Raw genomic sequence first — 72089 nt, 5'->3', positions numbered from 1 at the left:
TTTAAAAACAAAGATGTAATACGCTCTGTGAAACTTATACAATTGTTTAGCACTGAATGGAATTAGATGCCCATATAAATCTATTTCACAATACAGATCGTGGTCGGCGTGTATTTTAAAGTAATTCTATACACACATGCCACAAACGTTACCATTAATATCCCTACTTCTTTGATTTCATAATTATATGCATTGTTTTGAATACTTTTCAATAACTTCAACTAATTCCTGGTTATATTATGTACGATTATATAATTACTTAAAAACAGCAACAGAAGTCACAGATACTAACGAGTATATGAAAACGTTCTTCAAATCATTTGAAATCCTATCGTCATAATAATTTTACCGCGACTTAAATTACTAAGTAACTAGCGCCATCTAGGGGCAAATGGCAGAACTATACAGGATAAAATTTTCTGAAATTCCTGAACCTAAACTCTATATACAATTTATGTTATTTATAATTGTTTTGACAAAGTTCATAGTACACATTTCTAATAATATTGATTCATTTTAATTTAATGGTGGTTAAAACTATAACTCTTTATTTTCTACTGGACTTCATTAATATTCGCCTCAAATACATTTATTGTTAGTGGTTAGAGGTTGTGTTTGTTTGAGATCCATTAGATTTATAAGATTCTGTTATTTTGCAACATCGTGTGTACGTAATACTAAATAATTAATTAAGCAGACATTTAACTTAAATTTTATAATGCCCAATACCTTCTAACCAATAGTTCCATTGCGGTTTTAAACTAACTTCAAGAAGAGGAATATATATTATCATCATCATTCATCATCAGTTTTCTGTATGACGATGATAATATATAAAATAATACATAATTCCTAAATAAACGATTGTAGGCATTTATGTCAAGCTATTTGAGTATATAGAATAATTTGTTAATGTGAACATACATGTTAACTAGTTTCGTAATTTATAATGGGATTGTTCTTCTCTCTAATTTTATTAATAAACTTACAACTTCTAGAAGAATCCTTTTACAGATAATTATTAAAGATAAACGTTAAAATTCATTCAATGTTTTACAAGATACGAACTATAATTACGTGAATATCCTTTTCCTTACCCTTCCCATTCCTTTCCTTTATTCCTCTCGTCTACCCTTCCCAAAAAATCGGCAATCCATTTGTAGAGGCGTAAGGTCTGCAATGGACCTCATGCCTCTATAAATGTTCATGGGCGGTGGTAGCGCTTACCATCAGGCGATCCACCAGCTTCATTGCCGACTGTGACATAAAAGAAATACAATTACATAAATTCAAAAAGTAGGTTATGGAATACTCTTTACCTTGAGTTGTTTTATAACTACACAACTTTTTTCCTCCAGTTACATAATAAATTTATTAGTGTATTTTATTAATATAAAATATACGCATGTCTAGACATCGTTGTTGTTAGCAGCCGATAATAGTTTTATGTCTTTATCATGTTTGTAAAGCACGATACTTAATTGATTTTGCAGCGATAAAATTCAAATTGTGACATTCATATTCTTAATCATAAAAACTTTATTATGTTTATATACATTTTGAGATATATATTCAGTTTTATACTACTATATAAACCTTGTTACAAACTTATAAATTACCCGTAGAAACGGATATAACGAACTATTTTCTAATTCAGTTTATATTTTCCACAAAATTGGTATTTGTAATCAAATGCGTATTGGCAGTTATTACTATAAAAAAAAATTTATTAGATATTATTTTTCCTATAAAACGGTTAGAAATGCCCAAAATGACCATTTAAACTTCACATCAGATAATCATGATAATAATATTCACAATAAAAACCTCCCCAAAATAACCCTTCCTTAACGGTCACAAACAGCACGAGGTAAACCAACCAAAATCTATCTGACCATTACCAACGGCTCATTTTTTGTTGCTCTAAAACATCGAGAAGGGTTGAACGGTAGCTTCCAAATTATCACCACCCTTATAATTTATAACATAATTTACCCTAAAAGTCTTTAATGACGAAAGGTGCACGAAATTATAAGAAAAAATCTAAATGACTTGCCTACCCATGTGTGACTTCACTGGGTATACTGCGACGGCGCGGGCGACAATTTAAAAATTGTGTATGCTTATTTATTTTTATTAATGTAGAAGATACGCCATTTTAATATTTACTAAATTATAAATGTAGACTTTTATTTCAAAGTATTCCATTTATGCTACGAAGAGAAAAAAGAATCAACATACAAAGACTCAAAAATTACAACTCTCGTTCTAGGGTAGTATAGTAAAAACAATACAAAATACTAAAATGTTATTTCGTTATCGTATGTAACATAGCACATGTTAAATTATTCAATTGTATTATCTATATTATTATATCATCTATGTCATTCACAGATAAAACAACATCTCTCCAGGTCACGTAGGCTTGGTTAGAATAAGATTTTTTTTTTAATTATGTGAGTAGATGAGTTTTTAATTAACCATTATAAACATAACAATACAATCCACTGATACACATAAATAATAAATGATTTAATACGGTTTCTGGATACAAATGTGACATAATAGAGGCAGTCGTGTAAAAGACAACTGCTTACCATACTGCGTGACGAACGTTGCGTCTATATAATAATGACATGGGCACGTGCGCGCGCGCACTGGCCGGCGCAGGGCGGGCTTGTTGCAGATATAAATAACATTTTGAATATTATTATATGTGGATTTATAGATGTTTGCCGAACAAAAATGGAATATTAAGGCACACACATTAAATTTTTATATCAAATACCAGTATCGGTACGTTGAATAAGCAATGAAACATTACATCATAGAATGATACGCCTGTAATCTCATTACAGCATACCATATTTTACAATTTATAACAATAATAATACAATAATTTTATAACAGTAAAAAAAACTACTATCATTAACTTATAATAAAAAAAAAAATTGCTTTTACGCAAGAAATTCATTCAGATAAAACCCTTCAAAACAATCTTGACTAACCTAACACACGTTGAAAAATAAAAAAATTAAATGAAAATTCCGCCCTGAATCCGGCCCTGGCCATAATCTACGAACCAGCGGGCGTCGTGGTTGCGTTTTTTCCACAATTCGGTAACAATCAACAACAATAGACGGCTAGGTGTCAAACACTCCAACCCTTTACCATCTGCCGCCGTTTCCGTGCAACTATACTAAGTTAGCTGATAGGATCACACCTTGACTTTACGATGAGATCGTTTAGGAAAATATGCTACGAATATATTAGTATTAAATCAATCATAATTGACGTACGTTTAAAAAAGCCGACTTGTGTGGCAAGGTATATCTGTTTTCTAAAACTACTTTATGAAGTCCCTTTGTTTACCAGCATTTTTTTTATTAATGAGAACACTCACATTAATAGAAAACTATTCTGATTAGCTTTAAGTTTCGTTCTTCATGTAATCGTTACGAAAGAATAAAATTAATTAATGAAAAGGCAAACAAAACAGAAATTAAAGGTCATCTATATCTCAAAAAAGCAACAATTTTGATTGTATAACTGGAGCAGTTGATAGTGACAAACAATTGAATACACCTTTAAAACTAACCCAAAAACCCATTTAAATATCTTCAATCACCGAACAACGGTGTCACATAGGAAAGGTGTATTTCCGTGATGTCAATTGCATTTGGAGTTTACGGTGCGCAATCTGGTCCTTTGTGTGATTGCACATTTTATTTGCCACTAAATGTACAAATGTACGGTCATAAATGGTTTTCTATTGATGTATAATTATTGTGCCAAATAAAAAAGCGTACCGCTGCTGTATTATCATCACAGCAATATCGTCATTTCTAAGAATGTAATAATGTAAAGTTGTAATGAATGGTGTATGTCTCATCATCATCAGCCCATATGTGTTCCTACTGCTGGGTCACAGACCTATGAGAGTTCAGGCCAAAATCCACCACACTGGTCAAGTGCGGGTTGGCAGATGTCACATACGATTTTTTTATTTTCAGACATGCCGGTTTCATCACGATGTTTTCCTTCACCGTTTCGAGCAGTGGTGATGTTATCCACATGTGCAGATAAATTGAAAAATTCAATTTTTTCCTGTACTCTCCCAACCCCAACTTATCGATTTTGAAGTCCGAGGGTCTCACCACTGAGCCACCACTGCTTATGTGTATGTCTAAGTGTGGATAAATCTTACAAAAAATTATGATTTGAAATTAAGAGAGAATATATTAGGGCTCTCTGAGCCTTAAAATAACTATTTTCTAACAAAAACTTATTAAGCGAGATACACGAAATTTTAATCTAACTAATCGGGAGGTAATAACGATCAAATAAAAAAAGAATCATCACAATCGGTTCTGAGCTAAAAAACAAATGAAATAGTCCAAATGAAAAGCTCCTCCTTTTTTATCAGTCAGTTGAAAATAAAACAGAAGTGACGAGAAAGATTAACGATAAAAAATGTCTTTTATGCAGCTGAAACTACATAAAAAATATACTACAGTTAGGATCCTATAAAAAAAAGAGTTTTTTTTTTTACCTAAGCAATTCTTTTAATAACGTCTTACAAATTATAAAAACTAATTTAAAACAATAAGATCAGCACAAGTGCCCACCCGTTTCATGATATACACAAATAAATTACAATAAAAATCGACTTTATCTCACACGCAAGGGCTAACGGCTAACTAATCAATTGTTACAAGTGCGATCTAGCATGACCTTATGACATGACCTTTACAATTATTTCTAGAAGTTTCTATTTGAAACAACATATTGCGTTCATTTGCATAGAAAAACCTATTGAATACAAAGATCGCAGATGTTTCAATGTGATATTAAATTAAAATCCAACGAACTTATAATTATATTGAAAATATGAACGAAAATAATAAGGTATAAGAAAGAAAATATCTATGAAGTTACGTGTATTTATATATATTACCAAATTTCAAGATTAATAGCTTGAAATAGTTATCAATTCAAGACAAAATTATTTAATCGAATGGCGATTGATTTTTAAACTGAAATTTTACTGAATTAATTATTTAATCGATTGTTACTATAATTGTAATAGTCACAATTAAATATCAAACAATAAAAAGGAAAGTTGAGTAAAGTTAACACTATTCGATTTGATCTTAAACCATAAACGAGCATCACCATCGTCACCGTTAGATATAAAAAAGTAATTACTCTATGGTACAGATAAAGCCTATTACACACGTCAGCCGCGCGCATTAGGCCAGTACACAAGTAATGGGTTACCTCGTTATCGCGGATAATTATAAGGACAAGGACTCAGTGTCAGAGGTGGGCGCGACGATTACTTAAATCGGTATTAGCATATAAATTTGAGTGTGAGAACAAGATTCCTTCAAATGACAGTTTGTTTGTGAGTGGGTTTATATGTTTTTTTAGATAAATCGTTTAAGTTTTGTATCAGAGGCTGTTAAGTCGGGTGAAATATGTTGTTTGTTTGGCCGCGGTGGACAATTGTTAATTAAAAGTGTATATGGTCGTAGAAATGTGTGTTTATGTAGGTGATGGTCGTAAAATTTCCGTAGAATAGATAATATTTACATTCATAAATCTGTTTACAAACATAACAAATTTTTTTAGTTTTATAAACGTATTAATATTGTTTTTCTGATATATGTTTCACGACACATCATTAAGTAGGTTTGTAAAAGCTTAGTTTTATAGGACTTTTAAATAATGTACCAAATTCGTAAAACTTATAGAGTATTTGCAATAGTTATCAGTTATTGTTTTTGTCATAATTTCAAACGAAATGGCCACTGTGCTTTAGATACGAAAGCTGGAAATATATCCCTAAATAAAACCCTAATATTTAAAATTTCTGTAAAGTCATGCTTAAAATAAATATTCACCCAAAAATATAAATCTTAAATATCGATATTTCAATGATTTTCCTTCCACTAAATATACTAATAATATTTTTGAGTATGGCTGAAGTCCATATTAGTATTTTTTGCACTACTAGCTGCGCCCCGCGGTTTCACCCTAGTAAGTCTGTATCCCGTAGGAATATCGGGATATAAAGTTGCTTATATGTTATTCGAGTTGTCCAGCTGTCTACGTACCAAATTTGATTGCAATCGGTTCAGTAGCTTTTGCGTGAAAGAGTACTTACAAACTTTCGCATATATAATATTAGTAGGATAGGATAGGATCAGTTTAGGAGAGAAAAATGTAAAATAATTGTTTTATAAAGTGTGATGCGCCAAATTATCCTTGTGGTACACACCGAAGCTTTATGCATAAAGATGTATCACCTATCAGCTATTTTATACGTTAAATAACACACAGCATCGATTATTCGTATTCTTTATACTACATGGAGTATTAAATGACTGATAAAAAGAAGGTAGATTAAAAAGTAAACAATTTTTTAATATAACACTCGTATTTCATATGTCTTCATAGGAGTAACAATACAAAAAAACACAAAAAAATAAGACACTCTCATCGAAATGAACAGCTTATTGAAACAATTATTTTACAATCCAACTCAATATATCGAAATAAGCATATACAAGCAAAGCGGCAAGGAAACGCGAATGGCATGTTTACATGTAACCAATAAATACGAATCAATTACAAGTTCAAAGAGGATTTCTTTAGAAAACAAAAGCTGATTATCATTCGGGACCGATTAGGCCCGGGCGGCGGAACACGACACATAATGTCGTATCCACACAAAACGCCTGGCAAGTTTATGTGAATGGGCCTTTATTATTTCTGGTTTTTTTTTCTTCTGGTGATAATATACATTGGGTAATACTTTGCCCAGTATTCATTAGTACAATTTTAGTTTCTGTGGTGTGTATAAATCAAAACTTATATTCCGAAAGATATTAATTGGTAAGTTATTTCGCTATAGTTAAAAAGGGTTTTACTTATTTACTTAAGGGGTATCTTGCTTGGTTTTCTCAAAATTCTCTTTTAACAGTTCAAAAGGCGGTCTTCGGTAATGTCACAATATCTTGCTTATTTCCTATCATCATCATATCATCATCATCAGCCCATATATGTTCCCACTGCTGGGACACAAGCCTCCTATGAGGGTTCAGGCCATAATCCACCACGCTGGCCAAGTGCGGGTTGGCAGATGTCGCATGTCGTCGAACTTTTGATTCTTGGACATGCCGGTTTCCTCACGATGTTTTCCTTCACCCTGTTTCCTATTATTTGACTGAATCTATATATCAACCGATAAAACAACAAAGTTTACTAATATTTATAGGCAAGTTTCCTGTAAAGATGTAAGGAGAGGTTTTCGAAAGTCAATGTACACACATCCCTATAGGATCTCTCGCATATTCACGTGTATCGTTGCTTAGTTACTATTTAGTAATCTGTGGCCCTGTGAAGACGGAGCATAAGGCACGCGACACACGCACGTGCGACACGACCGTGGGCTCGTGCCCTTACATCGTGAACTGTGGTATACACGATGCGATTATAATATAAATGTATTCGTATTAATATCGTTTATTTTGTCGGTAAAACATTGATGTTTCGGCTCAGCATAATTTGTTTTTGAGGGCGTGCCTTGATAGTCACGTTGTTTAGATACTAGATATTCTTTCTTATATTTTGATATCGAATAATAAATTATTCGATACTATAACTTAAAAGTTAATAACTACTGTTCGATACTATAACTTACGATATTTTAACTTAAAAGTTAATATATCGTAAGTTTATCTATAACAATTATGTCAATGTCTTAGTTATCTTAGCATATTAAAGAAAGAAACTTAAACCTAAACCGATAAATAATAATATAACAAATTTAATTCTTATCAAATAACAAGATTTGCTTAATTAGATTAAAATGAATGGAAAATGTGTTTAGACTTTCTAGTTTAGAAAAGTACAATTTAAATTTACAATCAGGCGCCGTGCACTATACTAACATAGTACGAGTCCTAACAATCCATAATTTATAACACAAAAACCCATCGCGCCATTTAAGTTCGTCATTACGCCAATTAGTGGCAAAACATCCATTCCTTAGTGTACACGTCGACACTTTTGTCACTAAAAGATGTTTACGATCAATAAATGTTCTCACATAGTATTTATTGTGTCAGGAAGCAATTAGCCAAATGAACTGCGTACGGGACGGCAAAATTGCTTTCACATTCGACTGACGCCTTTATTTTATTAATTTATAGGAGCACAGCTTGTCAATGAGAACCTCAGTTAAAAATACCTTAATTTGAGACGTTTCATTAAAGGTCTGTTAGTACTATTAACACTGCTAATTAGAATTCATTCTTTATACTACATGGAGACGAGATAGAAGATGTTAGATGATGAGATGTTATGAAAGACGATATTGATTTAAAAGTATATAAACAAAGTAGGTCATATACGATTATTTTCTCATAAAAGTCGTGATTATTTACAAATACATACATACAAAAACAACGCTTAAACATTATTGAACAGAACGAAAATAGAAGAACAGAACATTTTACAAAGATAATGATGGCAATCTTTAACAGTCGCAATTTGTTTTCTTAGATTACAAAACGAAAATCACGTGTGGCAACACAGCTGCAAGGGAATTAGTACGTAATGCGAACAAATTCGTATTACTTATAACAACCGCAGACCGTCGTAAACGCGATTTTTCACACTCCAAAACTAAATATGCCGAGCGTAGAAACTCACTTTTTTAACCAAAACCTCATGTAAATGTCAACACTACAAGACTATTAATTCATATTAGAGTTCTATTTTTAAATCTCTTAAAACGTGTTCTTAAAAGTGAAATGAGATAGGCGGGCGGTGGACTTTGAAATTCGAACGCAAATCCACAGACGCTTAAAATATTTCAGTTTTTATTTATTTATAGATAATTTAAATCCGTGTGTCAAATTCATTACATGAAATGCCTTTACATTATTTTATATAATACTACATCCTTTCTAAAATTGTGTAAATCGTTAGCGTTAGTCTGTAGCAAATAAAATGGCTTAAATAAATAGAAATAATTCTTAACAATTACATAATATCCTATAGTGAAATTCTAAATATAATGAAATATCAAGTATTGCAGATTGTAAGGAAGCCAAAAAGCGTGACTGTAGCCTGGGAGCGCTGGTATCCGATACTATTGTGGACTCTGAATAATGTTAAGTGTTTCGCTAAAGCAAGAGCGCATCCTACAAACTATTTTACGAAATAAATCTTAGTTATCGAGTATAGTCGTTTGTGTTGTAGTGGATTGTTTAAGTTTTCAATAAAATATTGATTCTATAGGTCATCGACTTTTGGTGGTAAAATATGAGAATGATGTATAGAATGTTGTTACTTTAAAATCAACGTATATAGGGATGTTGTTTTAATACATATGAATTTCTTTTAGTTATGTTTGTGTTATTTTTCATGTTGGAAAATTTCTATTGAAACTATTTTCTGATCAAGAGGTAATATTTCTATCATTTTCGATTAATTACTTTAAGCAATTAAATTGAATACTAACATTTATATAAATTAAATTGTTGATATAAATATGAATAAAATGTCAGATGCAATATATTTTCACAATTCCCTCAATATGGGTATCAAAAGAGTCTTGACTAGTAAAATATTACACACTACGTCAAATTTCAAATTCAAGATGGCCGACAACACAAAATGGCCGGGTGCAATTTAATTTAATTTATTTGCTCATTGGTCATACTTCATTATGCAAAGTATAACAGATTCGCGAGCGGCTGATGCATCGACAGCGTCGCAAATAGGACAAGGGTCTACATTATACGTGCCCTCGTGTTTACTTCAGTAATTGCTATACCATCTTCCTTCATATACCTAATCCCATTAAAACCTCAGCGGTATGCCAATGAGAACCTAATAATACTGCCTGCGCTTGTAGTTGAAAGTAGTTTAATTCAGAGCTAATTGCCAATTATAATAAGTAGTTTAGGTAATGTCAGTATTTTATGTGTTTGAGTATGTTTGTTTGTATTGTATACTATCAAATAATTTCCACGATACGTTGAAGAAAACTTGGTTCTCTTCTTTATGGTTCTATTTGTAAATGTATCAAACAAAGTTCAAGTGTTCTAAAGTAACGGAGGTCTTAAACGTAAAATATTCCATTAAATAAAACAGTGAAAATGTTTATAATATATGCAAATAATATTTTATTTTCAAAAAAGCCATAAACTTTTGCTTTGGCTGTTTTAGAAAATTCCTTGGTCTATTCATTTCAAAATTCAAAATGGCGACAACCGACAGCGCATTTAAAACTTATTCCCGCGTATTCGCGGGAATAATTAAAAACCATGATTTATAGATACAACAATGTTTTATTTTGCTTATCGTTAATCTTATATTGTGTATGTAATTATTAACTGATGCAAGTGCAATATTTATGCGCAGGTCACAGCGAGAGCAAATGTGACTAAAATATAAATATTGTATTAACATCAATAAGTAATTCTGTGTGGACATACATAGACATGAAATATGCGATGGCCGACAGATAAGATTCCTACGTATTATATTTTTCACCAGTAATTCGATATATAACAGTCGTAGCGGTCGATTTCGGTCTTTACAAATAATCCTTTTAACATATTTAAAGGTATAAATAAATAATGTAAATAAATAAAAACCTTGTAAGGAAGTCATGTTTTATGGACGGGAATATATTTATAACAGCAAAACAAACCGTTAACTATAAATAACATAAATTTGTAGTAGACAATAACTTCTAAATTATAAAATTTACAACTGCATCCAATAGAATTCAAATAAAATCGTTGACATTTTAAGACATACTGAAATAAATGTTAGGTTTACACTCTGAAATGAAGAGTGATAGGTTTTTCTTTTATCTACGTAAAACTTATTAAATACCAAAGTTAAACTATTCATCTCTGATATATCTTTAAAACAAAATTTAATAAGATAAGAACTAACGGCTACACGGGAGCGACGGACAAGTAACATAAATACCCTTAGAATTTTTCTCTCACGACCAAATACACATATAAGCTACAAATAATTACTTATATTTAAAAACGATTTAGAGAAATAAGGGAAAGCGAAGAAAAATTCGTCATCATTAGTTTGATTAATGCCATATAGTATTTACTTACATTGACTAGATTGTAGACGTTTGATTATTTCATTTCTGGGTAAATTGATACAGTGACGTAGTTTATGGGGATACGAATCTTGTTCTGTGATGAAAGTTTATTATGTTCATTACGACGATATCAAATAACACATGTTATTGATTATTTGTATTCGACTACACGTTACCTTTTCTTTCGTGTTCAATTATATTTATTTTATTTAACGAATATAATACAAATAAGAGTAATTATGTACGTAATTAAATAACTTCTAGTGGATTTCTAAGAGGTTTTATATTCAAACTAATTCGTTAATTCGACGAATATTCTTAAAACCTTTTTTTTTTGTTCAAAAAACACAATTTAATTATATCATAAAACTTTTTGAATGTCTTGTCTATGTATTTACGCAGTACCTAATCTTATAAATGGATATACACAATAATAATAAATCATCTTCAAAATCAAGTATCCTTTTATATCGAAGTGCTTTTATGAATGCGACACATAAACCCTTAGGTATATCTAAATGGACGTAAAGTTTTATTATGTGCGATAAATATCGTTGGGGACGAATACGTGACGATGTCGAAACGACTGGGATTAGTCGTTTACGCATATGCAATAAAGTAATTATTGTGTATTTGATTAATTGTCAAGTGGTGGGAACGTGCGCTACCAATGTGATTATATTTTTACATATAATACAAGCATATTTATAGAAATAACTGGAAATTACCGGATATACTAAAGCCTAATAAGTATCATTAAATTGCACTTCAAATGCTTGACAATTGTATTGAAAATTTTGGTCCATCGTCGAATTAAATTATATATATTCAGTTACCTTAACCTTAACCAATCTTCATAACAAAACTATACTATTACTCACGTACTATAGCCATAAAAGATCGAGATACAAAAGCGTCATTCGACACAAATTAGATGCAACGAAATGATAACTCAAAAATGTGTTAATTCCCGCGCGTGACAAACAATGGCGGACATAGACTTAGACTCTCACCGCCCTTGCGTAATTTTCACAATGCGTCTTTTGTTGCAACTCATAGTAACAGATGTGTGGAACGTGCTATGCAATGAATGCATTAAACATTAAGTAACATCGATATTTGCACATAAAACAATACAGTAATTGCTTGTTTATTTATTCAGCTATAAATTTGGCAATAGACATATTATGTTTGCCAAAGTTCAAAGGCATCGCGATGTGGAAACTCGTAACTTTTAACATACGTGTAATTACTGGCGTTGTTATCAATTAGTATGAAACATTGGTATAGATCTGACAATTTGAACGGGTTTAATTTTGTTTAAAATAATGACTATGCAATTATACTAAATCCACTTTTAAAAATATTCGCTAATGAAAAGCTATAAACAATTATTTAGTACGTAAAATGGGTAAAGACGTATATGGAGAGGTACAACTCTAAATTTTAAAATGAGACTAAATGACAACATTACCTTTTCAACATTTCTTATAATCACGTCAAACGAACGTAACGTCATCGAGTAAAAAAGCCCAAAAAATCATACAATCGAATTGAGAACCTCCTTCGTTTTTGGGAACATCAATTAAAAATTATAATAATAAACTGAGCTTTTAAAACTTCAATCATAAAAGCTATAAGTGCAAAATGCCATCGTTTAGTTAATCTAATATATAAAATTCTCGTGTCACAGTTTTCGTTGCCATACTCCTCCGAAACGGCTTGACCGATTTTGATGAAATTTTTTGTGCTTATTCGGTATCTATGAGAATCGGCCAACATCTATTTTTCATCCCCCTAAAAGATCAGAGCAAGGCAGAACAGCGTTTGCCGGGTGCAGCTAGTATTACTATACAGTAAAGTAGTATTAAACCCTTACCTACCACTTTTCAGAAATATCATCAAATAACAAGAACTTTGACCATGTAGTTCTAGATCTAGAGGCTTTTTAGATATCATAATATAATTATTTACTTCATAAACAGTCATAAAATTTTCAGACTGCATCCTCATACTGCAAGAAAGAGTATGAATAAAATATCAGTCATAAATCATCGGCATGTCTCGCTGTTATGAAGAAACAATTTTTATCTCACACACGAACAAACTACACATGACGCAGAAATTGCGTGACAAAAATAAATAAAACCACTTAGAGAGAAAAACCTTTTTAACACACCATTATACTTTATAAAACGTCTAGCGCCCTTTATCTTCACTATGAAAACTTATTATTTCACAGTTCTGCTGAATAATATAATAAATAACCTTCAATTTATTTAAGGATTTACATAATTCATGTGCGTTATCGCGATTCTGGATTTGAGAGTTATACTTTCAGCAATTAACGTCAGAAATTGATTACGGGTTGTATTAATATTATTTTAGTATTGTTAAGGAACAATTTATGGCATTTCTAACCATTCATAGCTTGACATAATTAATTAATATTTTTCGTCTTCTTTCGTATGAATAGTAAAATGTGTCAAGATCGATTACAAGAATAATTTTTGTGTGTATATCTCTTAGTAGCTCATGTAGCAATAATTTCTCATTATCTATATAGTTATCCATCTTGCACTTGAAAATACGACGAATGTTATTAATGCAAAAGTTAATTATATATAATAAATGGACATTATGTATAATAGGTATTTAAAAAAACTAATACAACTAGGTAAAATTCAACTATTTTTATACAGATACAATGCGATCAAAGCCACACGTTGTACAGAACTGAGCTTGAAGTTTAATTGAAAGCTGAGGAGAAAAACACAAGTGTCTAAATCAAGTGCGTCTACTATTTCCACATATTTTTTACACAAATACTCACTCTTTATACAGTCCCTTAAAATAATAGTCGTCAAATATTAATTGTATATTAATAATACGTTTTTAGTTCTAACGCAATGTTTCGTACACAACACGCGACCCATGGCAATACGGTAGCCATATGATCGCGGTCGATGACCCCGCCTGAAATACCCAACCTTGACCGCGAAGCGCTGTTTACCCGCCTCCTTGCGAGATCCTGTCTCCTAAACACCACACGCCATACTCGATTTCGGTACTATAAACATTTACTTTACGTTTAAATTGATTTGCGGTGACTCAATCGACGTTCATTAATTTAAATAAAAATCGAATGTGTATATTTACGGCATTGTTTTTATTTCAAATAGTGTCTTATGCAAATATGAGTGTGGTTTTTTTAAGGAGTGATAAGATTTGTTTAAGAAACCAATATGGTATAGAAACTCTTAAAATAAGAGCATATTCTAAAATATGTAAAATTTGTTGTCAAATGCGTTGTCTATAATGCATAACAAACAGTTATTTACTATTACAACCACCACCTTTAAAGAGATAATAATTTGAAAAATATTGACTTTAGTGTTTGAGTACTTCTTTAGTAATTCATATACTTATAAAATTTACTAATGTTCTTCCGATACCAGCGTTCTTGTGTGGAGACCACCAGAAACTCTCTCATGAAATCCCGCTTTTACCAAACAGTTATGTCACAAGTTCGCAATATGAAATTAATTTCATATCACATATCGTTCTATTTTCGTATCTGGTCCAATAAATGTTGATTCGATTGATTTTACATATGATTGAATTAAATTACTAATATTATATACATGGCCGAATTGTAATGCCCATACACTTTAAACATACTCAATAAGTTTCCAGTTGTAAAGTGGCATAGCTGGTCCAAAATAATTTGTCTCGTTCAATTATATAATTGGAATTATCATAATGATTTCGGGTAGTCGATAAAATTATCGTGTACTTCACAAAACACTTAAGCCCATAACCATAACTGCAACTAATTAAGACTTACCCAGTAGAAAAGAATCTCATATCTCCTCCGATGTAGGCCGGTTCGCGAACATGTCGGCACACGCTGGCTGGAGGCACCATGTGCCCGGTTTCCCACGGCCCGGGGGGGCTCACCTCCACTAAACATTTTTTACTAAGGTCAATGGTTGGTGGCATACGATCAATTGCCAATTCATTTGATAAACACATGTTAATAGCTTTATGGTAAGGAATGACTGTACAAAAATGCTTTGCGTCAAAATAGTGAAACCAAGGCTAGCTTTGCGGTAAGACTAGAAGTCCTAGGAAATATATAGGACATATGAGATATTGAACAAAATACAGTGTACATAAATTAATTCCAGTATAGACAGCAATTATTAATGTGTTTCATGTAATGTAGTGTAAACGTATAAAGTTATATATGATAAAATCAAATAAAAAACAATAAGACTCGAATGCCATAAAAAAAATCTACATTTTAGACGTATGTAGTTTCCGTTTCATAAATACTGCTAAAAATACCCCGTCAGCGGTTTAACCTTTCTTATAAACATGTACCATATTATAATTTTACTTGGTAGTACAAATTTATAATCATGAGTATTTGCATAAATTATTGCCTACTTACTCATCCTGAACCATTCATATAAATATCCCTTCAAGACCTAGCTTCCGCGTCAGCTCCAAACATGACCTATTTTCATATCAATAATATCAATGAACGATTATAATAAACACAGAGAGGATATACCTATTTTATGATAATATCTATTTTATTACCCTTTTTTTGTTTTTAATTTTATTTCACGTATTATAGCAGTTTAATTTTTAAATTTTGATCATCAAGTTATTGATAATACTAGCTACATCTCGCGGTTTCACTCGCGTAAGTCCGTATCCTGTAGGAATATCGGGATAAAAAGTAGCCTTTATGTTATTCTAGTTGTCCAGCTATCTGCGTATCAAATTACATTGCATTCGGTTCAGTAGTTTTTGCATGAAAGAGCAACAAACACACACACATCCTTACAAACTTTCGCATTTATAATAATATAGTAGGATGTTGATAGACGTTCTCCTGACATGACACAAACTAATCACACTCATAACTTTGGAATATTTTAGAAAACCGATAGATGTCTTCTTTTTGGTAAAATAATTTAGAAAAGCTCCAGTTTTAGACTTGATCTATTTTTAACAAACAAAGATGTTACATAAATTCTCGTTACAATAATAGTACAGGCATGCAGTAGTTACCTTTTAATAGTGCAGATACAAAAACTTTCATGACACGCGGTAGCATAATTCAGCTCACAGTAACATTACAATATTAAATTTCTAACTCAACTATGAGTTTTGCAATCAAGAACTTAAAGGCCCTAATACTGTAATAAATTACGTTTCTCGTACATTTGAAAAGCAATCGCTATGAACAGACGCCCGTAATATGTTATAAAATAAATATGAAAATGAACATGTATTTTGCATAGTTGTTTGCATTTAACTGACTATAGTCTATAACTGTATTTATGATAATGTATTTTATTTTACCTGTGTCATCGTCCACTCCTTGACTGCTAAATTTATTATATCTTGATATTAATGTATGAACAGAATTACTTGCCTCGTTTTAAGTATGTCAGTTAGACGTTTTAATTAATATTTAAAGAGGAATACTTATTTTTGGGCAATGAAAGTTTTTTACAAAAAATACGTAGACTTATCGATAGACTTTTTACACATAATATGAAATTCAACAGCCATTTGACACCTAGCGCCATCTAGTGGCAAATAGTAAAAGTTTAAGTTAGCTTCACTAAGTGCTTATGAAATACATATAAGTCGTGATGTAACTTCTCTAAATTGTATACTTCCTATAGAATATATTCAAATACACCTATTGTACAAATAGTAATAAATATATATTGATATTTGTTTCCTTTTAAGTATCATACTTTATGAAAATGAACTGGTACTTGCTACGAATCTAATCTAGGTAGTTCATTTTCATAAGAAAATCAGCTAGTAATTTATTCATATGAAATCTACACAGAACAGTAACATTAAGAAATTAAAACGGGGAGACTGACAGTCTCCCCATGACCACGCTCGCTGCAAAGTGTTCGAAACGTCGGGTTAATAATATAATGAATAAATCGCGTTTAAATTCCGTTAAAAAGTTTTTAATTTCTAAATGTATAATCCTCGCGTAAAATCAAACACAAGAAAATACAGTAACATTAACTTAAATAATCCAATAAAAAATAAACAAAACTGAATCTCAAAATGCTTCGTTCCGCAATCTAGCTTACGAAATAATCAAATATTACTACTACTCTTGTTGCTTAAAAAGCTTCCACGTCAAATTGGTCGCATAAAACATACAACCCAACAAAATAACGACAATGTCTTTAATTTCCATAATGCTAAGGAACGTAGTGAAATTCCTAGCTATTGTACCGACTGTTTCGCAACGATTTCATATTTCGCCGTCTACTTTTCACAATAATTTTTATGATGCATCATGCCACGTAAATTCATTCTCATATCATTCGTAGGTATACCCTAACTTTCTGAACTTTGAGCATGTTTCCATTGCCTGTTTATCATTTTTGCATAATAATTTTATGAAATCCGTCCTATATTTTGTTATCTTATATCTTTACAATTCTTGTATATATATATATATAATTGGAATCTGGGAATCGGCTCCAACGATTTTCATGAAATTTTGTATATAGGGCGTTTCGGGGGCGATAAATCGATCTAGTTAGGAATCTTTTTTAGAAAATGTCATATTCGTGTTTTATCGATTTAAACTTACTTTTTTAACAAATAGGAGGCGTTTGAGTAGTCCCAATTTAAATGTGACTGACATCTATTATTAATACTATTTTTTGGCGAATAATTAAAGTTAAAACAAAAAAAAAAATACCGAGCAAAGCTCGGTCATCCAGGTACTATATTATTAAATTAAAGATTTCAATTAGATTAATAAATCTCATATACATCGTAATCGAGTGGGGTCGTTTGAAAAAGAAAAATAATATATTGGTATAGAAAGCCAACTCAAATCATAACAACAAAGATTTGAAATGTATTTATTACATGGAAATTCAAGGGTGAAACACTTATAATCACGCGTCGTGTCGATAATGTGTAATTGATTAGATAACGTTCAGTTAATGTTTATGAAAAAACATTCAAAATTGAAGAAATTTTAAAACCTCGACTCAAACGTCATCAGGAATAATTAAGTTTGACGTCGATGCTGTATGACTGTTACATCGTAGCTCTCAAACGGATGGTAAAGCTATTTTCTTTGCCGTTCTAAGCTGCCTCCAATAAAATAAAAACCAATACCAATAGAAAAAATCTCCAATAAAATCGCTCAAAGATGGTTACTGCCACAAAATGTCTAAATAAACATTTTTTTCACAACTCCCTGGATATGGGTATCAAATGAAATGGCTTGAATAGAAACTACTGTAAACTATGCCAAATTATAGCCGGGGGCATTTTAGATTTTAATATAATTTAAAGTAGCCCCAATACAGCATTATACAATTTTTTTATCTTTGTCAGCAAATGTAGGTAGGTCGCCTGATGGTAAACATCACCGTCCATGAACATTTATTGAGACATGAAGTCATATGCAAAGGCCTTACGTCTCTTCAAATAGATGGCCGAATCTAAAAGGATAAAGAAAGCGTATGGTACCTTCCCCCGATGCGAGCTGCTCTTGGGCTAGTTTTGTGCCGAAGTACTTGATGACCACAATTAAAATTAAGCAGCGGCCTATCCAAAATTTACAGAAAACCATAATAATCAAAAACTTTTCTAACATTAATTCGTTAACTCATAACAGCTTGATAGAATAAATGGAAACAGGTCCAATGTGCATTAGTATTCTATCGTCGGAGGAGGAGCACGACCGCGATTTACTGTTATACTCTGTTCGCATCTCAGTCTCCATCCGACAAACGAACACACGTAAACTTTTGTTTACGTATATTTATGTTATAGTTAACTAGACACTTCGAAATATCAAGTGATTGTACATGGGAATAGCTAAAATATAAAGATTTGGAAGAGGAAATGGTGACGCCCGTATCCTTTTCCACACCCTTCTCAGTACATTCGACTATTCCCGTCATCAAGCCTATCCTTATCAATTATCAGGCGAACCTCCAGTTCAATTGTCCATTCTGGTATAAAAAACCTCTAAAAATACTTAGACTTATTGATGCTTAATAATAACAAAAAAAAATTACACTATTTATTACATAATAATACTAGATACTAAATATTAACAAATATGTTACAACTTTTCTTATTTAATCTGTGCTAATGCAATATGCTGTCATCAGATAATTCCTGAATATATTATAATTTTCAAAATCGGTCCATTAGGCCATGAAATAAGCGCCTAGAAAAAAACAATCAACCGACAACTGTTTACTTTATATAATTGGTACAGATTTCGTTGCATTATCGCATATTAATTTTAATATAATTAATAAATTTTCTTCAAGCAAACTTGCGTATTTACAACTTAAGGCACTCACAGGCGTTAAGAAAATAGAGACTATTATTAAAAATACTTTATTAGATTGCTTGTGGGTTGTCCAGTGCAATGATTAAAAAAGGCAATTTCAATATTTACTTTTCTCGAACCCTATTAATAACAAGTTGATATTAGAATTGATTTAGACATGTTTAAAGCATTTTTTTTTTTCATAAATAAAATAGCTAGCCTATATTTTTAAAGTTTGTTTGTGGAAATTAAATCTTTATAAGGCATACATATAATTATTTTTTTGTAATTACAATTTTATTGTCAAGAACACGCAGCTTTAGGACCTCTACGGTAATTAACCCCTGTCTATTGTAACACTCAACCATGTATTTCCGTCAACAATTTAATATATTATATATTCAGATCTTCTTGCAAGCAGCTACAGGCAGCTGACACATTTTATTAAACAAAATCTACTTTAGTAATTTGTGTTTAACGTATAAAGTATGTTCATGGTAAAAATCAATAACCCAATAAATAAATGACTTTCAAATATCATTGCTAAAATGTGGAATTAAATATAAAAAAAAAAAAATATGCTTAAGAACTGAACTCGATAGATATTTAATAATTAATTATTTTCTACAAAGAAGATCACTGATGTTTTTTGTTAATAAACGGAGCCCTATGCTAATAATTTCCAAACCCAAAAATACACACGCCAATCGATTGAAAATCTATGGAGATTCTTTTTACGTCGCCGTCGGCAATGAAGCTGGTGGGTCGCCTGATAGTAAGTGCTGCCACCGCCCATGAACATTTGGAGAGGCGTAAGATCGTTTGCTGACCTTACGCCTCTACAAATGGATTGCCGACTTCGAATTGGAAAGGGACTGAGAAAGGATTGATGAGAAGAATAAGGGGAAGGAATGGGAAGGGTGAGGAAAAGGATATGGCCCTCCGGCTCCCCCATTCACCGAACGAAACACTGCAGTATGCTATTTCACGCCGGTTTTCTGTGGGGGTGTAGTACTTCCCCGGTGCGAGCTGGCCCAATTCGTGTCGAAGCATGCTCGACTACCACAATAAAAATCGATAATCAAAACAAAAAAATATGTACTATTAGATAAAACCAGATAATTTCATATAAAATTGTCCTAAATTACACACCATGTAGCGCAACCTAACAGCCACGTACAATATGTTCCCAAAAGCCTGTAACATCCATTGTTACAATTGCAACCTGCATGTAATTAATTAGCATGCACTGTACTGGTTTCCCATTCTCTGAAGCCGCTGTCTGGTTTCACAAAGGTTTATTGAAACGTTCACGTCCAATTTAACACGATTGTTCCGTCCAATTTCGGACAATTATTGTGAATTTCACGCGGATTTTCGAATAATAAATTATCGAAATCGGGGTGCGCTTACAATGCGGGTTTAGGACAATGATTCAATTAAATTCGCTATTATCTTTGCAGGCCATCAGTTGACTTTTACTTTGCTTGTTAATTACCAATGTTTTTTGTCGTTTTAAACGAAATTTTCGGAATTCCCTTTAGTTTTAATTATTACTTCGCTGGTTATATTCACATATTTTTATATTTTTTTATATATTACACAGATAGAGATTTAATAAAGTAGCTGCTGACTTACTCAAATTTTGAAAATATTCCAATTAAATATGCTCGTTGTATAAACATTCTTGAAGACTCCTGCCTATTTATTGGGATTTAGTTATGTTTCTAATACAATTATGCTGTGTAAAACATATTTGTTTGGAGATATTTTATACCATTTTGAACTAAAACTCAACAAACTAATAAAACATTAATTAGTAATAAAAAGTAACTGTAACGGATCCATAGTTATCTTCTAATAAACTCTCATAAACTATATTTAACAAATAATTAAAATGCCTTTAAAACAAAACAAATCAAATTGAAGTCAAATATACATAAATATACGTATGTGTTTTTACTTTAGTACAACCTAAATGTTTAATCATTTTGGGCATCGTTTACGTAAGGCAGCTATCTGTTAGTGAATTAAGTTTCATGATCGGATCGAAACAACAACAAACATACATTCATACATACAAACATAGTAAGAAACTTTACGTCTTCGTTACCTCAATTATATCTCTTTCCAATATTATATTAATGAAAATGTTCTTATAAAGTACACAAATGTTTTAACCCTAAAATTATTTTTCTATATCATAGAAATCTTATATGCTATAGACTGTATAGAATACTTAAGATATAGGTACACGTAAGATCAATCACAAAGAAAAATTGTAATCCAATCAGGTTATCCATATTCACAAAATTTCAGCCGATTTTAGTATTTAATGTAATTAAAGTTATGATATATATTAGCGTCCAGAGATAAAAAAATAAAAGCCAGCCTTATTCTGGTACTAACAGTACAAAATCAGTATGAGATAGTTAAAACGTGTAGATATGTATGTATGTACTCACGAAATGATGGATGACTATTATGAACGTACAGTCAATACCAGTCTGTCAATAACACGAATCGTTTCATCAAACAGGCCATTAGTCACCGACAATGTCCTTTAATGTATTGTTAAGTATAAAACCACTAATTTGCCAACACAGGCACAATCGGTATATTTACATTTGTACCATTTTCGCTTAGTGCACACCGTGTGAAAATTCTTTATTTGCTTTCTGGGAAATTTTAAACTAACTCTGTCATTTGTTTGATTGAGAATTTTCTTTGGTCTTTGTTGCTTTTTAGGTGAGTTGTTGAATAATTACTTGGTCACAATTTTATGTTTTATATGTGTACTTGAGTTGAGTCATAAATAACATCCCGCAATGAGAAAATCCTACTAATATTATAAATGCGAAAGTTTGTAAGGATGTGTGTGTTTTATTATCTTTCTCGCAAAAACTACTGAACCGATTACAATGAAATTTGGTACGTAGATAGCTGGACAACTGAAATAACATAAAGGCAACTTATTATCCCGATATTCCTACGGGAAACGGACTTGCGCGAGTAAAACCGCGGGACGAAGCTAGTATATAATAATATAATGATAACGCAATTTTGTAGTATTTATTTACACGAGGTTTTTGTTAGTCATTTATAAATAACTTTGTATGATACTTGTTAAAGTAAACTGCTTCTTAATCCTCTGAAATAGACAGTCAAAAAGTACATATAAGAGATTTAAAGTAGCCGAGCGTCTCTAATTGACAATCGCTAAAATGTCATCCAACAGCAAAAATTATGAGTATAGATGGTTGTTTTACTATTTTTTATTGAAATTTACATTTTTTCTAAATAAGAGCAACTTTCTAAGTTATAATACAAACTCTATGAAAATCCTACTCTATCCATTCCTTCATCCCTGTGTAATCATACTATAATAAGATAAAATAAATATACAGTACTAAAAACATTGCAGTGATAGTCATTAGACAGAACATACTACCATTCATTCCTAAGTATTTGCGCAGCATCTAATGACTATGTCCTCATATATTTGAAAAACAATGAGAAAATTGTAGGAAAAACTGAACACACAAGTTCTTCTAAGCTGGTGTCAAGGATGGAGCATGTATTGTCTTGCTAACAGAAAAATAACCTTATGTTCTAATACTAAAGTTCAGAGTAACTCTTATAAGAACTTCAATATGTTACCCAACTGTTGGTTTATCGTTTTCTCTCTAGTACTATGCAATCGTTGTTTTTGTATTTATTTATGATGTCTACGCGTTCTATCTCTATATAACATAACAATGTAAGAGTATATCAAAATATTTATGATAGTAGATACATATAGATGATAGTAGTTCCTCAAATTAAATATAAAAATATATCCTTATCATTTTAAATATGTGAATTTGGAGACGAAACATTAAAAAATATATAAAGAAGAATTATTGTGGGAGTCGAGCACACTTCGGCACGCTTGGGTCAGCTCGCACCGGGTACTTATACCACAACCCCAAAGAAAACCGGCGTGAAATAGTGGCATGCCACTGTGCTTCGTACGGTGAGTGGGGGAGCCGGAGGCCCATTTCCTTTTCCTCACCCGTCCCAATCCATTCCTTCCTTCCAGTCGTTAATCGTTTCCTTTTCCTTTACCCCTTAAAAGCGGGCAGCACATTTGCAGAGGTGTGCAGAGTAATGCCTCTGCGAATGTTCATGGGCGGTGGTGATCGCTTACCATCAGGCGAACCACCAGATCAGTTGTGCGCTATGACATACAAAAAAAATAAAGTTATGACTCATCGTTATATTCCAACATTTATTCCCGTATAAGAAATAAATATTTCAAGCTGAAAAAACCATAGGCTGTTTAACTGTTCAATCTTATCTCGGTACTTCATAAAACTGACGTGCGACGATGTTCAAATCAACAATCTAGTCGCAATTATTTTTTATGTTAACCCTGTTATAATTGACTCACCCCTAATTATTATGATCTTTCCATTTGATTCTAATTATACACTGCGTATATAAAAGTACATTTATAAATATAAAATCTGAATATAGCTTTGATAGTTTGCCTTTTTCTTATACCTGTGAATATGAATTCATTCCAAAACTAAATATATATTACGTACACGTAATACTACCACAAAGTGGAAAAGCTGTACAAAATGCACTAATTTACGAAATAACCAAATAATTAATACTCCCATGATAAATTGTTATAATGGTATGTGTACCAGTTCAATTTTAAATAGCCATAATTTTTTTAAATTAACGCTTTTGTTCGAGTACACAAATGAATCAAGAATATGTACATATCTGACTATTCAACGAATGACAATAAAAAACGCTTTTTGATTATATCTTGTCTTAGTTGAAATAATGTTCTAAGAGTGATATTGCATTTACGCCTATAACAAACAAAAATTTGCATAACAATTTAAAAATTATTGTTGCATCTTAGAGAATCTGAAGAGTCCTTGAGCAGTTCATTAATTACAAGTAAATGTTGCTTAACTATAGACTTTGAGGCGAAGGAAATAAGGCCATTCGCACATGACACGTCGGCTTAGACGCTACCATCGCCAGTTATTTTGTGTACGCGATTAATTTATTTTTATTAGAAAATTAATTTAAGGAAAGAACATGGAAATTTGGTTTGTTTTTATGTGCTTGTGTGCGTGCTTTCAGGGTTCATTGCAGCTTGTCCCATTGCGTAAGTATTAGAAAGGTCGATAAGTATCACAAATTTTAATGAAGTTAGATATATAGCTATAAATTAAATTAGAGTAATTGATAATTAGACCAGCATATATCGTTCTTAATCAATAGAAATTTGGTACGATATCCTAGTAATGATATTACATACAGATTTATTCTCAAACGATTTTTTATTATTATTGTAGTTATAGTAACTTAAAGAGATATTATTTTTATAATATATTCATCATTCATTACATAGTAAGCTATTTCCACCCTAATATTAACTTCAGACCCAAAACAAAATACCATAACTAATTAAAATAAATTTTACCTCAGCGGACTTTATCCACCCCTGTGCGGAGCTTACAGACGAATGTTTCACCAAAGCTACGTTAGATGCCATCCCCGGAGTAGTTAAAGGCATCCCGGAAGCGGGTATTCCAACCCTGGATCCGCTATACCTGGACAAAAACATCACTATGGACTTACCGGGGAACGTCAAAATGACTTTCCATAATGGAAAACTCATAGGTCTTAGCACGTGTATCCCAGATAAAGTGTCGTAAGTACGAAAATTTTGTTATTTACTATCTGTTTATAACTACTTAGTTTTCAGGCCGTGGCTTCGCAAGCGAATGTACAGGAAGTCTATGTCACTCTCTAGCTATCTCTTAACTATATCCAATCACAAAAATCAAATCTTCATTCTCAAAAACTTTATTTATAATATTGTAGTAATGACATTTATAAAATTAGCAATTACACAGTTAAATAAATAACTTTTATCTAGTTAGTCTGATCTAATAAGACGAATTAGCTTGTTAATTAAGGCTTAATGAAATTGAGAAAAATCAATAAAATAAATTTTGATTACATACAAAAATATCATAACATTTGAATTGATCTATTTAATCAAAATAATAGTAATTATTGACACTTCCAGCTGTTGTTTCTTGAGAAATTATTGAGTAAAATAAAAAACTCATCAGATTGATCTGATGAGTTTTTTATTTTACTCAATAATTAAATAGTCAATGCCTTATTGAACTTAAAAATTGATACTATATGACTTAGTGAATTTAAAAATCGATATTATATGCCGCTGCACATGCAATATTTATGTACATATTTTATAGTATAACGTACAATAAATACTGCATAATTATATTAACAAAAAAACTAAACCGCTTTCATATTGTCAGAACTAGAGCCAATTTAAAGGGGTCGACATGGGAGAAACCAGATTTTAAAGAAACGTAAAATTCAGTTCACCAAGTAAAAAGTTATGAGCACAAAAAATAGAAAATACATGAACACAACAGAAACTGAGAGACTAGAACAGGGTGATTGGTTATCAGCTATTTATTATGGTCTTTAGTTGGCTCTAGAACTTTCTTGGGTACTTATATAATTGTTGTCATATGTTTTTTTATATAAAACTTATAATAATAGGTGAGTAAAAGTATATAGCCATCTATGCTTACAGTGTAAAGAGATACTTTAGTGAAGTAGGTTTATGAGTTTAGAGTTTGTTTGTAGAAAGTAATCTCTGGAGGTACTGTACCGATTTTAAACATTTTTCACCAATAGAAAGCTATCGCATTCCATAATGATATGAGCTATTGAGAGCATAGAACGTTTCCATATTCATATTTAGGTTAATACGTTCCTAGTGCAACGCGATTTGCAATGGCTTACGTCCCGAAACAAAATAATCTTTCAAATAAAGAGTTTCATCCAACTACATTCTCAATTAGTATTCCTAATTTAAATGTCACTAAAAATAATCTAATAAGTAATAATGGTGTCAAAATATAGACATACACAACGCACCACTTACATAACAGTGTTGCCACAAACCAGTTCGAATATTGAGGCCTGTACTGAGCGATTAGTAAACATTTAAAACATTTTATTATAATTTGTTAATTCCAACGCATCGGTTTTATAGTTTGTTAACAGGTGACACTTATTTATTAAGAACGTAATAAGCAAATACTATGAAATGTACGAATGTGTTTTGTGTAATTTAAAATGTTTTCGCGATTTCGACGATTCTTAATGTGGGAGTATGTTTCGCCACGAATTGGGCCAGCTCGCACCTGGGAAGGTTCCACACCTCCACGGAAGATTGGCGTGAAATAATCTCATACGAATGCTGCTATGTGTCGCTTTTCCCAGTCTATTCCTTTAATACCAGTGTCGATCCTTATCCTAAAAAGCGGGCGACTTATTTGCATCTAACTCAAAAACCTGGGGCAAAACTCTACCTGTGCACATGGTCATGGGCATGTGGTAATCGCTTACAATCAGTCGAACCAATTCGGTCACTCGCTCGAACATAAAAAAATAAATTTGTAATGTAACGATGTTTCTAAATGAGTTCACAAAATGATGCGTAACCTCATTGGACATTAAAATTATTCATAAAGCAGATAAGCTACTTTACAAGTGAAATGTGTGGAATCTCACTTTTAATTTATTTTCTCTTTTAATGTCTTCTTATCTTTACTTAATATTATAAAGCTGAAGATTTTGTTTTGTTTGTTTGAACGCACTAATCTCAGGAACTACTGATCCGATTTGAAAAACTCTTCTGTGTTGGATAGTCAATTTATTGATGAAGGCTAGGTATGTACCACGAGCGAAATCAGGGAGGGCCGTTAGTTGAATAACTGGATTAATTCAAAAATTACTATTAGTGTTACGCAGGTAGGTAGTATGATAATTGTTATAATGTAAACATTATTGCCATTAAATCGGTTAAATATCTAGCCAATTAGAAAACCTATCCGCATTATTATCAAAATTGGGTTAAGGGTAGCCTTAATAGAGTATTACATAAGACTTCAAATTATCTACGTAGCTTGTTAAATACTTTACTGAATTTTACCGATAACTGAAACGACGCGAAAATAATGTAATTTATCTTTTGCTAGTCATTTTTATCATTGTCTTATTAAAAGTATAATAAACAATATATATATATATATATATATATTATAGACTGATATTAAGTTAAATAAAATATGAATTTTCTATTATGAAACTGATTTGCGATTTCATCAAAATCTGTATAGTTATCTTGGAATTTTTTATTGATCTATTTTTAATTTTTATATTCTGCTTTCTTTGTGTTATTGATCAACACATTAGTCGTAGAACCAAGGGAGTCTGAGTTCGATTTCGTGTAGAAATTTTCGGTGGGTAGAAGAAAAAAACTTCCTCGGTCGGGCACAGAGCACTAATCATTTTTGTATCCATAAAAATCAATTAAGTATGATTATATAGTAGGAAAGAGTTACAAACGCGAAACTCATAACACGCAAAATATATGTAATTTAGTTTTAGATATAGTGTATTTAGTGTTATATATATTTTCCCAGATCCCGTCGCGAAAAGCGAACTTTCGTATTTGACATGCACTGCAATTTCACAATCCGGGGACAATACAGTATCATTGGGAGAATCTTGCTATTCAACCTCAACACTGACGGGAACGCTAAAATCAAAATCTGTGAGTTATAAGTAAATGATACATGTTACAAAACATAAATTACCTTTAAATTTACATATGAGAAAGTTAAATATCAGGTAGGAGTAATAATTATTTAAAAGATTTCGAGCACAAGGACATACTTTTACATTGAACATTTGATTTTAATTATATGTTCCATGTATCGGAATGTAATGTAATTTCGATAAAGTACAATCATTCGCAAATGTTAATATTAGATATAGCCATGGATATTTTTTATGCCAATATAAGTTTCACTTTTTGATGTTCTTTGAGACTATCGCTTATACAAATATTTAAACGAAGATTTTTTTATATCTTTATATCAATAAGCTTAGAAACAAATGGTCTGTTTTGAAAAGTTATTTCACCTTTAACAACGTAGTTAATTAAAGGGTAAATGGAAATACTTCTATGGTAGTTGTGGGGGTTTTATATACTATAAGAATAATATATTATAACCACAATACACTAATGAGTATTATATATCTCAAACATGTTTGCTTCGGGTCATTATTAGCAAAAACCAAACAGTATTCAAATAAATCAATATTACCATATTTGACGATAGTAAAAACATTGAAGCTTATGTGACTTGTCCTTGACTTAGCGTAAATGAATACTGAATATATAATTTTGTTTCTGTAGTATTTAGGCTTCATAATAACAAACTATTCAACGTCCTAAAAAAAATTAAAGCAAAATTTATGCATTGAATAGAATCAAGCATAGTATTGACTGATTAAAAAATTTATGGTAAATTAAACAATTCCTTCCTAAGGGAATTATATCTATGTGAATATGGCAAAATGTTGTATCGTTCTGTTAGTTTTATTTATTATCAAATTATGAAAAATCACTAAAATTAATAACTTGAACCTAAAATAAAATTTCAGGGAACCAACGCATACGTCTGGAAGTATTCGAGAAGGTAGTGAAAGACGATAAAGGAGAGGGTCATTATAAGATAAACTCATACAAGTACAAAGCCGACTATGGAAGCGATTTGAAATTGAATCTTACCAATCTCTTTAGAGGCAGCCCTGAAATCAGTAAGTTTAATTTATTATATTATTTCCAAGCATTTATATATTCTATATCGTTTATAAGAATCGATTTTTTAAATAAATCTTGTTTCTAAATTTAAATTGAAATTAATTTGTTTGAAATTTATTTTTCATTTAAATATAAAAAATACATTATGTGCTGCCAGCAATAAATGTTTTTCAAATTGTTCTTTTTTTTCTTTATCTAGGTGCCAACATTCTCGAGGTTCTAAATTCGAATTCCCAACTAGTAGCCCAAGAGTTTGGCGGACCGATTCTAGACTACGCCATAGACTACGCCATGAATGTCACACAACGATTCTTCAGCACATACACATACGACCAACTTACACATGTCCCGCTCACAGATGAATTCTTCGAAAAAAGTTAATTTTAATTTAGAATACGATAGATTTAAGAGCATTATCGTAGTAGCCATGGATAAGAGTAGGATTTTTTGTTATTCTTAATTTAAATTTAGGTGAAGCGTTTCCGTACTTTATGGTGGAATTTTATAATATGTCATACAGTTATAACATGCATACTATATACTGTGACATAAAAAAGGCGTTCTTTATTTTTTTATAATAAGTAAATGAATATTTATTAGTCTTCTACAACAAACATTGATTTATCAATAGCAACGATTCACAATATTACAAACATTCTCAACGCATCTTTATATAACCTAAAAAGTCAACACACTTATGCCACACATTGCTTTGAAAGTGGAAGTTACAAAATAGGCTACAATCGTTTTGTAATATTGTTGTGATATATTCGGTCAATAAATATTGTTATTATTTATTCTATTACATAGGTACAAGAAACCTTAAAATTATAACGATTGCGTATGTATATATTTGCAAGATCATAGTGCCACTTGTTACTTGGTACATTATTTGTGACGCTAATACTTTAAGAAAATAAAATTTTGTAAATTTATGGTTTTCAAATGTACTATGAAGTAATTAAATAAATACATACATATATGTGGATTGTGGTCACATGTGCTTTTAAGCAAGAAATCTTCGTAAATATGAAATAATCATTCGGAAAAAAATTCACTCTCCCTCTCAGTCTACGATAAACAATTATAATAATTGGTTTTTTCAAACAATACAATACACTAAAATTTATACGTACAATTATTCCATATATAATTTTTGTCACTATGTTAAGACCTGCTGTATCTATATAACAAATAAGAAAATATTTTATAAATATTCTAATTTCAATACAACAACTTCTCGAACATTCTACAGAAGCAACCTCTTGTCCCTAACAAAAAAAAATTCAAACCTCAATACCATACCAGTAACGCAACTGTATGACATAACCTAGTATTATTGCATAGTACCGTTTGTATGAAGAACGCAACGCCTTGCGAAACTGTGTGCGGGTCAAAATATTCAAAGCCTATCCAGTTATGAAGTCCTGGTATTAGTTACTATTTAATAAGCATTAAAATATTAAATGTCATACCTGTGTTTTATTTTTGAATGCAGCTAGCTCACAACCTTTTCCCTATTAGAGTTTTGTTCCATGGACAATAATTACATGTCTATAGTGTAGAACTTCTTCTAAAGTTGTTAACAGATTTTCCTTGAAAAGGGGATTTCGATTTTTTTATTAAAACTTCGATATACCTCTAAAGGAAACACAGTTAAACAAATACTGGATTAAAGATAAATCGTAGTACAAATAACCTTGAATTTTAAATTCACCTTGTGTAAGTACATATGCGGGTAGATAAAAATGATATTAAGATCACATGGCATTTTTGGCTCAGTGGTACATTCGGTAAGTTTTCCGACACATGATTGACGTATTTTGTAGTTAATGCAGTCACCTTAAACATGTTTTGCCCTTAAATATTTTTGAAATTGGAATTTGGAACACTATTCATTAAATTTAGTATCAGTTGTCTATAAATGGTGTCCAAAACCAATTACACAAATACTTCGTCAATGTCAAATAACGATTTAATCAACGAAATGGAAAACATTCAGGAACTGGGCCACGTGATTAGCACTTGCATGTTTTCATAACAAATGTCATTACTTCTGTTAGTTTGACCGCCCACTGGTTATGCTTTCACTGTGAAAGCCTTGTGAAATATGTTTTAGGAAATGTATGATCTATGAAATAAAACTAGTAAACGTTTATTTTATACACATAAAACACTGTTTATGTAGCAAACTGTAATGGAAATAAGATTTTTAAAATATTACAATAGTGGTACAGCAAATATTTTAGCGTAAAGAAGTTAAAACTCATAGAGATAGTACATATTAACATATATCTTACACATACAGATAAATAGAGATCCGAATCCTAATCTGCATTCTACGAGGCTACAAGATTATTGTGTCATCCTTCTCGAATTTTCGTTTTATACTTTTTATAATAGTAAGTTACTCATAGGTTTTATTGGTACAAGTATACCACGCATATTTCTGAAGGTTTAGCTCCAGTCCCATTACGCTGGTTAACACGTCCGTAAACCAAATACACGATATTTGTCTCAGAAGTACATGAAACAACAATAAAACAACAATAATCTATCCGATCTATTTGCATATTCCATAAATCGGAAATCCATTTCTACAACAAAATTGGTCTATCAAGCATTCCATTCTTCCTCACTGCTTTTATTTAGGCTAATCGTAAATCATATTATGAAATAAGCAATTTTCGTGACAAAACTCTGTCCTGACATAAATACGATCCAGATTGTAATGCCAACTTTTCCACCATCTTTTCGATTGTATTTGCTAGCAATCTGTTTCTGTCATCTGGCTCGCTAGTGCACGCGAGTTAGCGATATCGTCTGTTTACTTTGATTATGTATTTATTTTAGGACTTTGAAGTTTTCAGCTTCTAGGAATCCTGGTGAACTGTACAATAAAATACGTTCGGAATTTAAGCTTTGTCTATTTATGAGTGGCAAACGGCATGCTCATTGGTGTATATCTAAGTATATATACATTACGTGTCACATTGTTTGTCCGTGATGGACTCCTAAACTACTTAAAGGATTTTAATCAAATTTGCACACCGTATGCAGTTTGATCCAACTTAAAAGATAGGATACCATGTATTATTTCAATTACGATAAATGACTACCCATAACAATGAATGAATAAATATTCACTTAACTAAATTTTTTCACGTACCTAATGACATAAAAAACGACATAGTACACAGCAAACGTTTTTTTTAACAGTATCTTACCATTCTTTCTTTATCTCTTACGGGAGTATGATATTACTAAACATTAGAAATGCGTTCAATATTAAAATCACACCATAAGTAATGTAGTCGACAAACAGTAAAATTTGGGCTTAGTTTGAATATTTGTTACTAATAAATGGACTATATTTATCTTGTAAATTTTAATTCCGAGGCTAATAAGCTCTGTAAACCTCTATTATAGCCGGGTAATTAATTTGGAATGTCTAATTAATTAGCAGGACGTGCATTGGACTATTATGCTGAAATACATCCATTTGTAGCGTAGTATCGTCGTGTGGAGAAGTGATATTCAAAGAGAATTGATTACTATTTTTTTTCTTCACGGAAAATTGTTGATGATGACGTTGAATGACTAGCTGCGCCCCGCGGTTTCACCCGCGTATCCCGTAAGAATATCGGGACAAAAAGTTGCCTATGTGTTATTCCAGTTGACCAGTTCTCTACATACCAAATTTCATTGCAATCAAACCTTACAATCATGCAGTATACTAACTTAACTAGGCGTTATATGTAACCTATTCTATCGTTTTAAACTGGTCACACAAAATACATTAAAGCGCACAATGCACTTTCTCGCGCGATCTTCCAAAAACCATTATGCAGTCCCGACCATAGAATATTGATCTAGCTAAATTTACACTACATATCAATATTACAACAGTTCGCGGGGCTAATGGAAAATCTATAGGTAATGACCATGCTTTGCATAATATACGCAAATATATCAAACGTCTACGAGCTTCGCGACGACTTTTCCGATATTGGTACCGACAAAATGGTTAATAATAATAAGCCATCACAATAGGATAAATTTACGTGTAATAGGCGCTCGCATCAGAAAAAGTTTGTAAGAAATAGTATGCATTTCTAATTTAATTTATATCATGTATTTATCACGTATAATGAAGCTGCGATTAATATAATGCAATCTTATATTTTAACCTAACGAGGGACGAACTAGGCAGTCACGTAAAATTAGTACATTTTTTTAAGACTTCCAGTCATCGCCGACTCAATCAACGCACAATTTTTTCTTGCGTTTCGCATAATGAGGTTTCAATTGTTTTATCTCCAGGGCAGTTTTTTGAGGGAGTGAGACATTAATACATCAACATATGCCCATTAATCACCGGTCTCTCCCCCTGCATGAATACATCATCGCTTTTCGCACCCCTGACTAAATCTGACGGTTTAAAACCGCTCCGGATGTACCTCTCCAATCCTTGTCCGTTTGAATAATTTTTAAAAGCGCCGTAGCAATTGTAATTTGATTATAAGTTTGCATAAGATTTAAGTAAATATAAAAAACATATATTTTTATCTATTTAAATAATGGCGTTAAAACTTTTCCTTAGTTGTTTAATAAATGGGAAGGCTAAGTAACTAAGGTTCTTAGGCACCCCAGAAACTGATCATGTTATATTACAATCACATAAAAGTAATAAATACTTGAGTATATTGTCGTACCACGTAACACAATAAAACATTTTCACTCAAATGATGTTACGAAAAAAGTTTGTTTACACAAGAACATATCACTTTGCATAAAAACCAACGTGACATCCAAAAGTTCTTCCGAAAAACTTTTATCGGAAATGACACATTACACCCCGTAATCCGGAGCCATTTTAACGAGATCTTCAAACGTGTTTTTATGTGTAACAAATCTTATAGAACCCTCGAGAAATGGAGACGCGAGTAAAATGGCGGAGGTTTAGTGGCTCGCTTAAAAACATAAGAGTGGGTAAGTCAGCAAAGCGTGGAATGACGGATGTCTTTACAAGCTAGCTGAGATGTCGCGAGCTCAGAGGGCTGAGGTATTTAAAGTTTACAGTACTTTGTATAAGTTTACCTTGTTTTGTCATAACTAGATACCTACACTTATATTGTATATACAAAAGCATTATCAATAGCAATATTATAAAGAGAGGTAATCTGTGAATCTATTAAACCTAATTTAAAAAATATTTTACCAATACAAAGCCACGTTAACCGTGAGTGACTCTGTATTTTTATTTTGATTTTATCCTCGGTAAACCCTGGCGAAGCTGGGTCGAGCTGCTAGTATTGTATTACATTTGGAACGCTTTGTGTAGTTAATTATAATTTTGCTATATTTTGTATTCTTTGGCAATGTCTATGACGGCAAATACAATTACAAACTGTTACTCATCTCTTAAATGTCACCATATAAAACCTATGCGTAAAGAATATATATCTTTTAATATATATATCTAGCAAAGAATATTTTGATTGCATGAGATTCAAGCTATGCAACTTTCCTGCAGCTAATTACACGAGTTTGAGAACCTAATGTCAGTGCATGATAACATATCGTCAGCGAAAGATAAGTATTCTCACCGCCCCAACGTTTTTTACACCTCAAATTATAAACTCAGCAAAAAACGTATCCAATTGCACCCCACAGTATAGAAATAACGCTAAAACGTGTGTTTCATTTACGTGACGATTTTGTTATGACTGATATACCTTATGGCAGCGAAGAGGGAAGGTTAAAATAGATTGCAATTCGATAGTTTTGACTTCAAAAAAATCATATGTATCTCCCTAAAAAAGGAAAAATAAGGACTTCAACGCATGTTACACTCTCATACATGATGTAGGTTCGCAGTTTATTGAGCTTCTATGCCTAACTCCCCAAGGAATTATCAACCTTATTCTCAATTCCCACATGTTCTGTTCATAAAATTAAACTTAAGGAAGCAATAAATGATTTTTCCGATAGTTTATCAGTATATTTGCATAGAATAATATGTCGGACACAGGACGAATCCATGACCCGTCGACGTTAAATGTTATTTGTTGTTCTGTAGTAAACGATAGAAATTGGTAATATTTAATTAATTGAATTCTATTTACGATACATAAAATTCATGTATATAACATAATACATAATAAGTGTTCAGTATCAAAAAACTAATTGTATAAAACATTATGACCGTTGTATCAGATCGATAAAAGTTATCCATATTTACATAATTCTCCGGTTATGTTTTGTTTTTGAAAACCTTTTTAGCAATTTTATAGTGCTCTTGTACGATAAGTTGCATGCAAATCAGTACAGTCCTATTGAAAAATAAGGACTTAAATATTTTAAATGTAATGCCTACATTCTTAGATCTTTTATAGTAAGTAGTTATATGTAGCTAATTTCGACTTCCATCTTACCTAATTATATATTTAAATTACTAATTACTAATAACTACTAGTATCTAAATATTTAAAATAAAACTATTCAATATTATCTGTACTTATAGATTTTCAACAAAGTAATGTTCGAACTTATTAAAATTATGTGAAAGGTATCATACAATATTATACAATGTATTATATTGTAAAGGGTATATTGTAGGGAATATTGTAAAAGTCCCAATACTCATATCTTACTGTGGATTCTTTTCTATACTTAAAAAAAAATCCAAATTTGAATTATGAACATACATTGTCATATTAATGACCCAACCAGTCCTAAAATTAAACGGTTCATTAAACAAATGAGGTTCCAGTCATCCACTTACAAGATGCAGGAATGTGTAGAAAAACCTGAAATCCTGTAGAATATCGATGTCTCGAAGATTGAATGCGTTTAAAGGGCGGTATGATGATTCATTGGTGCAAAAACATTCATACTTTGTAACTGTCATCACATGATGAATGGCACGAGGTGCTGAGGTGGAAAATGGCATCATTTGATTTATGCTAATGGCATTTATTTATAAATAGATATAGCTAAATGCTAGGATTGAGTTAGAAAATTTATTTTTTCATAGAACAAACAAGCGAAAATCTGTTAACAATAATTTGCACAGGATAAAATGTTAATGCTGAAAATATCTGAATTATAAAAGATGTTTCGACAACAATTCCATTTCAAAATCTAAAACTTATATTCCTTCTACATCCATTTACAGTTAATTTCATTAAAACAGATACCTACAGAGTTCAGCGGTGGGATCTTAGGCTATTAAGCTATCAAAGTTACCATATACAGATTCTTTTACGTCCTGTAACCTGAAATTTAAACATTAACAAATAGTTATTCGAGAGAAAACTTCGAGCACTCTATATGTTTAATGAATACTAAAAGCAGCCTATTAATCAATATTCCCACTTTGGCCGTAGCATAATTCCTTTGACCGAACAATTATATTTCATTTCTACGAAATTTGAATACAAAACACAGCTATGATATCTTTACAATGGCAGGTGTCATTAAAAGTTGCTAACGGCCTATTAAATATGAAATCGCATACCAGCGCAGGAAACCTTGAACTTCCTGTTATTCTATTATGTATGGTTCATTCAAGGAATCAGTTACGACACGACTAATTTGTATGTAGGCAGTGCTTGGTGATAATGACCGCCATGTGACTGCGATGTTATACGTAACCACGGCTCAGTTATATGGAAGATCATTTTTATTGTAATTTTTATGTAGATGTCAAGATATAAGAAATTATGAGATGGAAGAGCGCAATATTTAGCTTTCATCCAGACCGGTACAATTTATCAGTGGAGTCGCATTAATAATTTATTGTTTTGACGATCTATGTATCAGAATTCAGATATGAATGTAGGTACCGACTTTTAATTCAACACCTAAATAGGTAACGAAAAAGACAGAAAAACTGAATTTGTTTTTTTTACGTATTTTTAATAACCAGCCTACTTACTTCGTTTACCTTAAACTTGTATTATCACCTCAATTATTTTTTAAAACACTTTAATGACAAAAAAATTACTTCTTACAACTCATTTACTTGGTAGTGAACACCTTTGCCCAGCTGTTGCGAAGAAATAATATTAAAAAGACAGAATAATTATCTCTGCATTAATATCTATTTGAAATAAAAAAGTGTACTCCACGTTAACTGGCCCTATCACGTCGATAGAGCCGTTAAGGAGGTCATCTCATTAGTCGCTCATTCACATGCGACCCCACGCTTTCGGTTCACTGAAACAACGCATTCTCACATAATAACTCAATATACTTGTAATTGACGCTCATGTACGGTTGCTTCTAATCAATGGTCTACATTGCAGATGTGGACTGCTACCTGATTATAATTGCCACAATGATGTATTCTTTGTACGACAGAATATCCTGTAAATAAAGTCCATGTGAATAATATCAATTGGAAGTAATTTCATGGAAACAATGCAGTGAGAAGTTTACACACGTAATTAAATCCTAGTTACAACTCACAAAATAATCTATTAGTTTCAAGCAAAACTAAACGACCAAAAATGGTATGTAGTTTAGAACCATTTAGAAATTTTATCCCACCTTAGTAAATATATCAGTACAATTTATTTGCCTCTTTAACACCCCTGCGCCATAGAATATAATTTAATTAATTAATCACATTAGGCAAACAGATAACGCCAAACATTAATCGCGGAAGTGTGTCGTGACGCGGAATTCGCGAGTAGGCGCCGATGGGTGCGCGCCGCATGCTGATATGTCAGTATGCGTGTGTAATGGAACTATTTGATTGCTTCTGAATTATTTGAATTGAGATCTAGATATAAGCGGATAATTAATTGTGTCGTGGTGCTTTCTTTGCGTTTACTTCTAAGTGATTATTTTAACTGAGAAAAATAGTTCGGGATTAATAAAAACGTATTTGGAGTAGCAGGCTTTGAAATATGTAAGAACAAAGTCAGAAATCCAACGTTGGTATAAAACACAAAATCAAATACTTTGTATGGTCCAGTGCTAATTCTGTTTTTATAATAAGTTGATTTAAATTTAACCACATTTCACGAGAAGGGGAGAGAGGGACAGAAAATTAAAAAAAAATCCTGACGTAATTTATGGACGCCTCCTAATTGTTTTATCTTTACCTAGTTAAATACAATTATAGTATCTGTGTAACAAAAAATACTAGTATAAACTTAACTATGCTTCTTTTAAAGACTCCTTCTTTTTACATAAGAAACACTCACATACGGCAATTTTGCTTCACCTTTTCTTCACAAATTTGTTGGTAAAGGTCAAAAAAAATAAAAGCATATTTGAATTCATCGCATAACTTTATTATAATAAATTGGCAGTTTGTAACATCTTTCAATACATAGAATTATCCGGTATCAACAGATCAAAATTGATTAATAAATAAATTTATACATAGATGGTAAATACAAGCACATTGATAAACATAAATGCGAAAACTTATAATGGTTTCAAACCAAATGAATTTAATGTCCAACTTAAAATAATTCCTACCTAAATGATTTCATGTCGTTTAATAAATATAACAAAGTTTAACTTCGCCAGTTAGTATTGTAAAGAGAAATATATTTACATTATTTATATTGTAATTTTTAAATGTAAAATTAAAATAAAATTGCACTAGTAAGGTGGGTTTCTGCCTCTACAGCATCCGACATCGCACAATCTGTAAAAGATGAAATGATTTGGTTATACGTATTATATAATAAATTTCCACATTACATATAAATCAACTATCGTTACTAGAGCTTTTCTTTTCTTTAGTTTTTCTTTATTTTATAGCTTTTTTTTATATATAGCTGTAAAAATTAGCTTGTATCTAGTTACGAGCATTCCGCCCGCGGCTTCGCTTGCGTGGGGTTCGGTTATAACGCGCGATATGGCAAGGATAACCGAACCGTCTAAAAAGTATGCTACGTCCTTTCCCAAATTCAGCTCCACGTTCAAACAAAATTTCATCAAAATAGGTTCAGTTGTTTAGGCGTGAAAGCGTAACAGACAGACAGAGTCACTTTCGCTCCGTTCTTTCTTTCCGTCCGAGCTTTCCGTCCGCAGCTTCACCCGCGTGGAATTCGGTTATATCGCGCGACATGGTAAGGTAAGGTAAGTAGCGTATAGTCTTTCCCACGGTCTAGACTATTTGTCAAAATTGGTTAAGTGGTTTAGGTGTGAAGGAATCATCTTATATGATTTTATGTTTGTGAATAAGGAACTTCCATACAAACTTTCAACCCCTATTCCAACCCCTTCTACCATTTTGTTCGCGATAAAAAGTATCCTATGTCCTTTCTCAAGTTCCGTTCTATCTTCATACTAAATTTCTTCAAAATCGGTTCAGTGGTTTAGGTGTGAAAGCGTAACAGACAGACAGACAGACAGAGTTACTTTCGCATATATAATATTAGTAAGGATATAATAATGCGAAAGTGCATATAGCAGGGATTTAGTAATACAATAAATATCAAAGATGCGCACGCGCACCTCAGGGCGGCGGCGGCGGCGGCGGCGGCGCCAGCGGCACGAGCAGCGGCTCGCGCGGGCGGCGCGGGCGGCGCGAGGCGGGGCGCGCCGCGGCGCCGCGCAGGCGCGGCCGCCCGGGCCCGCGCCGCCCGCGCGCGCACCCACGGCTCTGGCTCTCCACTATCTCGAGGGGCATGTCGGACTCGAGCAGCAATGCGCCTGAGAATAGAAAAAAAAATATTTATTTAACGTCTTCATTGCTCTGGATGGAATATAGGACTTCACTTAATATACTCATTTTAGTTATTGTCTATCTTTATATTGCGAATTTTACTTATATAAAATCATTATAGTAGTTGTTGTTTTAATTCGTTGTTTTCTTGACAATTAATATTATATATCACATTAAAACTGATAAATTATCTAGTCAAGCCATATCCAGTGTCCACATACCGGCCGCTACGGCGGAGGCGTTGTCGGGCGGCGCGGGGTCGTGCCGGCGCGCGGCGTGGCGGGAGCCCCGCGGGCGGCCCCGCCGGGCCCCGCGCGCCCCCCGGCCCCATGCGCCGCGGCCCCCGCTGCTGTATGCTGGAAACAACATATTATTATCACATTAGTTAAGTCTTTAATATTTGCTATACAGCTGTAACGAATACTGGCATTTCTTTCTTTTGTTACAATAATGTTTACATTTTTAAATTATATTAAAGTTAAAAAAATTAAATACATCACATTCTCGCACGTAAAGTACCACGAAAATGCAATAGAAATGTCTCTCCAATACTCTTTCATACTCACACGTCGGTATGCTGTGCGAAACATCCACCATGAGATCCGCCTCATCGTCCACTTGTAGAGGACTTCCCGGTTCGGAGGCCGACTCTCGCGCGCGCTTAGACTCCGTCGCTGCGGGCTATACGAAAAACAAAGGTTTTGTAAGAATAAAAATTGTTCACCTATTTTGTAGACATATTATTTGTAGTAATATATTGTGCCTATTATATAGAATCCGCCTCGAAAGACCAATATTCTGATTAAGGCAAAACAGTTTTATAATATTATGTATTAGAAACATCTACTTACTGCAGGCTGCGCGGGCAGTATTCCTAGCTTCCTTTTTCTCTCTCGTTCTTCTATCATTTTCTTCTCTTCAGACTTTTGTCGATCTGTTTGACGGAAAAATGATAAATGTATTGATGATGTAATATTTAACATATTTATAATAAAATACTACTCAGACGGGCAAAAATCATACGTGTATTTTACAGAAAATGCGTGGCAAAACTGTATGGTATAAGTAATTTTTTGTTGCAATATTTCAAGTAATTATAATAAAATACTACTCAAAATAGTAAAAAAAACCATACGTATTTTGTTACAGAAAATGTGTGACAAAACCGTATGCCATAAGTTAAATACTTGAGACCATGATGGTTAAAAAAATCTCACATTTAAGTTCAATTTCTTCATCGTCGAGAAGCAACGACACCACTTCTTTCGGTTTCAGCGTGTCAGGTTTGAAGTTGCCGCCGCTGATCACCATTCGTTGAATCTGCATGTTTAAAACCATAATTAAGACGTTTTGTATCTACGGTAACAGAGAGGACGGAATAATATTCAGAGGATTTACAAATTTATCTTATTATCAAAAGCAGAACGCCAAAAGCGGTGATGTATGTAACTTTCTAACCAATTCCTAGTTCGCATATTGCGTGGGCAAATTAAACAATTCATAAAGTAAGTTACGTATATGTATGTTATCACAATTTGTGATTTTTCCTCTAGAAGAGATCACTTATATTTATACAAAGATGCCTCATGCGCTGTTATTTAACTTATGTTATCAATATTTTTATTTTCCCTTCGGCCTTTCTCAAAAGATAATCAATATATTGTACTGTTACTCTCTAAAAGGGTTCCCGGTGAGGACACACAAAAAAATGTGTCTCGGTCTGGCAGGACACAGAAGGCTGATCACCTACTTGTCCATAAAGAAAATCGATCAGTGAAACAGATGAATATCATCTGCCTCATACCCCAGTAGAGGACACGTGACTTCACTTTTTATATTAAATTACCCGCAACAATAGAAACAAAATTTAAAAATAATTTTATAGGCCATTTTTTTTTTGTAGAGCTGTATCATTCATCCAACTGATTATTGGAGCCCAATGAGTATCCGACACGAGTACAACGGTACGGTAGGTGGCGGTAACCTCGCTCTTCTCCTTGGCGCGCTGCAGGATGCGCTCCTCGATGGTGCCCTTGCAGATGAGCCGGTACACCGTCACCTGCTTGGTCTGCCCCAGCCGGTGCGCGCGGTCCATCGCCTGCTGGTCCACCGTCGGGTTCCAGTCCGAGTCGTAGAATATCACCTGCGCGACAATATCGCATTAGTAACTACCGATTTCGATTAGAAATTTTTTTTTTTTACAGGTGGCTCGCCTGATGGTAAGCGCTACCACCGCCCATTAACAATCTGAAGAGGCGTAAGGTAGATTGCAGACTTTACGCCTCTACCTTATTAGCATTACTTATAAGATGTTTTTTTTTTTTAGATTTTTTTTATATAGGTGGTCAACACACATTAAACTAAATTCAACCTTATTTGCATATGTCAAAAGTTGTATTTAAAAAGAACACTTATCTTTCACTCATGTTGGAGCGCCGTTTTTATAATTTACACTAATAATTAATTACAAAACTCACAGTGTCAGCAGCAGTAAGATTGATTCCCAAGCCTCCGGCACGCGTCGACAGCAGGAATACAAATATATCCGTACGAGCCTGTACAAATTGTTATAAATTATTAAAAAATGTATGAAAACAATAAAAATACTAATGTGATTAACTACTTGTATCCAAAATGTCATTCAATATTCATTGCATTGAATCAAACCAAACAAACTTTCACATCCATACTCCAAGCTAATTAAAAAAGTATCATATTTTATATTAAAATTTGTCAAGTACATATTTAGTAATAATATACTAAGAGAGATTTACCTGAAAATCAGCGACCATATCGCGACGCGCTGATATCTTACTCGACCCGTCTAACCGCATATATTTATGTTTCCTGTGCCACATGTATTCCTAAACACAATAACATTATTATTTTTAATAAAAAAAAAGACATAAAAATGTAAACAAAATCTTAGCTTACAAAATAACATAATATAAGGTATTATAACAAATCACAGAAAAAAAGGTTTTTGTAAATTCGCTTTTGTAAGGAATTACTATAAATTTCATTTATTTTTTAATAACTAGTAGCTCACCTCGGCTTCGCCCGTGGTACATATAATATCTATTAGTCTAGTCTATGTCAGTCAGTGAAATTGCAAGCTTTCCAATGGTGAAAGAATTTTTGAAATCGGTCCAGCGGTGTTTGCGTGAAAACATTACAAACGTATAAAAGTTTCCCTTTTTACACGCTTTATATTAGCTTCACCTGTATGTTTGTTTGTAACCGACTTCTTTGGGCGCGATTTTGACCCACTTTAAACGGCCAGATTTCGTTCAAACTTTGTAGATTTATTATAATATCAATATGGACGTGTAGATAAATGAAAAGAGACACACCTCTAAGAGATCAATCATCTTGGTCATCTGACTGTATATGAGCACTCTGTGGCCGCGTTCCTTCAGCCTTTTCAACAATGAATCTAACACTGTCAATTTTCCCGCGTCGCTCACCAGCTGATTTTTATCTGTTAAGAAATATTATCTCGGTCATTAACAAAAGTCGTGTATACGAGTGAAAGTTTATTTCGTTTATTCATACACATTCTATAAATCTTCTATCTCATATCATAATATATTAGTTTAAGTTATTTGATGTGATATAAATGTGTCTTTGTCCCAACATCTGCAATCACATAGGAAAATCATCACCTCTTATTTTCTTAAATCTTTGTGTAAGGTTGTGACGCTGAGTGTATATATTTTTAAGGTTTCTTTGTATAACTTGCCTGGAAGAGACGGCTCTGTACCCATAAGGTCGCCCATTGCGCAATTTGTATTTGTATTTTTGGACTATGTGCTGTTTCTTTTTGGTGTGTACAATAAAATAAACCTTTTTCAGAATTATGTACTTATAAGTTAAGTATATTATCCACCACTTTTTCTCTATAAAACTTTTCCTATATCCTAAGGTTGCTATGAAGATATCGCTTATCAGCGATAAGGCCACTTGCTGTAATATTTTTTAGTGTTTTCATATGTTCGCTTTTTTTATTTGTGCGAGTTCAATAAAATGTTGAGTATTAGACGCTCGTCAAACAAACAAATAAACTTTCACATTTATTATATTAGTGTGATAATTATTATTATAAAGTATCACTCATTCGTTCATTCAGTCATTCACCCACCCGGCACTTGCAGCGAGGCCCAGCCGTGCGGCGGGCGCGCGGCGGCGGCGCGGCGCGCCAGAGCGAGCGCGTGCGCGCCGCGCCGCGCCTCGTCGCCGCGGTGCGCGTGCGAGCGGGACGCCGCGAAGCTTTGCCGGGTTGCTGCGCACACCTGCAAAAAAAAACACATAATTTTTTTTTTTTTTTTACTTCAATATTATATTTTTACCAGCTGCCCTGTTAGTCACATTATCTGGAATTGGTGACGATATAAGAATAAGTTTTTTTTTTACCCTTCAACTTTCACCATAATTTCTATGTGCATCTAAAAAAAAATTTCGAAAGTGTACAAACCTTCTGCTGCACAGTATAAAGGAACGCGGGTAAGGGTGTGGCCACATCGCAATGCACCACGGGCGGCCGCTCCACGTGCGGGAATTCCGGCGCTTCTATTGGCTGCTTCTCGACCGGGATTACACCACCATCTTCCGTCTTTATTTCGGTCAACATTTCAGGCTGAAACATATAAAAAAAAAATTCTCAATCAACATCAATTTTAGGGAATGATCTATCTGCAAGTAAGTAAAATTAAAACACTGATATTGAAAATTATTTCAGATAAATTATTCCTAAAATACTTTTATATCCTGGTTTTTTGTTAGTAAATAAAATTTTCTGAGATTAAATATAAAAAATTAACCTAATACATATTATACATGCTTATTTTCTACAAAATTTTATTTCCTGTCAACATGATAACTTTCATACAAATCTGTATATTACATCAGTTTTTGTTCTTATAAATACATACCTGTCCACTGGCTTCTTTCAAATTCCTTGTACGAATCGCCCGATGTTCTATCGTCTCCGACATATAATTTATCGTGTGATTTGTACGTGTATAGAAAGGACCACCTAAGAAAACATTGCACAATCTGTTTTAGTATGTTTTTCATATAGAAAAGAACAGAACAGTACATTAAATAATAATCAAACGCTAAGAATTGAATTTCAACAAAAATTTTAATACATCATAGCAACTGAATGCAATAATTATAAATTACAAACAAAAAAAATAATAGAGTCCAAAACAATATATCTGTATTATACTTTGCCGTAAAACACATGAAATAAAATTACCATCAATCCACAATGGATCAGTAAACAACAAATCTCTCCACATGGTTGAATCATGTTTCCTCCTCTTCAAGACATCACCATCGGGACATACTAACAGCATATGTTTACGCATAACTTGGTCAAACTCATGTGATCTATCTGAATCACTGCTATACCACCATTCTTGTCTGTGACGTAATTTCTCATATTTTTCCAAACTCTCTTCTATGTGCAATATCCTAAAATGTTGATGTATTAATTTTATAAAAATCTACATTATATTCCCCTTATTAATCCTAATATTAAATTTTGAACTGGTTTTGTAGAAATATTTTAATTTAATTCTACATTTAAACTGATATATTTATAAACATAGATGGTAGTTAAATACTATATAAACTTAGTGTAACAAATAACAGAAAAACCATCTAATATTATAACTATAGTTAAAAAAACTCACGCGTATAACCACCCGCATAACATAACTCTATACAGCTCCATCGGCGACACGTCCATGAACCGGGTAAACGAGAAACACTTTTCACTATCACTAACACTTCTGTGCACATATTCAGTTGTCAACACATTCAGTTTATTATATAGTAGGTGTCTTTTTGAGGGTATAGAACGAAGTAGAATACAGTCTTCGGCAATAATCTTTGGTATATTGTAGTCGTCCACTTGCATTGCGAACGGGGATTTGACGTCGCGCCGCTCGAAAAGTTCTGGATGATTGCACACCTGGGGATGAACATTTTGTTGCTGAGTTCAACCGAAAACACACTACACCAGTGGCCATTTCACTGTTTAAGTTTAAAAGTCCAGCAAGACAATTCAATTAATGTCAAGAAAAGTCTCCATTACAATAGTCTTGTAAGACAAGAATGTATGAGAGTACTGAAATGTTTAATCATTTCTCTTTCTCTTTTGTTTTTCACTGCCTTTGTTTCTATATGGGGTACTTTTGTAGTGAGAACTGGCTATATGATAACTAAAACTATTCGTATGAGGTTTTAGTTACACATATACAATATGCAGAAAGAATTTCAACTTTTTTTACTTCAATGGTCTCTATGAATCACTTTTGTTTTATCTATTTGTTATCTGAATCAACGCCTAAGGCAGGAGCTAAACTATAAGCAATAAAAATTTAACTTTGTAATTTGTACGTGGTAGTCGAACACGCTTCGGCACGAATTGGGCCAGCTCGCACCGGGGATGTACCACACCCCCACAGAAGACCGGCGTGAAATAGCATTCTGCTGTGTTTCGTTCGGTGAGTGGGGGAGCCGGAGGCCCATATCCTTTTCCTTACCCTTCCCAGTCCTTTCCTTTATTCCTATCGCCAATCCTTTCTTAATCCCTTCCCAAAAAGTCGGCAATCCATTTGTAGAGGCGTAAGATCTGCAATGGACCTTATGCCTCTCCAAATGTTCATGGGCGGTGGTAGCGCTTACCATCAGGCGTCCCACCAGCTCCATTGCCGACTGTAACATAAAAAAAAACTCACCTTCCTAAATTGCATAACTAAATTCATAAGATTTGATGTAAAGTTTTTGTCTACATTATGTCCTGATTCAGATCCAATGGTATAATGCAACAACTCTTCTATTTTAATTTTCTTTTTTAATGCTGAAATAGAAATTTTTTGTGTAAATATGTCATAAACAATGTTTTTATCATTTAAACTAGTAAATCAATAAAAATTCTCTTACCTATATACAATAATTTTTGCCTTATAGTAAGTGGACAATGCACCATAATCTCAATTTTGTCCGATAACTCATTTTCTACGTCTTTTTTAATTCGTCGCAACATAAACGGTTTTAATATCATATGGAGCCGCGATAAATGTTCTGAAAAAAATATTATTCAAAACCTATTGCATGTGTGCATTCAAAATATCACTTTTATTTATATCACTTCACTATACTATTATATCACTTTCACATATTCAAAGAGAAAGTAGTGTAAAAATTTGTCTTGAAATGTAAATCAGTGAGGCTAAAACAAACTATGACTACAGTACTATTTATATGTAAATAGTAATTACACAGATATACATACTTTCATCAATAGTGCTCTTGTTCTCAGCGTGGCTCTCGATGTCTTTAGAGAACCACTCATTGAACTCTTCGTGAGAATCGAAAAGTGTTGGCATTATGAAATGGAGAAGCGCCCATAGTTCCGCCATGCTGTTTTGTATTGGTGTACCTGAGATAATAAATACGTTTATATGTTTGTTGTTCTTTCACTGAAAACCTACTGAATGGATTTTTTCAAACTTTACAACAATTTAGCTTATTTAAAATAAGACATGAGCTTTATAAATGGTAATTGTTATTGTCCGTGGGTTCGTCCGCGGTACACACTATACACATATACCACAAACCTGACAACAATAACCGATTCCGACAGCTGAAGCCCAACAGCAGTTTCCACCTCATACTGGCCGAGCTCTTGATGGCCTGCGCCTCATCCAATATCATATACTGCCAGGACACACGGTTCAAGTACTTGAGGTCGGAGACTACAATCTGGTATGAAGTGATCACCACGTGGAACGCCGCCTGCTGAGTGTGCAGGTCTTTGCGTTCCCAGAACTGACGCAAGATCTTACGTTCGCTGGGACTGCCCCAGTATGGCACCTGGTTGAATGATAATTTTTTTAGATTTGCTCAAAGTTAGAAAAAATGGTCTCTCAATCGACTTTGATAACTATTGGGGATGGGGATGATAACTATTATGAAGGGATATCTATTTATCTGTCATACAATACTAATATACAAAATTATTTAGATATTACATAATTGTATCTTTATAAGACACTATTTTTTTATTGTTATTGATTGTACTAAAACTCACCAATAAAATTACAACTCACCACTTTGAAGTCAGGTACAAATCTCTGCATTTCCTGTTGCCAATTATGTAATGTGGAAGCCGGAGACACCACCAAGAATGGTCCCCATACACCAAGTCTCTCAGCCACATGGCATAGAAACGCTATACACTGGACCGTTTTGCCTAGACCCATCTCATCAGCTAATATACCACTGATACCCTGAAAGTGAAATTAGTATTAGAGAATTGTTATATAGAAATTTTCATTCATTGATTATTTCTTACTATTCATTTGAAGAAAAACTGTAATAGAATGTTTATGTATTTATGAACATAAAAAAGCACAATTTCGTGCTCTTGTTCTAGATCCAGGTTTTTGTCCATTTAGATTACACCCACCTTTACACACTCACCGCGACCATAGCACTAAACAGAGCGTCGAGCATTCGTACGAACACTAATTACATCGCTCACAAATCAAAATATTGTATAACTTCTACCATCCATCAAAGCTTTACACACACATACACTGTTTCTTTCATATACAGCACGGTCGTTTCGCCCCCTCACCTGGTCGTACAGGTTGGCGAGCCAGTTCATCCCCTTGAGCTGGTAGCCCTTGAGCGTGCCGCGGAAGATGTCGGGCTGCGCGTGGTCGCGCGCGCGCTCGGCGCGCTCGCCGCCGGCGCCGCCGCCCGCCGCCCCCGCCGCCGCCGCCGCCGCGTCCACGGCGGCCGTGCGCGCGCGCTCCGCGCGGAACGCCTCACGCGCGTTGCGTGACGCGCGCGCCTTCATCGCTTCGCTGTCGGTCAATTTTTTATTATTTTTTTTTATTTAATCTCTAAACACGAGTAATGATCGGTTCCAATAAAATTAAAACAGATCGTTTTATATGCTACCACGATAAATATGCTAGCAGTAAACGCGTAAGTGCCAACCGTTTCTATAAGAAACAGAAGGTTAAATCACCAACAATACATTACTAACGGATAGTAGTTTTACTTATTACGCCAAAACAAAAACAACTCGTGTTTTTTTTTTTTTGTTTTGTTATTTTCTTTACATAAGTCGTACATGTTATTAGTAATTAGTAAGTATAAATCCACATTTACACATTAATATGGTGTATTGTTTTGTGCACGACACAACATACCATATAAAAAATATAATAATTAAATCTACTTATTGTTCAATTTACATTAAAGTTTTTCACTGTTTGTCAGTCCCTGGTTAAATTGTGTGTAAACATTAAACATATATATTATATACCTATATTATATACCTATAAAATCTTAATCCTTTATTTTGACTAATATGGATTGAAACCTTGAAAATAAAAAGTATTAAAAAATATCCTTTACCTATCATAATTATCAATGGCAGCCAGCCTCGGGTCCCTATCTTCGTCCAATTGTCTTAGTATCCTATCTGCGCCACTGTCCCCCTCTTCAGTGGTATTCAACTTGCGTTGCATGAAATGCGCGTACAGTTCCGTTTGTGTTATCAAGAAATTAAGCTTTCGACGTTGACGTTTAGCTTCCATTAATTCCACGTCCATCTTAAACATAGCAATTACACATCTGTTAAAACACAATTTAGAAATTCGTGCGCATGTTACAAAAAATGATAGAAAACTAATTAAAAACGTAAACCTGACTTTAAGTATTAAAAAAAAATTGGCTAAAATTGGAAAATTAGACAAAAAATATTAGCAGTATTTACAAAAAAGTTCCAAAAGGTTGTATTGTTAAACTACATCAAATGCAGGATATTGTTTATTACTGTTACACAGACATATCTTTCAAAAAAACAATTATTTTACCTTCCTCTGTTCCTCTGCCTCCCTTTCCATCCTCCTGCGCGTCTCCCTCTCGGCGCGGTCGTATCGCCGCCAGTACGCTTGCATTTCGCGACTTAACCGCTTACAGCGCCATACAGTTTCCTTCATATTCTTCTGTGACTGTTAAATGTGGAAAAGAATTTTAAAGTAAAATATAATAATGCACATACTTTTGGTTTTTATACATATTTGTTTTTTTTGTAAAGGCATAACAGATTAACAATTATTATATTAATATATTATGATTATTTACAAACACCATCACAAAACGAGGAAGATCTCAATTTGACTCGTTTTTATTTTTGGGCTTTATTATGATGTCAATTTTAATAACAAGTGTCTATCCACAAAAAAAAATTGACTCAATAACATTTTAAATATGTCTAAAACCAACCTGCATTGCGACATGCCTCCAATGCTTACTACACAAAGTAGCCAGCCTCTTTCTCTGCAACATCAGTTCTCTGTGAGTCGCAGTTCTTGCTCGCTGCACTTTACCCAATTCCTTCTTCACCAATAGGAACCAATGGCGCTTGCGTCGCGCGGTTAGCGCTTCCGGACTCTTGAGTGTGGAGATTTTCTTTCGACCCCTTAAAAATAGTTTACTTTATAATTTAAAAACACAATAATATAAAACTTTTTTGTCCATTTTCTCATCATAATTTCTGATGGTTTTATTGATTTTTATGTTTTCATTTCTAATTTCCACTTTATCTATATCGATTTGTGAGTTTTACAAATCATAACAAGAAAAACTATCTTTACACAAAATTAACTTGAGAAATTTTCCACCAACATATATCTCAGGAATTTTTATATCATAAAATCAAGTTTCCGCATATGAGCGCCGCAAAGTCTTTCTCCTTTCCATCCAACTTTGGGTTGGATGGAAAGGAGAAATGATGGACTGATGAAGATGGACTTTTGATGATAAACTATATCTGTTAGTACCAAACTAACAGATATAGTTTATCATTACATGTTAATATAGATTGAATGAATTGTGAAATTCATAAAAATGTTGAAAAAACCTATACATTCAAAATGTATCAAATTTACCTGACACCAGACTTTTCAGCAATAGTGAATTCATCAGTATCATTTTCTTCTTTTATATGTTTAACTTGGTCTTCCCAGTCAGTCCCATCTGGCTGTAATTGAAACATAGAGATTAAATGTAAAAAAACAATCCCACACTTAACTATATTATAATAACATTATATTACTAGAATCTTGAATATAGATGCTATGTAAAAATGTTATGTAATCATCTAATATTATTTAAAAGAAAAAAGTACAACTTACAACATCACTTCCATCAGCTTGACCTTCTTTTGCTCTAACTTTTCTAGACTTTTGTTGAGGTCTAGACAAACCTTTATCTGAGGGCCTCCCTCTTCTGCCCCTTGTGGATGCTGGTGGAGGCCTATTTATGCGTCTTTCAGGGTAACGGTCTATAGTTGATAATAAACCCGCTCCATAGTACATATATCTAGAGTTCTATAAAAAACAAAACATGTTTTCATTTGCTAATCCATGATAAAATTAATTTATACAGAATTAGATGAGCGTTTTTTTCTTATTATATATATAGTTCATTATAATTAATGTGGATAAGATGCCTCTTTAGTGCTCTTCTTCATATTTAAATATGTTTTTTTATTATTTATTTCATCTTGTTTTGATGGTACACATTTAAGATTATAGTATAGATGTGTAAAATATATTCAAGCTTATTACTATTAATATGACAGGATCATTTAGATATAAATACTAAAAATATATTTTTTTTATTAATTGAATACTGAGAGTACTTTAGGTGAGATTCAAAAACATCCAACACTAAAACTAGTTATTGGTCTAACTCACAATAAGAGTTACACCTGTAGAACTGTACCTAATTATTTTTAATGGTCATAAAACCCATACTTACTCTGATTATGTCACAATGCAGGGACAAAACAAACCACCTGTAAACTCTAATCATCTCTAACACATTCCGTTTACTTCTGCTTATAAGATAATTGTTTTAGGAAACAATAACTCAACTTACACCTGGATCCTTATAATATGATTTAATATACTTGTTATGAAACTTTCTCTCTTTCAATAAACATTTTATTCTATAGTCTTTAGCAGCTGGACTATCATCATCACTGCTTGTATCAGATTCTGATGAAAGGAGAACATCCCGGAGCCACTCTCTTTCTTCACCAACTGATGACAAGTTATACAAACGGAGACGATCACTCTGTCTTTCTAAAAATATGAAGAAACTGTTAATGAGCAAATATATAAGACTCATTTACATGAAATTTAAAATCCTGTTTATAATAAATTTATACCTTGTTTTGATGTGACTACACCATGCATTAGCTTATCCCCTTTGGACATTTCATTGCTGATAGATAAAATATCTGAATCATCGCCACTATCACTTCCACCATCAGAATTAAGTATTCTTTCAACTTGATTCACAAAAGGTCGGATATCTAAGGCGGCCTCCAAACGCTGAATATGTATGGGTCGAGCAACTTCATGTCGTTTTAATACGGTCTTTGCGACCATGGACTTCTCAGACATTTCAAATCCTGGAATGAGAAGGAAAGTCAAGCTTCCTAACCTAATAGGCATACAACACTTTTGTACCTTAAAACGGTATGAAACAATTCAAAACAAACGTTTGCGGGTGCTATATTGATATTGTATGCCTAATGTACAATATGATGTACGATAGGACTAAGTATGTGAATATTATGAAAACTTTTACTTACACCAAATTTGGGTTCCCCAGAATGTTGGCACGTTGATTACTTAATACAAAATTCCATGAGATTAACAAAATGGCGAACGAGAATATTCGACAAATTGCTGTCAATGTCGCCGCCCAAGCGGCGCACATAACTACTCATTTCGTATTTGAGCTTGAAAAAACACGAACCCGCCATAACAACGAAAGAATTTTGACATCTGAAAATTCATTGTTCAGGTCTACCATTGGTTAAAATTAACATTGACGTTAGATTTACCAATCAATGAACGAGATTGCATCAAGGAATCCAATAAAGCTAGAAGATATTTCACCAAGGCATTTGTAATAGAAAACAAATATTTGCAGGCTAATCAAATAACGTTCAAAAATTTTTACTAAGAATATGATAAAACAATTAACCTAATAAATCTAAATCTACTACTACTGAAATATCACTTGCCAACAGAAAAAATATACAATGTGAAATATACAGAAAACTTTATCATAAAAAATGTATGGTGTCCTTATATAGAAGGTGATCTTAATTTCAGCAAATGGTTAACTGTCGGTACCTACATAATAGTGCTACAGGTTACACGAAACTAGAAAAGCGTGCAAATGTATTGCCAGATTTATTGGATATAGATTGATTCATTTTTATAGAAATCAAATTCTTTGGTAAATAGTGTAGCATGAAAGTAGCTAAATTAGCATTAATTAGGATTATTAATACTGTAACGATTTTTAATTAATAAAATTTAAGACATAAATTTACTCAATTCCAAAGATAACAAATTTCTATCTATTTCTATTTCTATTTTTCTTCAGTGAAGTGCCAAATAGTCTTACGACGGCTATTTGCATAACATATTTTAGCATGTTTTTAGGGAAAACTGTTTTAAATAGAATGGGAACATTTTTTTTCTTTTTTGATGTCCAATAATAAATAAATAAAAATATGATTTATTTAATTAAGACTTTATATTCGTCATTCATTGTATTATCGATATCTAATATTGAAATCGAACATCACTATTGGCGATTAAATAAAGCTTCTGCCAAGCGTCACTTAGTGCCAACATAAGAACAAAAATTGGCCTTTCCATTGATTGCTTTTTATTCTATGTGAATTACGATTTACGAATTTGAAGTACCTACTTACAGTATTTATAACCACACGATAAAACAATTACCGCAACGATTTTGAATGAAAATCTTTATTATTTAATTCAAAACGAATTATTATTGTAAGATGACGAGTTGACAGCTCCTTTCATATCCGCAATTGCTGGTACAGGTTGATTCCAAAATGGTGGTCGTTTGTTGTGCTTGTGATTTTTAGAATAACTGTGCATTTGTAAGTATTATTGCGAAAATCTCACAAATATTAAAAGTAGCATTTGTAGGACTATATATCTATCTTAAAATTAATCTATGGATTAACGTCCCTTTTTTCAGCCTTCATGAGTCTTGAACCCGCTAAAATTATTTTTTGTCTATACTATTTGTTATATTTAAATTTATTTTTAGGTCTATTAATTAACTTTAAATTTAAGAGAACTGAAACGATCATTTGGCAAAAGGAGTTTGAAATTATTCTTCTTTCCGTGTATACCCAATAAGCGCGGGATAAATAGTCAAGGAACCATTATAACCATTTTAATACTTTGTACTCAAATAAAATATCTAAACAATTTATGATAAATATTTAAATAAAATACAAATTTTGAGTGTATCATGTTTGTTCTTTATGCATTATTCCGAACATATTGTGCATAATATAACTATAACCTATAAATGTGCCGGGCGCGACAGTTCATCGTAAACACTTTATTCAAGTAATTATATTTCACTGATTACAGATGTATATATTGTGGTCCATGTATGCACATTTCTAATAAGATTGAAAATGGACGAAAAGGAAGAAGTTGCAGAAAATTCAACAGAGGTGGAAAACAATAGTTCTAAAAAACCTGAGGAAGAAAAAACGAAGGATGAAAATGTGGAAAATGTTGTGGAAAAAACCGAGCCGAAGGAAGAGGCCCTGAAAAGTGTTGATGAAACTGGTGATACAAAAATAAGTAGTGATGAGCAAAGTGATTTAACTAATCATACAGATCAAGCAAGTATTGAAGAAAACAATCACAATGAAAAACAAGGTGATGAAGGACCAGTTTCACCATCAGGTGTTGAAGTACCAGTTTCACCATCAGGTGTTGAGGAACCAGCTTCACCATCAGGTGTTGAAGGACCAGCATCACCACAGACAGAAGGACAGCTATCAGGTGATAGGAATACAGCTAGTGATGAAAGCGAAAAGGTTGATGAAGTGCTAAATGATGAAAAAGATACAAGCATTGAAGATAGTGTAACAAGAAGTAAGGAAAGTGACGATTGTAAAGGTCAGTTATATTTAGAAATTAATAATTTATTTTTTCATTCTCTTATATATTATAATCTGCCGAGGAGTAGTAGCTTGTTAGCACAATATGTTGTTTAAATAACATGATTTAATAAAAAATAGAATATTGGTGAGATGTTATATAATATAAAAGAAATATTATTATGTGTATGTTCATAAGTTCATAAAATAATTTTTAAGCTCATAATATACAAGTTTTAAATAAAAAATGACTGAATCTACCTACTGTTTACCTAGTGAATATAAATACTACTTACCAAATCTGTATAGGAACTGATAATATTAAAGCTATTTTTGTGTTTTTTTAAGTTATAAATTATACTGTGTGGAAATCATCAATCAATATGCTATATCTCTTGAATTTATGCCCCTGGATTAAGACATTCTTCTATATTTACTATGTTGTATCACAGCCTATTACCAAATCCAACTTGAAAGTATTTTTCATTTATTTCAGAGGAAACATTAAAAGAAGAATCAACACCAGAATTAGGTTTAAGTACACAAGAGAGTAATAGTCAAGATACTGTGGATACATTAAAAGAAACACCTACAGAATCCAGTCAGGAAGAGGCTAGTGAAACTAAAAATGAAACAGAGTATGTAGATAATAATGGAGATGCGGATAAAGTACAAAAGCCAGAGTTTGAAACAGCACCCAATGTGTCAGTGGAGGAATCTCAAGAAGATCACACACAAGTAAGTTATTAGTCGTTAATTTGAAAAAAATTAAACTATTACAATGGTTAAAAAAATATTTAATATATCCTATATTTTCAAATTATATTAAGTCCATAACATGAATAATAATATAATACCTATATTGTTATGCATATGTAATGTTTCCATTCCAGTGAAATAGTATTTTTCCCTAATCAAAGTTTTCTTAACAAGTTTTCTCACATGTCATTTAGTAGCAACATTATTGAAAATATTTAATTAACTATTGCATTAATTAATCCTACTTTTCTCATAGGCTTTAGACCCATTTGATGCTTTATTAAAAGATACTACAGATGTACAAGTAGAAACAAGTACACAGGCAGATGCTTCAATGAATATAGATGATGATGATGATGATCATAATGTAGATAGTGTAGACCACCATGGAGACAGTGTGGACAATGTGGATGGAGATGATGATCAACATCCAGGTAAAAAATTTGTAATAAATATTTATTTATTCATATCAATAATTTAGAAGCAATTTGGATATTGAAACTTATTTCTTAAAACAATACATTTCCCTTGGGTTAAATCTATACTAATATTATAAAGCTAAAGAGTTTGTTTGTTAGGTTTGAACACACTAATCTCAGGAACTACTGGTTCGATTTGAAAAATTCTTTCAGTCTTAGCCCATTTATTGAGGAAGGGTATATGCTATATATGTACCGATATGATATGTATGGGCGAAGCCAGGGTGGACCACTAGTACAAAAGAAAGTAAAATCTTGAATATTGGGTTGCCTATAAAATGTTCTTTTGCTCTTCTGCCATGACAATATCCTATATGCCAAAGAGTAAATAACAATTTATTAACTATGTATGGTATCTTTTCAAAAAAAGTTTGTTAAATGTATATTATTAACAATTGTTACAGATGAAAGTGTATCTGAGTTGACGGAGGAGCCAGGGGCGGATGAGGAAGTGTGCCTTCTTCCAGACACAGAGAGGGAATTATCAGAGGAAGATAAGGCTGAAGCAGAAAAAGTTTTAGCCGAAAAACGAAAACAGGCAGAGGGTGAGTTCTTAAAATATTATAGTGTGGATTTTTGAATGTAAACTATTTTTATAACCATCTTAAGGATTGAAAATTGTTCTTTGTCAGCTAGTAGGGGTTTCCAAGGTAAAATCATTAAAATTTTTCTTTTGTATTTGCACTTTTCTGAGTTTTTATCTTTAAATTTATCAATTTATGTTTCAATTCAGAGAATTTTATTATAATTCCAGGTTATACATGTCTGTTCCTTACTGAATGTATATAATTATTGTGGCTTTTAAAAAAGCTGTTCTAAATATCTAATAACATTTTATTGTCATAGAAGCAGCCTCAATAGCAGCAAAGCCTAAAGTGGAAACAGAAACACAAGACTCGCAGACAGATACAACTGAAGATCTTGCTAATGCTAACAGTGAAGCAGATGGTAATGATGCTTCTGTTCATGAAGAAGGCAATGAAGATGGTAATGAAAATGACAATGAAAATGGTGGAGGTATGTGCATTCTCATCTCTGGTTATGGGTCTGTTATAGAAAGCTGGCATGGTACAAGGCATTTACATATTGTGCTTTTGTAGTGTTTGTGAATAAGATATGATGACGTCATGAATAGTCTATCCATCTCCTTCGCGTAAACAAGCTTAGGAGTATGAAGGAGAATTATTGTTTGACTTTTGATAATGCAGTGCATTTGTTTGTTAGCGTCTATCGATTAATAGATGTGGTATTTTAAACTTTTTACATTTAATCACTAGACTAGAGGTGCTTTTTTGAGAAAGTACTTTTTTTTAACATACACTACTATTATAAAGAGGAAACTTTTGTCTTTTGTATGTTTGTACCGTTTTTCGTATTTTCAGACAAAGAGAATGATCAAGAGGAGCATGCGGAAGCATCAGAAGGGCATGGACCAATACCAATTAGAGAGACTGTCCCGATAAAAACGAAATGTGAATTCTGTAAAGCGACACAAACATGTAGTTTCTTCTGTTGTACAGAAACTGATGAACGCAAATACTTCTGTGGTGATTTCTGTATTACGTCGTTCCAAGCTGAACACCCCGATCAGTATATATTAATCAAAAACAAATATGTGATTGATGAAATATATCCCAAGGAATGTCTATGCTCCGAATGTGAAGAAACAAAAACATGTTATTTCTTTTACAACTATGAAGGCGAAGATACTTATTACTGTTCCCTTAGGTGCTTGCACAGCATGATGGCTGATGAAGTGGAAAAGTATACGTTCAAACGACGCAGAATAACAGTGGACGATCAAACGCCGCAGATGAGTGAATGTTTCTGTTGTAAAGAAACTAAGAAATGCATGTATCATGCGAAAAGGTATGGAGAAGATTTGTACATATGTGATCAGCCATGTCTAAAATCACTCAATTTGCAAGAGAATGGAAGGTATTTAGTCACAAAAAAGCGCGCCACGCGACATATACGAAATACTCCTATTTCTGTTAAAACACCACTTTTAAGGTTACAAGTTATCAGTAATGCAACTGATAAGTATTTGGACGAAGCTTATAAAATCCAAGCAAAAACACCAGCCATGGTAGCAGCGGCGAGGGAGGAACGGGAACGATCATTTTTACGAATATGTAGTCAGTGTTCGTTGATCATTAACAAGGACGATAAAATGTTAACATGGGAGACTTTGGACTTTTGTAATGAAGCGTGTTTGGGGCGGTATCAAAACAAAATCGGATCAAAATGTGCAAATTGTAAGAATGCAGTGTTACATACGAGTTTAGGAAAGTATTGTGTGCGTTTCGGTTACGTTATACGGCAGTTTTGTAACTCTGGGTGTTTAGAAGAGTTCAAGAAGGGTTTGAAGATATGTTGTTATTGTCAGAAGGACATTTCGGGGGGTCATGAGGGTTTTCTCGCTCCTGTGGGTGATAAAGGGCAGTTTAAAGATTTCTGTACGCAGAGTTGCATGGAGAAATTTGACCAGATGAGCAAGAATCCGGTGCCGCAGCCGGTCTGGGCAAAGTGCGCGGTATGCTCTTTGGAAAAGTCTACGTCCATAGAGGTGGAAGTCAGTGAAGATGTGTGTCAGAGGCTATGTTCTGATCCATGTTTTGCCGCATTCAAATTTGTTAACAATATATTTCCAGGTATTCCTTATTTATAATTCTCTGTAATTTTTTTTGTACTTGTTATATAAGCAAAAAATTTAAGATTATTTAATATCTCTGTAAACTATGTTGGTTTTTTGTAATGTACTTATAATATATAACTTAAAATATATTTTAACTGACATGAAAAAATTGCAGATCAATGCCGCTGGTGTAAAAAGTACTTTGAAAGAAAATCCAATGCATGTTTCACAATATATGATGGCTCCACGCCGTTTCCCTTCTGTTCTAAATCCTGTATGAACATATATATAAGCAATTCAAGGCATATAGTGCCTTGTAATTGGTGTAAAGTGAAGAAGTATAATTTTGATATGATACAAAGACTGCAGCCGAATGGACAAACAGTTATGATGTGCTCATTGAACTGTTTTAATTTATATCAAGTTTCTATTAATGCTGTATCGTCGAGAAGGTAAATTTTTGTATTTCGTACATAATTCTATTTTTATTTATTTATTTATTTATGCTTTATTGTTTTGGAATAATTACAAATTGAGACTTAACCTAGGGAACATTATCACAAGTGGCGGTCTTATCGCTAAATAGCGATTTCTTCCAGACGACCGGTTGTACTGAGAGAAGTTAAAATAGAGGATAGGAGTAGGGAAGAGCATAAAAATATATATATATATATATATATACAACGAAAAAAAAAATAAATAAATAAAATTTCTTATATAAATTTCAATACAGTAAAAATATATATTATATTATCATACATATATACATACACAAATAGATGTAAATAGCTACATACATAAAAATAATGAATATAATAAAAAGTGAAATATAATGAATATACGTACATTGATCTAAGAACGACAGGAAAAATAATAATTATGAACCATTGTTTTAAAAACATTTAAAGATTGAGCCTTCTTTATTGGTTCCGGCAATGCGTTCCATAGCTTAATCGCCCGAACGGTGAAGGAACTACCGAAGAAGCTTGTATGATGAGCTGGCATTCATTCATTTTTAATATTTTATTTTGAAAAACATCATTATTTTATAAACATTCTGTTGTGATTTTGTTCTTCTCATATAATATATTGTACAAATATAAATAAAAATAATGTAACATTATTTCAGGACAAAATGTGATATGTGTAAACGGACGGCATTAGCACAATACCACTTGACAATGTCAGATGCTACTGTTAGGAACTTTTGTACATACCAGTGTGTTATGAGTTTTCAGGTATGTATAAAGAATAATAATTTATTAAGAAATTTAAGTGGGATTTCGAATCTTATTTGCATAAAATTATAAATACAACTACACTAAAAACATTAATATATAACCATAGATGATAGTACATATTTTTTTATCATTAATTCAGGGCCAATACTCAAAGCATGCGCTACCAGTGCTGGGTGAACAAGCGGCCGATACTGCTAAGGCGGTACCCACGGGGGTGCCGCGGAGAACGTACGCTAATAAAAATGGTGGGTAGTTTGAAATTATTTGAAATTTCTTAAATGTACTTGATTTTTTCTAAGAACTTTCTGTAATACTTGCCTAGTCTTAAAACTGTTATATAATGAAAAAGCAATAGATTTTCTTGTACTGCATTATTTCACTATTATGAATGCATCAAAACTAAAGTTATCAAAATCGGCCAGCCGTTCTTGGCTTCTAACGAACACCAAATGATTTTTATATATACATATAGATTATAGTATTAATAATATGTTTATAATTTTATGGTCACTTTCTTATATCAAATATGTTACAACAGCTGCAAAGAATCAAAACCGCGCGAGCACAGGCATGCCAGTCATATCCAATGTGCAATCGTTGGCCACGCCCCCACTGGTGCCCATAACGACGAGGGGCAAATCCAAACGGCTAGCGCAAGTAGAGCCCGAACCTGAACCGCCACAAGCACCCAAAACTCCCCCTCCCCCACCCAAACCCCCGACTCCACCACCTCCCCCACCCCCCAAAATATACAACCATGTGATAGTTAAAACTTTACCACCACACGAGGTAGCAAATAAATCAACTATGGCAAAACCAATGATGGTATCAAAAGGAGTGTCTTGCCGTCCTCACCCTTGTACTAAAGAGTGTCAGACTGACCCAAGCTTAGAAAGAAAGGTCCTTATACCGGTCCCTGTTCCCATATATGTACCAGTACCTTGTGCTATGTGGTCGTTACCATTCCCCATACCCGTTCCCATACCTTTGCCTATCCCGACTCCCGTATTTATCCCCACAACTAGGAATTCAGCGAAAGGCATAATGAAGGAGATTAACAAGATACACGATAAAATGCCAACGGATCCGTTTGAAGCGGAACTGCTGATGATGGCGGAAATGGTGGCCGGTGATAAAAAGAAGGATCAGAGCGATTCAGATACTGAGGATGAGAATGGTGAGTAAACTGAGTTGTTACGATTATAGAAACGGTGAATAAAGCCTACATTTCGTACATTAGAATCGGTTCGGTTCAATAACATTTGTATTAAGTGTGTAGATAAATAACTATATGTAAGGTTAAATGAAGTTTTTCATGTTCGTAATTTGATTTTGAATTATTGAAGGTTCATTTAATGTTCTAACTAATTCCGATCCTAAATAGCTTTATTCGTATAGCATAGGGCAATTTACATTAATTTTACTATTTTTGTCTCTTATTTAATTTGACCTTAATCTCTTATCCTCACAGAGGAGTTCAGTCCAGTCGCCGGCATGGACGGTAACAACGCGTTCGGTGAAGATATGTTACAAATGGCGTTGAAAATGGCCACGGAATACGAAGACCAACCAGTCGACTTGGAGTCCGCTATGACGGCCAACACTATCACACCCAGCTCTCATCCAGGCATGCCGGGTAATTACCACATGTCTATTATTTTTCACATTCTATTTCTGTGTTTAGTGAACAAAAAAAAAACGAAATGTGCAAGTAAAAGAATATATTTCAAAGTATGTCTATTTGTTATTATGTGTACAAGACTCTTGAATGATTCTTTATTTTGAATCAGAGCGGTGCAAATATTAGCTTATTACATAACCAAGTTATACAGGCAAAAATAGCTAGAAAATCACGGGCAAACTAGTTGTCATAGACAGATAAATTATGATTTTTACTAAATATCTATTGGCCGTTATCATAAAAACTCATCAAGTTTGTATTTTATTTTTGTCTCATTCATTACTTAGAGTGTATTTATTTCCCAAAGGATAGTAAATATACTGGTTCTTGGAGGCTAATTATAAGTAATAATTAAATATAATAACTAAAAGTGTCTTGGGACCAGCGAGTATTGTAGATAAGAGAAACATAATAAAAATAATAATAACATATTTAACCGTATTGTAATGAGAAAAATAGCGACGAGTTATCTCTTGGAACAGCATATTTTTTTCACTATCGTTACTTTATTTGCTACCTACAAAAATATAAAAATAAAAATGTATCATTATTTATAAATATATATATTAGATAAATTTATAAGTATAGCGTGATTGTACATTAATTGTTAATTCCGTGTACGAAACACACATGCATCATCAATATTGTAAATATATGATGTCGTACCAGGTCTCGAAGGCGAGGGCATGCACCACCACCACATGATGGTGCTGGAGCAGCAGCGCGCGGTGGCGGCGCTGCGCGCGGGGCAGGCGGCGGGCGGGGCGGGAGGCGCGGGCGCGGCGGCGGGGCGCAAGCGCGCGCCCCCCGCGCCGCCCGCCCCGCCGCGCCCGCGCACCAGCAAGCGGCGCCGCGACCCCGCGCCGCCGCCGCAGCCCGAGCCGCCGCGCGAGCCCGCCGAGAAGCCCGACGCCAATATGTGCCTCAAGGTACTGCACTGGACTGCAATATGTGCCGCGAGTGTGCCAATCTCCCATCGATATTGCCACTTCCTTACCCTTCCCTATATTCCTTTCGTAAACCCCTTCCTAATCCGCTTCCAATTTAAAGTCGGCTATTCATTTGTAGATGTCTAAGGTCAGCAATCGAGCTTACGCCTCTCCAAATGTTCATGGGCGGTGGTGGCGTTTACCACCAGGTGAGCCACCAGCTCCATTGCCGACAATGACATAAAGAAAAATAAAGTATTGTTTTTCAACCGACTTCAAATAAAGGTTATCAATTAGACGGTATTCTTTTTTTGTTTGTTCCGTCAGAACTTTCGACTGAGTGAACCGATTTTGATGTTTTTTTTTTTATTTATTTGAAAGTCGTCTTTAGCTTTAACTTTAGTCCAACTTTTTTTCCTTTTAAGCAATAAATCAATACTTATCCGGTTCGAAGGACCACGAAGAAAAAATTAATGATTTCAGCTAGATTTAGAAATTTAATCCATCAACTAACAACACCGTTTACAGTACACGTTTGGCGTGAACGCATGGAAGCAGTGGGTGATGACGAAAAACGCGGAAATCGAAAAGAGTTCGATACGACGGAAGCCCTTCAAGTCCGAAATCTTACAGCTCACAGCGGATGAACTCAATTACTCGCTTTGCCTCTTCGTTAAAGAGGTGCGGAAGCCGAACGGCAGTGAATACGCACCGGACACTATTTATTATTTGGTTCTAGGTAATTTTTTGTTATACTAAGAATAAGTAAAGATACAAGTAACTTTTGTGAATCAGATAAAAAGAAAGAAAAATATAGCCTTATGATTGTCCGCAAATGTATTTGGTATAACAAATTGTAATAAATTATATGTGTATAATAAATTTCATGCAAAGAGCATTCGATACACCACACTCACAACGTTTGGAAATCAATTTATTTGATTTCTTTTCTATATAATATAATTCAGTTGTGTAAATTTTAGGTAACTTGATATAATATATATGTTCCAGGTATACAACAATATTTGTTCGAAAACGGTAGGATAGACAATATATTTACGGATCCATATTATGAAAAATTCACGGACTGTTTGGACGAGGTGGCGAGGAAGTTTTCCGTGTTATATAACGATTCCCGTAAGTATCTCTCTCTCTATCTGAGTGTAGTGTAGGCACCTGTTTCATTGATCGATTTTCTTTATGATCAAGTATATACCAGGCTTCTGTCTCCACTGGGATCAAATAACTGTACCAAGGAGGTGGTCGTTAACAATAGTAACTTTTATATACTTTTTTAATTTCTTTTATCCATATAAAAGTCGCTGATATTACGTTTTAGGTATTAAATTAATAGTACAATATGCAATTGGCAATTCAATTGATAATTTTTTTGAATAAGTAGGCCATTGCCTCACAATAATGTATAATTTTTTTCATATATTTCAAATTATTCTCATGCCCAAAATTTGTGTTGTATTATCACATTAGTTGTTAAATTACCTGATTAAATGTTCAATACCTCGAATTTTTGACTTAACATGCATAAATCTTATATAAATGGAGTCATTGAGGAGATGATCAACTTGTGAGGTAGTTGTATGTTGTAATTTATTTATATTTTTATAATTCCCACAGAATACATAGTAACGCGGGTGGAAGAAGAACACCTATGGGAGAGTAAGCAGCTCGGCGCGCACTCGCCCCACGTTCTTCTGTCTACCCTCATGTTCTTCAACACAAAACATTTTAATTTAGTTGTAAGTTGACATATTTGAATGAATTGTTTTGGATTGATATTTATGGTTTGCAATAAAACGATAATAATACAAAAAATAACACAAAAAAGAAAAGGTATGAAGGATACCTATTTGCATATAGAGTGGGAAGGGCAAGCCACTCTAGTACAACAGTGATGGTGCCCATTTTCAGTGGCATTTGGAATGTTTAAGTGATTCAACTCAGAAAAAAAATCGACATTTACTCGGCGCCACTGACGCTACCAGTAATTGGTAAATAAACTTGAACACTTTCCAGACAGTAGAAGAACACATGCAGCTATCGTTCTCGCACATAATGAAGCATTGGAAGCGGAACCCGAACCAGCCGGGGCAGGCCAAAATACCCGGTGCTAGGAACGTTCTGTTAAGGTTTTATCCGCCACAATCCGCTTTAGGTAAATATTTATCGTTTTAATTTACAAAACATTTCAAAAAGCAAATTCCTTGCTGGATTTTATATAAAATGGATTTCATTAAGTTGTTCTTGTTATAAGATAGTGTTATCATTATCATTCATTTTTCCGCAGAAGCGAATTCGAGAAAAAAGAAAGTTTATGAACAGCAAGAAAACGAGGAAAATCCACTGAGGTGTCCTGTAAAGTTATATGAATTTTATATTTCTAAATGGTAAGAATGTATTTTTTTATTGAAAATAATGGTTTATGCATCCTAATTATACTTTCATGCCACCTACTAAATGTAATGCAAGCAATAAGCAAACCAGTATTACATTGACAAAAACAAGGTATTTCTTGTTTTGATACAATATTGTAGGGCATATCTTAAAAGAATCGACATTCCATCTTTACACAATAAACTTGAAATTTAAAGAGTTTTAATACACTTATTTGCTGCACGATTATATCCCTCCTTAGTGCAATCAACTATTCCCATACTCTTTCCACCTTACGCATACCAACAAACAGTATGACAACACTTTGTCCACCGCAGTCCGGAGTCGGTGCGCACGCGCAACGACGTGTTCTACCTGCAGCCCGAGAGATCGTGCGTGCCCGACTCGCCGGTCTGGTACTCGACGCAGCCTCTCAGCCGACACGCGTTAGCCAAGATGCTGCACCGCGTCAAGATGGTCAAGGAGATTAATATTGCGCTGCTCACTAGCTAAGGTAATTGGATGTTATGGGTAAATGCTAGCGAGTTGTAGCAAAATATAAAAATAACCTCACATTTGGAGTATCATAGGTCTTAACTTTTTTTCTGAGATAAAATAATTATAAGTGTAAGATTTTTTAAATATTAAATGCATTTGTTATATAGCATATTGCTGTTATGAAACTAGTCTTCATTTTGTGTGAATTGATCAATTTCGCGAAACATACAATATGAAATTCCTTAATACAATATGAAATTATAAAAATTTAGTTTCCCCGTGGGATATCATTCGCGGCCGAAGCCACGGATGAAAGCAAGTAGTTCTATAGGTCATGTGTCATTCCGGTGTGTAATCTACATCACTGCCAAGTAATATTAAAATCCGTTCAGTGGTTTTTGTGTGAAAGAGTGACAATGTTTGGTAGTCTTCACCAAACATTTTCGTTTATAATAGTAGCAGGACTAGCTTTCCGCACAGGATTTACGGGATAACACTATCCTAAGTCCCTTCTTAGATCTTAACATATCTTGGTACAAAATTTTATTCATACCGTTTCTGTGGTTTACGCGTGAAGAAGAGACAGACACAGCAACATTGGCATTTATAACATTGTAATAGAGATCTTCAATATGAACATACATTTTGTTAAAGTCATGTTAAATCTAATCGTTTCATCTTGTTTCAGATTACACATACGAGTGTTTTGACGGGGAACATTCGTGATAGCCTGAAATTGATGGATTATGTTCTGGATTAGTTTCAATAGTTGCAAACGATGTGATGGTGACTCGTTTTGTATAGTGCGGTCTGTGTATTGTTGTGAAAATTACAATGTATATTTTTTTACTTTGTATATCAGCCTGCTGAACGGACAGCTAATGTTAATTTTAAATTAATACATAGTTTATATCGGATCATTTTATAATGTTGCAATGATTGAAATTTACGAATTTTGTGTGGGAATGTTCTATGTACAGATGCGACCGGCATTCGATGTATATGATGGATGATTTGGATATTTTTAAATTCGGGATTATGATTATAGTGCGGTTTCGAAAAGTATTTTCAGTTGTAAATACATACGCCAAGCGATCGTCGTTAAATTACAAATATAAATGTATAGGTGCGTTTTTTCGTTCTTACTGAATCGATAATTTTTCTTCGCGAAACCACTTATTACATGTATGTAATATAAAATACAAATTTGTATGGTATGTAGAAGTAAGTGATATATGATTCCATTTTTTTTTATTTTTAGAAAATGAAGCACTCTTATAATATTACATTCATTCTATAAATTAAAAATATTATGTGACAGATAGAAATTTTTATTTTATTACTATGTTAGGGAAAGAGTCAAGATTTCATATTATATTATTTTAAGAATAACTGCATCAACTGTAAGGTTTAGGTAAGTTACTGCTGTGTAAAAAGAATACTGATTCTCATAACATTTGTTTTATTTTTACTTTTCCTTATATTAATACAAAGAAATAGTAATACTATACACTATCACTAAACATGTGACGCCTGACCAGAAAATATAAAACACTCTGAGGGCACTAAGTTCACTATGTTTATAGAAACACAATACAGTCAAGGACATGAGAATAGGCAATATGCATATAATTCGAAGATGCATGTAAGTCATTTTTTTATAAACTACTTAATCTAGTTCCCGTTAATAATTTAATTTTAATTTTGAAGAGAAATTTTGGAAAAGCACAAAAATGTCTAGAAATTCAAATGTATGAAAACGAGATATGAACTACGATGTCATAACCGTTCATAGCTAAGCACGTACCGAATAGTGCGAGATAAATTACGTTGGCGTCAGTGTTGCCAATGTAGACATATCTAAATACTGCTCACTGATATACAATAATTATATTATTCTAAATATAAATATTAGATAAGACCATTGATGAAATGAATTTTTTATTAATAAGATCTTTATGGTATGAGGTAATTTATGCCAAATATAAGTATGATATTTCTATGTTCAAATGAAAATAGTTTCAAGTGGAATAATTATGTAAACTCATTTTTTTATATTGCTATTTGTATACTGACGTAATGTGTACTACAATTGCTGCAATGTGAATGATTCAAACACTGCATCATTCATAATTTTTGGGAAATGACTAGAAGTCCCTGTTCAGACTGTACTTACTGTTCTCTGATTCAGTGTACAGGTACAGTAGTATAGTGTGAAGTCCTGTGTCTTCTAGTGGGATACGGAACAGATGATATACACATCTATTTAACTGATCGTTTTTTTACAGACAAGTAGGAGATCAACCTTCTGTATCCTGCGTGAGATTTTTTTTTGTGCGTCCCCACCGGGAATCGATCGCGCGAATCACGTAAACCACTGTTTTTCTTTGGTCAACTGGATGGTGGTTCTCCAGGAGAAAAGGAAAATATTGACGTTAGGAAAGAACCGTCAGGAATGGCACTGAGAAGAGTTAGGATAAGGAAACGAGCCAAGGAAATGTACCAAGGAGTCGGTCTTGGCATAATAACAAGATCTATGTAAAAATAAATATTTTCACATACATTTTTGCCGACTCTGGGGGCATTTGAAGTAAAGAATACTTGCAACATACTTTCAGGCGCATTCACCGCTGCGTCTATGGGACATTTTTCGTGGTGTTCCTCCACAGAGAGTATGGACAATGTCTGTATAGTCTATGGATTGGACTGCTATTGCCAAGTACCAACATAACGACACAATAGGCAAGACGCCGCGAACTAGCGAATAACGATTCATATTTTTTTATTGGACAACAAATAAATTATACCAGCTTCAAAATATGTTAGTTAAAATATAGTGAGAAAAATATATTATATGAAAATGTGGACGTAAAATTTGCTTTCAATCTTGACATACATATTATATGCGCGAACATAGAATCTCATATTTTATACGACTCATAAGCAACATTGTGTAAAATATTTATTAGGTATTTTTGAATATGTCGATCGCCATTGAAACGTACGAATTTCATGCGTAATATATATTGGTAACCTAGTTCATTTAATAATGTCAATCTCGTGATTTTCGCTTATCCTTGAAGGTTGAATAGGTAGATTTGTAAAAAGAACATTTTTTTTTCAATTTTGGCGGGATTGCTGGCATATTGTTTTGTGGATGTAAAACGGCGAACTGTCAGCTGTCGTCGCCTGGCCTCCTCGACGCCGTCCCTGGACGTGCATGTTTCAAGGGTATTTATCAGCAAAATTAACAGTGCATTAGTGAAATTTCATGTGTGGTACGATCCATGTGGAGATGTGATAATGCGTCGTGGATAGATGCGGATATGGATGGCATGCGATCGTGCTCAAATTACGAGGCCGGTTTTGACGCGTGTGATCCGTTGGAGTCAGTGTTCGAGTGGTCAGGGCGAGGCCCAGCCAGAGTATTGAGGCGGCGGTGCCGCAGTGAGGGCATCGAAAGATCCCCTTACGAGGATGCAGCGCGTGAGTCGTGTCGATCTGCCGATATCACCCATCGCCACCGCGTTCTACCAAACAAGAGTCACTTTACGATAAACAACGGTCACGATTATCGAATTGAAAGATTCCATTACGAATGCTCATTGCCCGCTGCTGAAAACGGAGACTACGTAATGGCTCACGAATACGGTCGTCATCATGGGTAAATAACACCATTTTTAACATAACCTAATTTAAAAATAATTTAATTTGTAATCATGTTTACCTGAAAAATATACATTGCAATATTTAATCGAGGCTTTGTTTTCAGGTATCAACAAGGGAGATCAACATTTCATAGAACAAGTCCTACAAGACCTATAGTAGTAACAACACTGTCCAACTCAAAAATTGAAGATAGCCGTTTACCCAAAGTTGAGGAGTTGTTTGAAAAAGTAGACCAAGAAATGATGGAAGTTCCAATGACAAAGCAACCTTTGAAGTCAATACTCAATAATCCTTTACCAAAATCTCCACCACAGGGTATATTAAAGAAACCAAAAAACAGAGTATATCAAGACAATAAGTCAGTAGAGGGCCGAAGACGACAGCGAGCTTCTAGTGAATCTGATAATTTCTATTGTAGTTTTCATATAAGTTCACCCATGCCTGGATATGACAGGTATGTTTATAGGTTATATACACATGCCAACATTGTTTATTACTATTCTGTTGTAATACATGATAGTACATTTTACATGATAGTTCTATTTTTCATCTTTACTTATATTTAACAGAATATACAACACTTTTGTCTAGGGGAGTTAAGAATCCTCAAGTATATGTAAATGAGCAATTTGATTTATTTTCAGCCAAATGTCATATTTGACTAATAACATGAAGCGTGCAAAAGACAATTCAGGCACAGGCTACTCCTACGGATCAGCAGTTGCTGCTCTGAGTTCAGTTCCGACAAATAAAAATATAAATTATAATAAAGGTGTGAGGTGTTCATGCAAGGACCAAGTTATAGTGACTCCAAAGGATGATTTATACAAAATGCATGTGTTACGGACTACAGCAATAAACAGTGATACAGTAGATGATGTACCTGTGGTTCCAACGGTGAGTAATGTATAATCAAAAGTAATTTATAATCATTTTGTAAATAGCCTATTATATAGTGCAAGATGTAGGTTCAAACCTTACCCCAAAATAAATGTTCTCAAAATATTTCAGCATTGATTTAAATTAAGTTCTAGCTTCAATATGAAATGAACACTGTAGGAAACTAGAAAATAGCTAGATTCTCAAAGTACCATGCTTGAAAAGTTCAGAATGTTCGATCTAGTATCTAATCTATCGTGAATTTTAAAACTAGTATTTTATTCCAATTTTTTCTATTCTTCCAGATTTATTTTCTACTTCTAATTTGTTAAAACCAGTTTCATATTTATGTTTTAACATTGTATATGGTCTTATTCTACTAATATTATATATGTGGAAGTTTGTGCGGATGGATGTATGTGTATGTACTTTTTACTCTTAGACACAAAAATGACCGAACCGATTGCAGTGAAATTTGGTATGTAGATAGCTGGACAACTGGAAACACACAGGCTTTTTATCCCGATATTCCTACGGGATACATACTTACGCGGGTGAAACAGCGGGCCGCAGCTAATTATTTATAATTCTCAGTTATCAGTTGCCTTTTCCATTGCTCTTTTTTCAATAATAAATGTTTTATGCATGATAATTCAATGGCTCAGATACGAATCAGTTATCATAATGCTGGGTCAATGTTTCGATTAATATTTATTGTTTTGGGATCAATATAACAAGGTGAAAACCTTTTCAAATTTACAAATATTACTTTATATACATAATTTATATTAATCTATATAGATTAACAAGTTGTTCACTTCTGTGTTGTAAAAATTGTTAGATAGACATGGGATAAAAGTTGTACTATGTGTAAGTATTTATGCATGGTACAAATACAGGAAGTAATGTAAATAAAGTTTATTAGTAAATCAAAATCATTATTTTCTATTCTAATCAGTCACATAAACATAATTAAAATGGAATGTACCTTAAGCCAGGTCTGCACTGTCTTTTCATTTTTACACGCTTTTTATTAGCTCCACCTGTATGTTTGTTTGTATGTGTGTTTGTATGTTTGTTTGTATGTTTGTTTGTAACCGACTTCTTTGGGCGCGTATTGACCCACTTTAAATGGCCAGATTTCGTTCAAACTTTGTAGATTTATTGAGGACCGATGACAATACACTAATTTGATAAAATTATTCCATTTTTCAATTTGCAAAATATGATAAAAGCGTGTTTTTTAGTTTTTTTTAAACTATTATTTTTTTTTATTCATTGGGACTTAGCTTAACAGTTTATTTAAAGATAATTTAAACATGATTTCCACAACAAATCCATAATAGCCCCCCACTTTGGATAATATTGTACAAACATGATTAAAGGTATGGTTAGACCTGCAATGTAGTCCTTTCTCCTCATTTGAAAACAAATCCTATGTGTATGTATGTATGTGTTTAATTTTATAATTGTGCCATTGCTACAACATCAGCCACATGGCCCCTCTGGCATCTTCATCGGAGCTCATTTTTAAATGAAATTAAAACAGGTGCACTGGTGAACTGTTTTGTTTGCTCACTTTTTTAATGTCATTCATTTTTTAAAAGTGCGATCCTTACCTCAAGATATCAGTCAAGAAATTAAAAAAAAGCTTTAAGAAATTTCTTTGAACTATATGCCTTTATTATAATTTTCACAATATACCTTCCCTTTGGAAAAAAACGTGTTTTGCCTAAAAATAATGCATTTTGTAAACTGTTATTCCAAAATTATAAATAGATATTTGCATTTTGCAATAAATGGGTTATTGAGTGATTCATATTGAAAAATTTATTAAGAATAACATTTACCATCTATGGTATTATTGTTTAAAGCTTTGTCTTCACTTAACCACTAAGATGCATTCAAACATTTGCATGAA

General features: G+C 33.1%; 4 protein-coding genes across 5 annotated transcripts in view; 3 read left to right on the top strand and 1 right to left on the bottom strand.

The window, feature by feature from the left end:
* The first annotated feature begins 24506 nt into the window (after nucleotides 1-24506).
* On the top strand, nucleotides 24507-29799 carry LOC119829024. Its single transcript, XM_038351379.1, has 5 exons — nucleotides 24507-24690; nucleotides 25014-25239; nucleotides 28064-28194; nucleotides 29091-29246; nucleotides 29450-29799. The coding sequence occupies exons 1-5, from the start codon at nucleotides 24621-24623 to the stop codon at nucleotides 29629-29631; spliced, it is 765 nt and encodes a 254-aa protein (XP_038207307.1). The 5' UTR covers nucleotides 24507-24620; the 3' UTR covers nucleotides 29632-29799.
* An 8112-nt stretch (nucleotides 29800-37911) lies between these two features.
* LOC119829146 (chromatin-remodeling ATPase INO80) lies at nucleotides 37912-52809 on the bottom strand. The gene is made up of 29 exons (XM_038351548.1): nucleotides 52644-52809; nucleotides 52215-52460; nucleotides 51923-52128; nucleotides 51175-51369; nucleotides 50929-51020; nucleotides 50264-50459; nucleotides 49852-49989; nucleotides 49391-49587; nucleotides 48600-48831; nucleotides 48070-48249; nucleotides 47578-47833; nucleotides 47253-47399; nucleotides 46901-47041; nucleotides 46696-46817; nucleotides 45646-45926; nucleotides 45207-45424; nucleotides 44878-44981; nucleotides 44421-44582; nucleotides 44088-44238; nucleotides 43300-43427; nucleotides 42721-42810; nucleotides 42424-42501; nucleotides 41931-42089; nucleotides 41164-41266; nucleotides 40798-40880; nucleotides 40513-40627; nucleotides 40168-40302; nucleotides 39744-39933; nucleotides 37912-38020 (listed from the first exon to the last, which is right to left on the bottom strand). The coding sequence occupies exons 2-29, from the start codon at nucleotides 52450-52452 to the stop codon at nucleotides 37912-37914; spliced, it is 4446 nt and encodes a 1481-aa protein (XP_038207476.1). The 5' UTR covers nucleotides 52453-52460; nucleotides 52644-52809.
* Nucleotides 52810-53695: 886 nt separating this feature from the next.
* On the top strand, nucleotides 53696-67074 carry LOC119828932 (zinc finger MYM-type protein 3). Of its 2 annotated transcripts, XM_038351251.1 has the most exons (20): nucleotides 53696-53978; nucleotides 54484-55023; nucleotides 55501-55742; nucleotides 56020-56197; nucleotides 56647-56787; nucleotides 57089-57259; nucleotides 57625-58896; nucleotides 59056-59332; nucleotides 60010-60118; nucleotides 60261-60366; nucleotides 60660-61298; nucleotides 61593-61757; nucleotides 62472-62731; nucleotides 63260-63470; nucleotides 63743-63868; nucleotides 64367-64488; nucleotides 64766-64904; nucleotides 65037-65136; nucleotides 65461-65636; nucleotides 66309-67074. In XM_038351251.1, the coding sequence occupies exons 2-19, from the start codon at nucleotides 54531-54533 to the stop codon at nucleotides 65633-65635; spliced, it is 4926 nt and encodes a 1641-aa protein (XP_038207179.1). In that variant the 5' UTR covers nucleotides 53696-53978; nucleotides 54484-54530; the 3' UTR covers nucleotide 65636; nucleotides 66309-67074. The 2 variants fall into 2 exon arrangements, with proteins under 2 accessions (XP_038207179.1, XP_038207180.1); XM_038351252.1 differs by lacking the exon at nucleotides 66309-67074 and having other exon boundaries at nucleotides 57092-57259; nucleotides 65461-65635.
* A 1283-nt stretch (nucleotides 67075-68357) lies between these two features.
* Nucleotides 68358-72089, top strand: part of LOC119829086 (tubulin polyglutamylase TTLL4-like) — a 22657-nt gene continuing 18925 nt past the window's right edge. Inside the window, exons 1-3 of the mRNA XM_038351462.1 lie at nucleotides 68358-69284; nucleotides 69393-69743; nucleotides 69934-70186. Of these exons, the coding sequence (XP_038207390.1) occupies nucleotides 68908-69284; nucleotides 69393-69743; nucleotides 69934-70186 (981 nt within the window). The 5' untranslated portion in view covers nucleotides 68358-68907. The remainder of the gene's footprint in view (nucleotides 69285-69392; nucleotides 69744-69933; nucleotides 70187-72089) is intronic.

Source organism: Zerene cesonia, chromosome 9, assembly GCF_012273895.1.
Source record: "Zerene cesonia ecotype Mississippi chromosome 9, Zerene_cesonia_1.1, whole genome shotgun sequence".
Taxonomy (NCBI): Eukaryota; Metazoa; Arthropoda; class Insecta; order Lepidoptera; family Pieridae; genus Zerene; species Zerene cesonia.
The sequence above is the reverse complement of the archived record's forward strand: the minus strand, read 5'-3'. Positions and strand labels throughout refer to the sequence as shown.

Bases quoted from the DNA above. Each gene is read 5' to 3' on its own strand.
- LOC119829024 (XM_038351379.1), top strand. From the start codon at position 24,621: ATGGAAATTTGGTTTGTTTTTATGTGCTTGTGTGCGTGCTTTCAGGGT. The intron at 24,691-25,013 runs GTAAGTATTAGA...ATTTTACCTCAG, and splicing joins ATTGCAGCTTGTCCCATTGC to CGGACTTTATCCACCCCTGT. The intron at 25,240-28,063 runs GTAAGTACGAAA...ATATTTTCCCAG, and splicing joins TGTATCCCAGATAAAGTGTC to ATCCCGTCGCGAAAAGCGAA.
- LOC119829146 (XM_038351548.1), bottom strand. From the start codon at position 52,452: ATGTCTGAGAAGTCCATGGTCGCAAAGACCGTATTAAAACGACATGAA. The intron at 45,425-45,645 runs GTGAGTTTTTTT...TCAACATTTTAG, and splicing joins TTATGCGGGTGGTTATACGC to GATATTGCACATAGAAGAGA. The intron at 44,583-44,877 runs GTATGTATTTAT...TATATGTTTCAG, and splicing joins TGAAAGAAGCCAGTGGACAG to CCTGAAATGTTGACCGAAAT.
- LOC119828932 (XM_038351251.1), top strand. From the start codon at position 54,531: ATGGACGAAAAGGAAGAAGTTGCAGAAAATTCAACAGAGGTGGAAAAC. The intron at 55,743-56,019 runs GTAAGTTATTAG...CTTTTCTCATAG, and splicing joins CTCAAGAAGATCACACACAA to GCTTTAGACCCATTTGATGC. The intron at 57,260-57,624 runs GTATGTGCATTC...TCGTATTTTCAG, and splicing joins TGACAATGAAAATGGTGGAG to ACAAAGAGAATGATCAAGAG.